Source organism: Ambystoma mexicanum, chromosome 5p (genome assembly GCF_040938575.1).
Source record: "Ambystoma mexicanum isolate Mex_15411 chromosome 5p, UKY_AmexF1_1, whole genome shotgun sequence".
Lineage (NCBI taxonomy): Eukaryota > Metazoa > Chordata > Amphibia > Caudata > Ambystomatidae > Ambystoma > Ambystoma mexicanum.
The window spans coordinates 1,122,630,363-1,122,702,451 of record NC_090930.1 but is presented as its reverse complement, the minus strand read 5'-3'; positions in this window follow the sequence as shown (position 1 = coordinate 1,122,702,451).

Here is a 72,089-nt window from a genome sequence, read left to right as displayed (position 1 = left end):
AATAATGATCTTACTAGGCCCAGTGACATTGAGAACGTGCAATTGCATGGGAAAGGGGAACAGTGCATGGAAGGGGAGGCGTGAAAAGTACAGAGCAGAGGAGAACAGATAAAAAAGAATAAATACAAATAAATAGAGGCAATAAACAGTGATAGTGCAGCCAGCAAGTGCTTTGTTCATGGCAGAAAAAGAAGAAAATAGGGTGGCTGGGGAACTGTATATGTACAGATACAGGCCCCGGTGCAAGGGGTGGCCAGAAGGCAGTCCAGGAGGGTGGCCAGGTGCACAGTGCCGAGAGAGAGCAGATCATCAGGGGAGAGGGGGGAGCGAAGGCAGAAGCAAAGAGGAAGGTCTTGAGGTGCGTCCGGAACCAGAGATGGGAAGTCAAAGATAGGACTGACGCAGACAAAGAGGGGGATTGGAGGCAGGGCAATGGGCAACACAAATGCCACTATTACAGAAAGGGAGGGGAGACGCACACTATGTACCATGGCAGACAACGGACAGAGACCATATCATTTGTAACCTGCCCTCCCTCATGGCGGAAGCAAGCAAGTGGATATTCACCCTTGAGAAGGAAACAGCAGCGGTAACACTGGCAATAGGGGACATGAAGAGCTTATTTGCAGCTACAATGGAGCGAGGGGACCAAATATGGGAACAAGCGGGATATAATGGGGTGAAGTTAAGCACACATGTACATGATGGAGCCCTGTTTAACAACTCCCATGCCCACATGTGGAGAGTATTAAAAAGCATATACCCTGATAGTTCAGACCTGGGGGCTGTGCTAGCCCATAAGAGGAAGCCAGACGAGAATCCCGCAGAGTATATACAGCAGGTTCAGGAGCTCTGAATGCTAGGAACACGGAAACCGTGGAACAAATACTTACCATTATTTTACCATATGTTTGTCAACTGGTTGGCATACACAGATGATTTGTTACTACTTGATCCTACTCCCTCCTCCCCAAGGTCTACAGACTACTCTTAATGACTTAAGTGTCAATGCCAAAAGTAATAATCTTAAGGTAAATATAGAGAAAAGCAAAATCATGGTGTTTGCGAAAAATCGAATTCGTCAAAAAAAACACACACATGCATATTTGATGGTGTTCCCCTGGAACAAGTAGAGACATACAAATACCTTGGCCTATATGTTGATGATAAACTTACCTGAAAGTCCCACTGGATAGATCTTAAATGTAAATGCATAAAAGTAGCAAATACCATCAGCAGCTTTATTGGTAAAAATATGGGCTTCTCAGTGAAGACAGTCTTACTTCTTTACACAGCAAGAGTCAAACCCATGTTACTCTATAGGGTTGAGATTTGGGGATATAACTTCACATGTGAACTTCAAATGTTTGAGGCATTGATCCTGCACAAATTGCTGTGCTTACCACATCGTGTTTCAATAGAGTATATCTTGCTTGAATTCGAGCTAAATAGCATTGTTAAAGATGTTAACTATAGAATTACGAGGTGTTATGAAAAATTGTCATGTTTGGATAATAACATGATTGGGGTACAATTTATTTCTGCTTTTAAATTTTTTTTAAACTGTACAAAGATGGGTTTCCTTGGCAAAATGATGGCTTCACATAAAATTTGGAGTGACTAATATGTGTCCTCCAACGCTACCCGGAGGGGCCAAAGGTTTACATCATGATTGAAAAAGAAGTGTAATGAAGGCAGTATTGAGGCAAATATTGTTCAACTTGCTTCCCTTAATAATAGTGGAACGTACCTACAGTAACAAATGGATCATAATTCAGTTCCAACTTACATTCAGGCTTACACTTCTCCTAAGATATTATGTCAGTATATCATAATGACATTTAATTGTAGTGAGACCTTGAAGATCAAAGGTAAAAGTTGTATCTGTTTTCCCATTCAGATGGCTCAGTGGTGACAACAGTCCTCACACTGAAATAAGCACGGGGGCACCTGGTCTACTACAGAGGTCTCTTAGACTCAGTCATGCAGGCACACATTCCTTGCAAGTAAGCGGTTGTGGCTGCAGTGTTTGCCGTAGAAAAGTCAGCAGAGATCACAATGGGGTGTCCAGTAGATATGTATTTGGAGCACTCACTTTATGCCTTATTGGAAATATCAAAATCTACTCTCACCACACAGAGGGCTTTTGGTTATGAGATAATATTGACAAACCCGGCAATTGAGGTTGTCCGGTTTTCCGTGCTAAACCCAGCCACCTTTAGAGCAGAACCAGCTCTGCCAGAAGAAAAGACCCTCTCCTTCCCTACCTGGAGATCATCAACAGCTCCCTAACTCATGGCACCTTCCAATTGACCCTAAAAACAGGACATATCCTCCCTCTACTAAAGAAACCCACTCTGGATCCTGGCAACCTAGGTAAATATCGCCATATCACCCATCTTTCCTTCCTAGGCAAGATCATCAAGAAAGCGGTAACCACACAACTGCAGCAACACATTGACACCAACAATCTCCTCCAAACCTACCAATCCGGGTTCAGATCCAGATGCAGCATGGAGACAGCAACTAGACAAGTGGTCGATGACGCCCTCATCATCCTTACGGACACCCTACATCGGCAAATGGTCATCAGCAACCTTGTCCTATGCTAGTTCAAGTCCTACCTCACCAACCGCCAGATGGACTCTTCTAGATCGCAAATGCTACCTGTCACCTGCAGAGTCTCGCAGGGTTCCATCCCCTCCGGAGTGATCTTCAATCTATACATTGAGACGCTGGGAGCCATCTTACCCACACACAACATCCACATCCACCAATACACCGATGACACAAAGCTATACCTGAAGATTGACACCATCAAGGACATCCATAGGCTCAAAACCTACCTCCTACCTCTCACTGATCCAGTCTTGGATGTCCAGTGCATACTTGAAGTTCAACCCCTCCAAGACCGAATTCCTACTCCTCTCCAACAACACTGAACACCCAAACATACAGACATGGCTATCAACCATGAACTCTAAGGGCTTCACACTTGAGCTCACCTGCTGCGCCAAGTCCCTTGGGTTCTCCTTGGGTTCTCCTTCAAGACACACATAGCTAAGAAAACTCAGACAGTTTGGTGTCAGCTCTCACTTCCTCCCTCCAAACTCTTTATATGCACTGTTCAAGCACTGGTCCTATCCCATCTGGATGGGGGTAATGCACTCCTCGAAGGCCTCCTGTCATCCTTCCTTGTGCCCCAGAGAAGTGTCCTACACACGGTTGCATGCCTCATCAAGGGTCTACACACATGACCACATGACCCCAACCCCCATCGACCTTCACTGGCTGAAACTACACTCACAAATCACCTTCAAGTCTTGCTGCATCATCAATAAGGTAGTCGCCCTCAAGTCACCCAGCTACCTTGTGGAGAAATTCAGCATCTCCGGCACACAGCGCACCATCAGAAGCCAGGACATGTGCAGACTTGAAATCTGCCACTGCAAAAAGGAAAGGACCAGAAAACAAGCCTTCTGTGCCTATGCCCCAAGACTATGGAACCTTCTCCCTATCTGTATTAGACTCGTCCCCAAGCTCCTACAATTCAGAGAGCAATTCAAGCCACACCTCTTCAAGGAATCTCACTACATCAACACCTAAACCATCACATCGCCCTTGCGCCACCTGACTCACTAGACACCGCGTGCCCCTGTCCTCCCCTTCATTCGGTACAGCTGTACCCCTCCTCTGTGACTCTTTGTGTACCACCCCCGCTTTATATCTGTTCTGTTGTTACCTCTGAAAAGTGCTCCATTATGTATCTGTAGTGTTGGATACCTCTGTAAAGCGCTCTGTTGCTTCTCAAAGCTAGGTATGCATTCAATAAATACCATAATAATAATCAAATTAAAAAGAAATAGCAATGTCATGACTGTGTCTCATATATGGACAGGGCGTAGGGGACCATCCAGGTTAAGCAAGAAGAAATAGAGGAAGGAGATATGGTCTTCATTGATGGGTCTTCAAGTATAGATTCCAGCACGGAATGAAGACACACTGGTGCTGCAGTGGTGTGCCATATGCATGGGGAATTCCATTTTGCCTCCCAAATGCGGTTGGCATCACACTATTAAGCACAATTAATTAACGGATTTAGTAGCCATGATAAGTGCACTGCAACACACCGAAGGACACATGGCTAACATTTTCTCAGATTCTGCTTATGTAATCTCCACCGTACACTCAGGGTTAGCTCAGTGGGAAAGAAAGGGGTTCAAGAGGAGTGATGGGTCCACAGTTCGACATGTAGAACTCCTGATGGAGCTGATTGAGGCATTCAAACTCCCAGTGGAGGTAGCAATAATAAGGTGTGCTGCCCATAAAGGACTTCATCTCCCAAGTAAACAACATGGCTGACAAAGCAGCCAAAGAAGCAGCCTACCTGCCGGGTTGGTACAAAGAAAGGGGTACCCATGATGATTACAGTGTATAAAAGGAATAAAGGTTCAGAAGACACAGAGCATTTTAACGTATGACCCATTGTACAGATGATTTACCTACAGAGGTAAACGCAGCAGGAAGAAAAATATTTATGGATACAGAGGGGGTGCTCTCTCTGTCCTACCGACTTAGTATGGAGACAGAACAGCACAGTCAAACTAGTAATGCCCAGGAAAATGTTGGCTGTAGTGTTGGAGCAGCTTCACTTCTCCGCCCACGTGTCCAACAAACACGTGGCAGCAGAAATAAATGAATGATGATTTGTTCCAAGGTTCTAGGAGTTGGTGGCTGAATTAATGGGGGGCTGTTTAATCTGTCAGAGACTTTTGGAAGGACATACTTGGAAAACTATAAAAGGAACATTACCATGACCGGAGGGGCCCTTCTGGCACTTACATATTGACTACGTCAATATGCAAGAAAGATGTACCTCTTATAGGTACATGCTTGTTGTTGTCTACCCGTTTTCACGTTGGCTTGAAGCAGGATTCTGTGCTCATAATGACGCAAAGTCAGCAGCAACATTCTTGTTGCAGGAGGTGTTTACAAGATGGGGAATATGTGATGAACTGAGGTCCAATAATGGGCAACACTTTGCAAATTACCTGTTCAAGGAGGTTACAAACCTCCTGGGGATAAATCACCACCTCTGTGCAGTGTACCACCCACAAACTAACAGGATGGTGTAGCAACTAAATGGCCTGCTTAAGGAACGCTTAGCAAAGCTAACAACAACTTTGGTCAAAATTGAATTTATTGCCTCCCTTTAGTGCTTTTTGCATTAGGTAACTCACCTGATGCGGATCTTCTCTTGACTCCGCATAATAGTATCACTGGTAGGAGAATGGATGCACCTTCTTCTCCTGCACATACAATTTCAGATGCTAATACAGCTACACAGGTTTTGGGGGAGGAATTCAATCCATGTCTGCCTGTACTTACTAAAGCTGTAAACTACATATTTCATCAGGTACAGCCAAGAAAAAGCTGGCTGGCCAATGGCACTACGCCCACAAGTACACACAACAAAGACACATTTTCACAAGCAGCGCCTCTCTATCCAGGAGACAATGTGTATATCAACAATTTAGTGTGAAGATGGTTCACTGGGCGCCAAAAGGTTGTGTATCCGACACCTACAACTGTGAAATAAAAAAAGAGGCGCTCATGGATCCACCTTTTGGATGTTCACAGTGACAACAGCGTAGCCCCTCCGGAGAAGAGGAGAGGAGCTCAACTTGATGGGAGTATCAGCCAGCTATCGCTAACACTTTTATCTGCCATTAGACTATGCAGGAGGCCCATAGAGCAGGTGAGAAATGGGCCGGGCAATAGTGGGGATAATGGGAGAAAATATTAAAAAAGATGTGCTTTGGGTAGGTGAAGGATTGTTTTTCACTTTTCATCTTCTCTTTCTCCTCTGATTTCTACTTCACAGTCAAGCAGCATATCAAAAGAAAATGAAAAAAGTATGCAAGCTAAAAGAAGTGTATTTAACATAGAGAAGTTTCATGAAAAAATCGGGGGGACAGTACACAGCATCCAGAAACAAGTGGTATGAGGAAATGAAAAGTGTGGGGCGAGAGAGGGCTACTGGCATTTGCTATGTGTGCCTTCTAATCCCACACATTACAGGGACACCCAAACAATTCTTTCCTCAAGAGGTAAGAGCAGGGGAGGAGAGATGCATAAGGCTCCAGTCTTTCTGTCAAACCTGAGGCCTTTTTCAGGGGCATACAATATCTGTTGACTGGATAGATGTAGGGGAAGAAGTATACGCAGGTAATTATATACGGCTGGAGAGCATATCCAAAAAAGAAGCCACCAAGCATATAATATTAGAATATGTAACAGAGGGGCAATAAGGGGGTGAGAAGGGGAGAGCAGTTGTTTACGACCCACAGCAGAGTGTACTGCAAAAATTATACAGGGCATGATATTCCATGGTGCCACACCAGACCTCTGTCGAGAATACAATGGCCAGTGTATCACCATGGATGGTACAGTGTTGCGCAGAGAGAATGTGGGATTTGAGGAGGATGTTGTGACACAAATAAATGAGAGGTGTTGGGTGGTGTGGAAAGAACATGCACATGGTTTGACTTCCATAGATGAGAGACATCAACCAGAGCACATAAAACCTCTTACATGATTCTCTTTGTGTTTCAGGGCTACAGGGTCAACAGTAGTGGGGGTGAACACTGGCTGCGAGAAGACGATGAGCATCCTGGCACTGCAAAGTGGGACAGAGGCAGTAATGGACCACAGGTGGAGGAGTGCGTTACCTTGTCCCTCTCCACAGCACTGCATTGGTTGTGCCTTGAGCAGAATACATACCCATCAATGGTCACCCAGCGTTACTACAAAGGAAGATGGTGGAGGATCAAAGGGCACCAGAAGGGCAGAGGCACACCATAAACAGGAGGAAGAGGAGCAGTAACTATTTGTTGGAGGAATCCTCACTGTGCTTCACTGCAATCCCTCACCACTTCAGATTGTTTTTCAAAGCTTCTATCTTCTTTGCCTCATTAATGCTCCCAGGAGTGCAAGCAGTCACTAATGCCAAGTGGCTGCTGTGAGAAACCTGAGGGTATACTCACAGCTACTCCCCTTGGATCTAAAATCTCATGTGGCAAGGGGAAGGCCATAGCTTTTGGATTTGGACCCTGGGGGTGGAGAAGCAAGGGAGGATCACCTGGGTGGAGGGTTCTTGAGGATTGGGAGTGGGGGGACCTTGGGCTAGACATGATATACCCCTTACCCTAATGAGCCTGGAAATCAACAAACTGTGCAGAAAACGTACACAGCCCGTAGCCAAAGGGCTGTGTAAGTATTGTGAGACTGAGAGCCTCCAGGACCTTTGAGAAAGCACCAAGAGGAGAGGATGCTATTCGGGCCCAGAAAGCAGTATCCCGATCAACAGCATGTAAAGGAAGACAGGTGAGTGGAGTGTGAGAGGGTGAGCCTCCCGATCTCCGGAGTGAAGGAGAAGCAGAGGGAACCGCTGGCAGGAGACACCACAAACCGGTGAGTGCCAGGGAGGACGTGTCTGCAATGGGGCGCTCTTGCAAAATAAATATTGAATACCGAATTAATGGAACTTCACAATTAAGTGAAGACGAGGCTTATCGCATGTTGAATTAAAAGGAACTTTAAAAGTCAAACAAAACAATGCTTATTGAATATCGAATCAAGTGAAACTTTAAAATCAGGCAGAACTAATGTTTATCTCCGTGAATGGAACTTTAGAGATCATGCGAAAACAACACTTATTGAATGCTGATTCGAATGGAACTTTAAACTCAGTAAAATCAATGCATATTGAATACTGCCCTACATGGAACAATACAATTAAGAGGTATGAATGTTTATCAAACCCTAAACCCGAGTGAAAACCTGAAATTAAGCATTCTATGTGGAATAAAATAAACCAAGCTAATCAAGTGAATAACTCCAATGCCCAGGGGAAAACGAATGATAGAAAAGGGCACAGGTATGACATAAGAAGGTGGGTGTGAGGAAAACACCCCTAATTTAACTTTTGTGAATGTATGCAGAGCAACAAGACCAAAGACTGGAAAGAATGTGGGACAAATAATGGCAAAGCCAAGAGGCCGATAAGGAAAAGGCAGATGACTGCATGTCTATACATCAAAGCCCAGAGGCCAAGAGTCAGGGATCCTGGTTGCGCAACCTGTAATGGGTGGACAATTTGGTCTGGCAACTGCACCCAGACCAGTGATCCCTAAAAGGTTGAAACATAAGGACATTGTGATAATGAAGTAAAAGTCTTGGGGACAAGAACCCTGAGACTTGAGGAGCTGCATGTGTGATCTTGAGAACGAATCCTCAAGACCTTTTGTTTTCAGTGAACTGTGGTGCTTGGAATTAGGGCAATGGAACCCCCAGGATTGGTTTTGAACTATAGCTTGAGACTTTTTCATGGAACTTGGTTATACATGAGTAAGGGGAGGAGAGACAGCGGCCAGCTGCAAGAGGCTCGGAACTTTGAGATCAACACTATTTCTTTTGGTTTTGACATCCCTACATATTGGTTAGCCTTAGTTGTGAGGGCAAGGATAGGTTTTGGACACAGACAGACTTTTAAGTTGTACTCTGACTCAGACCTTCCTTAGTTTACTTCAGGTAGGGAAATCCCACCTTAGTATAGGGCAGGGTAGGCCTTCTAAAATCCTGACATTTGATTAAATACAGCATTTTATTCTGAACTTTAAGTCTGTTGTCTGTTGCTTGCTTCATGATGCCCTCACGAATGGTGTCGCGGTGGGATGTGGCTTAACTGATACAAGTTGGGGGACCCTAAAATCTGAAGAACTAAGTGCCAGAGTATCAGACCCCTCAGTAGCTACAAAGGGCTCTATTGGGTTTGATATCTGTAGTAGCAGGGATGAGACAATTACTCCAGCTGAAAGAAGATTGATACCCACTGATTTGATACTGATTGCACCCCCTGTTACATCCATTAGACTGATACCCAAGACAGGGTTAGCGTGGAGATTTGGAACTGATGTATTAGTGGAAGTGAAAGACCCAGACGTTATAGGTGATGTTAAGGTATTGCTACAAAACCACGAAAATCACCCATTCCAAATTAACCAATGGATAAGATTGCTCAAGGGGTGCTTGAATGAATGGTGTTCCCTAGGCTTGAGGAAAAAGCAGGGCAGGAAAGCATGGATAGGAGGACTCAAAGCTTTGTGGAGGGTAATAGGACATCTGATGGCCCTCCCAACCCTGAACCCAGAAAACATCATAAGGAAGAGCCACCTTCACTTCTAGGTTTAGCCGTAGCCCAAAGAAACTACCCCTTTTTGGCTGAGGCATTTTCTCAAGTGGTTTCAAAGCTAGAGGGTCGTGAGAAAGGGGAACCCTTTTTCTTCTTGAAACATGGGGTTCTCTGTACTCGTTAGAGGGAGTGACACCCAGATCTGGTGGAATAGCAGCCCACATATTACTTATTTGGATATGGTGTTTTCCAAAATAAATACATGCAATACTATTGAGCCCAGAGAATTCTAAGAGGCTTAAGAGTATACCTGCGACCAACACTGTCCGAAGTCAATCCTGATTTTGTAAAGAAATGGAAACACATTCTGAATAAATGCTCTGTAGATTTATTTTTGTTAACAATACAAGAGCTCTCTAGATCAGTAAAACATCTGGAGACGGAGATTAAAGAATTAATGGAACAACTGACAATATTTAAAAGCAGTGAAGAACTGCAAATTATCCTGGAAGAGGTTAATTCTTCATTAGGAAGGTACAAAACGGATATGGAGAAAAGGAAAATTTGAAAGTTCAGGAGGGACACATTGGATTATTCGCAAGACATAGTAAATACATGGCAGGATCATTACCAGCAGAATAGACCACCCCGCCACATAATAGACCACAAGCAAAAGCACAGAGAAATCAGGGACATGATCTGAGCAGTGATACACCCGCAAGTGGAGAAGAAATTAGAGTGTCGCCAACTATTGAGAATACATTCACGATAGGTAATACAGCTACAGGTACAGTATTAGTACCGATTTTGCATTCATCACAAGTAGCTTCAACTTCAAGTGTTCACCCACCACTTTTTTAGAAATAAAGTGACGAGAAGTGGTGGTAAGAACCCTAAGATCACGCAACAAACAGACCAGCTAGTAGTTAATATGTCCTCTTAAAATGTCTCTAAACACCAATTGGACTTGCTGAATTTGGGACTTTCGTTTACTCCAACACAGAGTTCAAATCTACTGGAAGAGAAAATCAATTTATTTGGACTGGAACATAAAATGATACTCAAAGTTTTCTTTGATCTACAACCACGACAGGAGCAAATATCAGAGACGTTTGACTACCGCGAAATGAGAGCAAAAACTATGTTTGTCCCCCAAATAAACAAAATGGCAATTAAATTGTTTGAAACACAGATGCTTAGAGATCTAAATAAAGTGAACCTCAGCAAATCGAGGATGTATAATATTAGGCAACATCAAAGTCAACTGATTAAAGACCGGGCAGACAACAACTCTCTCACACTAAAACCAGCAGATAAGGGTGGTGCAATAGTTATAATTGAAACTGACTTTTATGATTCAAAATGTATGCTACTGCTGAATCACATAGATACCTATATTAAAATTGACCAATATCCGACTAATGCAATTGCGGAACTAATAAAAGATACTTTAGGAAGAGCATTAGAAAATGAATGGATCAACTAAAAAAAAACTTTTGATAAAAGACCATCCAGTGACTCTGGTATTTTATGGCTTACCCAAAATACATAAGGATTCCAGGGATCCTCCACTTAGACATTCAAAGCCTGTATGCATCAATCCCACATCATGATGGATTGGGAGCCCTCAAGTGGTCTTTACTGAGGGAGGAGTATTGCAGAGTCAATAAGATCTTCACATTGGAACAAACTAAAATCATTCTCTGTAGTAACTTCTTTCGAAACTCAGTTTTACTTACAGGCATCAGGGACCTCAATGGCACCAGATTATGCAAATGTACTAATGTATAATTTAGAATATGAACATGTCTTAATGCATGAATATTGGCCAACAAAATTAGGAAAATGGAAAAGATATTTTGATAAATTTTTTGTCATTTGGAAATGTTATAGAATAGAACTGGGTGATTTCCTTCAATTACCTCAATTCAGTGCACAATTAAGCTCGCTGTGGAGGTTGGCACTCCAAAATTGCATTTTTTGGATGTAGAGATCTTTCCTATAACATGAGATGTGATATCCAACTCCTTCCCATTCCAATCCTGAGACCCTTCCTATAGCATGAGATGTGATATCTCAATGCTTATACCAAACCTGAGACCCTTCCTATAGCTTGAGATGAGATATGATGTGAACAGTAAAAATTGTAATAACATAATGAGAGGCAGTAATGTCAGACATTCCTGATTTGGCACAAAGATTAAATGAAAGTATTTTGCGACATGTGATTCAAACACAGTAATATATGGATTGAGTTGTTCCTGCAGGATTTTCTATGTGGAACAAACCATGCGCAAAGCAAAAGAACGGTGGAATGAGAATAAAAGCAACATAAGAACAAAAAACACACGCTCTCCAGTAGCGCAGCATTTCACAGAAAAAGGACACACAGTAGCACAACTAAAATTAATTGTACTTGAAGTAGTCAAAAGACCGCAGACGGGTGGCAATTTAGGTAAGAAGCTGTATCGAAGACAATTATTCTGGATAGAGAAACTAAGCAGCTTGACCCCTAATGGGATGAACGAGAACTTTTATTTGGGAGTGTTTCAGTGAAACAATTCTCTCATAGATGAAGAGTATTTGGACTGGTGAGATTCATGACTAATGTAACAACACACAATGACACACTTCATTCAGATTTAGAATGAAGAAAATGTGAATATGGGAAGGTAGTGAGGGCAATGAGTATGGTATCATGTTTTTTTAAATTGTATATTCTGAAATTAATCTGTATATCTGGAGCGGATATTTAAAATGGACGAAATAATATGATAGAATGGGAGCATAAATCTGGATTTAATATGTTACCGGGAGAAAATAATAACGTCAGGTTCTATGCAAAACCTCTAATTCATATCACTTTCAGTGGGTCCTTTTTGGACTAGACATATCAGTTACTAACCATCAGGGAACTTGTCTGGAGAAAGGCATTCCAATTATTGATCACTTTAGGGTAAGGGATTTATGTTAAGTATACTTCGTTTTCAGAGGTTCCTAACAGTGGTTAGTCAATATCACAATATAGCTGAGGCACATAAGAATTGCGTCACTCATATGGGAGAACCTAGAATGCTCTTTTCAATAATAATGTCATTGCATGGTGAAACAACGCAGACGTCATCATGTTACGACGTGATGACATCAGTAAACAAATATCTGCCATTTTGGAAACTTTTTTTCATACCAGTGGCTGAGGGAACACATGCCACGATGAGCAACGGTAAGAGGGGAGATCTCTCACTGTATATACTTTCTAATAACTGCGTAAATAGCTTGAGTAAGCTAAGAAGCATTATAGGTCTTGTTCTTTTTCAGACATATTTATGAATGAGAACTAATTGCTTGGGAAGAATTTTTCGACTACACCGGAGATGAACATAGATTTTACATGTTTGCTACCAGGGCATTGGACCGGAGGCCTTGAACTCTAAAAACGTTAGTGGAGAATTAACCAAAAAAGATGGGCATCAATACCTTCACAGGGGTCACCTCACAGATATTTTTGTACTTGTTATTTTAATCTACATTGTACCATCATAGTTCTGAGACAGATATCCGCACTATCGATAGGCCTTTTTCTAAGGAAGTTTACCTACTGGGAGATTGGATGGAAATACAGATGTGAATGCCATATATGTTCAAAATTGTTATTTGGTCTATATAGTGCTGATATACCGATTGGCTTCATATATCTTTTTACTAGATAATACTGGACTTATGTATTACAATATTAAGCATGCTACCTAGAGAATATTTTACACAGTTTCAACACCAAGTAAATATTAAAGAAAGATTATGACAGAGATTAGTAGACGCTCTATATAATGTGATTGACTGACATGCATAAAATACCTTATTATAACAGGTATATTCTTTGGTTAATTTTGTAGATGAGTGTATATGCGATGCACAAGCAAAACAAATAATAACTCCTGAAGAAGGAAAAGGAATTACCGAAAAGCGTAGAGTTTAGGATTGATGAGCTGTGGAAAGATTCTTTTGAAAATATTGATGAAACAAATTGAATTATTAATGTGTGAATAAAAATCAAATGTTAAAAGAATAAGATGGTTTACTGAAAAATTGTTGAACATCCCCTCTAGGGGGAATCATGTATATAACTTTATAAACTTTCAAATGTTGATTGGATTTCAAGGAAATTTGGTGTGCAGGGGATGGGAGTGTTCCGCAAGTCTTGTGGACACCTGTCTGTTATTTCTATTAGTAATACACTCTAGTGTCAGGGTTGTTAGTCTCCCATGCACCCTATAACTAGTACAAATAGTATGTTACCATCATCTGAACACATAATGTGCACCTAGATAACGAGGCAGGTTACTTTGTCTAAAGGGGAGACACCTCTGCAGAGGGCAGGGTAAAACCACTGTTGATGATACCAGGAAGTCATGAACAGGTGATCCTAGATCCTAGAGAGAGCTCGGTCACATTTGATGGGAGATCATCTGGGACACTTGAAACTTCAGACCCATATTACAGAAACGTTTTTCTGGCCCGGATTGGATGCTGACATTGAAGCCCTAATGCCGGCATGTATACTCTGCCAGAAAAGTAGCACTCATACAACACCTACCTGTTACCCCCTGAACTAAAATCCCAAGAGGTAAATGCTGCCCAAAATTCTTTCAGCGGGTCAAGTCTGCAAAGTAAGAGTCCATGTGGAAACACTAACTTCCCCGACAATGTAAACAATTGTGTAGGGATAGACTTTCAGGCTTTGAACTCACAAGCTATCCTCCCCATCAGAAAGTGCATAGTGGGAATGTTTTCCATCTTTTGTGTCCACAAGATTGTCGAGTGCTGGAGAGGGGCACAATAATATTCTCTCTAGGTTTACAACTAGATTTCCCCTATGAAATAGCTATCTATGTGCTAATCCCTCAAGAAACAGGATTAAAGATACTGCCTATACTCTCCTGGGGAAATGAACTGAAGTGTGTCCTATTGAATTTTTCTGATGACCCATTGACATCAGACAGAGCCAATTAGTGAGAAGTTAAAAGTATGAAATCTTATGGGAACATTTTCCCCCTAAGCCGTTGAGTGAAAGGTCCCATAAGAAGACATCTGGTGAGGAGGGAAGGCCAAATTCCCTTCCCAGTCTTTTATAAAAAGGAAAGACAATTCTTCCTTGGAAAAGATACTCTATCAGAATTATCCATCACCCCAGAAAGTTTGGGAAGCCATAAAATAAGGGAGACAGGGGGTCAGAGGAATTCTTGTGAGGCCCTAGAGAGCACCAATGAGTCCCCATCTAACATTCTATCTTCTTCGCCAGAACTGGTTGCAATTCACTTTGCCCAGATAACAACAGCATTTGAACGGGATTGCACAACATCCAAATTTCTATGGGAACAGACAAAGGAAATAGATTATCCTCCAGTGATAAAACCACTTTTCGACCCCCATCAAAAGTGTTACTCTTGTTGTGAGATATTTTCCATAGAATTTTGTTAATCTTCCCCATCCGCTATCATTCAGAGAACCCGGCCAGACACAAGAGCAGACAGAGGAAGAAATTGAGCCATCACATGATAACGTCAAATACACTCAATCTCAAGACATGACGTTAGAAGGGAAGAAAAGACTAAAGATGTCTGGGAAAAATGGAAGAAACTGCAGGAACTCGAGAAAACCTTATGCCTTTTTCTATACCGGAGGGCAAACCTTGTATAAAGACCTTGTTACCTTAGAGGGAAAAATTGTCTGCACAGAATTGGATACAGGAAGTAAGGAGAGTGCCTTCAGGGATGGAAAGAAGTCATAAAAGAGAGGGTAACCTGTGTCCATGGCCATACCGAAAGATACCCGTTAACACAAATACCCATTACCATTCTGGGAAGGAGGAAAGGAAAATGAACTTGACTGTAGCAGTGATTTCCAACTTACCAGCTTAATTAGTCCTGGGAAGTGATGTACCCCAATACGATCAATGTGTTTCACAGGTGGCCCAAGTAAAATCCAAGACTCCTATAATGGGGCTTTCTCGCCAAATGAGATTGGAACCTAACAGATTTGAAAGGAGAGCTAGTTGGAAAGAAAGTGTTTGTTTCTTGTAAATTAATCCAATCCCCCAGAGAAGAGAATCCAGCCTAAGGAATATGCAGGGTTTCTTGGACTGTCAACTGTGTTACTTCACAGTGGAACACCGGAAGGACAGAGAGCAAGATAAGGTATACGTCCTCTCGTGATTTCCATGTGAATCCCCTCTGTCCAACCCACATTGGGGAAGGGCATGTGAGAAACCTGAGAGTATTCTCACTCCTACTCTCCCTTGGATGCTTTTCTCAGGTGGCCAGGGAAAGGCCATCTATTTTGTATCCTGAACCTGGGGGTGGAGAAGCGAGAGGGTCCTTGAGGATTGGGAGTAGGGTGCCCTTGGGCAAGACATGGTATCCCCTTTAACCCATTGATAACCAATTTAACCCTCCCCCAACCTTTATGGGCTGTTATAAGCCAGCTCACCTCCGTTCCCCACATGTGAAACTTGACAGTACAGAAATGAGGAAGAGGAGACAGAGTAATGAACACCACACACCTTCACCACTTTAGTACTGGGATGAGGAAGATGCCTACAGAGAGTTGTAAGAGTCAGGTATGTCCTTTTAATTGTGGTCAGGCAAGTCTCGTTAGAGATCCACACCTGCAGCCTGTCATGGGGCTGAAGGTGTATAAAGAGACAAAGGGAGCAGAAAGGAGAGAAGCAACTGGGAGATCTGTGGACGAGAGACCAACAAGGGACCCTGTTTCAGAGGAGGCAGCCATGTTGTGACCGGGCAAAGAGCCAAGACACCGCCAAACTGCCCAGAAGACTTACACAGACCGTAGCCAGATGGCTATGTAAGTATTGGGAGTCTGGGAGTCTCTGTGACCTGTGCTCAGCAGCAGGAGCTGAGAGAGCACCAAGAGGAGAGGATGCTGTCCATGTCCGGAAAGCAGAAACTCGGTCGGTGGCATGTAAAAGAAAACACGCAGCAGGCAAGTGGAGCACAAGAGGGTGAGCGGCTGCTCTCTGGAGTGAAGGAGGACGCCTGTACACCGGGGCCATCCTGCAAATATATATATTGAAAACCGAATTAATGGAACTTTACAATTAAGCGAAGACGAGGCTTATTGCATGTCGAAATTAAAAGGAAATTTAAAAGTCAAGCGAAACAATGCTTATTGAATTACTGAATCAAGTGAAACTTTAAAATCTAGTGAAACTAATGTTTATTGAATATCTCAGTGAATGGAACTTTAGAAATCAAGCAAAACCAACACTTATTGAATGTTGAATTGAATGGAACTTTAAACTCAGTAAAACCAATGCATATTAAATACTGCCCTACATGGAACTTGGCAATAAAGCGGAATTAATGTTTATCAAACCCCGAACGGAGTGAAAACCCCAAATTAAGCATTTTAAGTGGAACGAAATAAACCAAGCAAATCATGTGAATAACGCCAAAACCCAGGGGAAAACGAATTATAGAAAGGGCACCAGTATGAAAGAGAGTAATAATAAGGTGAGTGTGAGGAAAACATCCTTAATTGAACATCTGTGAATGTGCAGAGCAACAAGTCGACAGCCACTTGTCCTTTTGATCAGAAAACAGTCATCAATTAATAAAACAAAATGTATTCACCATCAGTATTACAAAACAAATATTAAAACACACAATCACAAATGTTATAGCACAGCTCATATGCTCAATGTAATGCTCATAGTATTAATAAAAAATACAACACAGAAATAGTGTGCTTAGTAACTGGTGTGATTTGCTGCACTATGTTGCTCGTCAGTGCACTGCAATTGTCAACACTTTTGTGTTTCCAGCTCAGAGGTAAACTATCATCAATTCTACTTTGCATATATATTGTTCTCTCCCTGAGCTTTCTCCAGGACACTACGGCTTAAGCAATGTGGTATGTGTCTAGACTCCCATGACAATGGGAAGATGCCCCAAGTGAAAATTAAAAATTAAATATAATGATAATAAGTATTGATGCATGAGCATATAACTCTAAAACTGATCATCTAATTTATCTCTACAGGCTGTGATTTACTAACCTAGGATTTCTTCTTTGTGTCTTGGACTGACTGATATTACACTGTCATCAAATCAGCGGTTGTACTTTTTTTATTCTCTGATAAGTGCTGCAGAGAGGGGTGAAAAAAAGCAACAAGTTCCATATTATTCACTGGCCTATGTTGATGGCCTACTTAAGTTAAGCACAAACAGGGACGCCTCTAATAACGTTGGAAAAGTGTCGACAATTGCAGTGCACTGACAATCAACATAGTGCACCAAATCACACTAGTTACTAACCACACTATTTCTGTGTTGTATTTCTGATCGATACTGTGAGCATTACATTGAGTGTATGACTATGTGTTGGTTTAATATTTGTTTTGTAATATTGATGGTGAACACTGTAATAAAGCTGCCTTCTTGGACACTCAGGTAGGTTACTTCAGTTAGGCTTTATTGTAAATTGCTTCAAGATGTTACAGAGCGAACCGCTGAGTCCCATCACCCAGCCTGACTTGACCCAACTGACTCAGGCTGGAACCTTGACTCATCAAAATTACACAATTCCACACTTCCGCTACCCGCTCTTCATACATTCAGGTTGTGCTTGTTCCACTTGACCAAGTACATTAGGGCTGTCATATACAATTTAGACATGGGTACACAAGATAGTCAAAAAGATTTCATATTTTAATCAATATATATGGCACACAAAATAAAAACAAATAAAATAACATGCTTCAATTACGATGCAACTCTGTGTCCAAAATGAGTTGTCTCAACTTTTATACACATGCTCGTTATTTGTGCAGAGGTGAAAAGTGAGGTTAGTATTGGGAAGTGAGGGGCATTATTCAAATCACATATCACTATGTTTGCCCTCTCTATTTTAATTCAACACTGGATGTGTTAGACACATCCAGTGTTGAATAAAAATAGAGTATAAAAGTTGAGACAACTAATTTTGGACATAGAGTAGCCGTAGTGTGGAATTGTGTTTTTTTTTTTTAAATATATGTTCTGATCCTCATCCACATGGCTCCCAAAAACTGAGGACCCTTTTTGCTCATTTGCAGTATATCACCTTGACACATCATTCACATGCAAACATTCACTGCAGCACATCATCATTCTCTCAGCTCATACATAACAGGCACGATACAACACATCTCCCTTTCTACACACACTCACGAGAGCACACGGGGAAACACGAGGGAACATTTTAACTGCATTTTTTTAATGAGAGATGTAACTCATCAAAATCGGCAGACCCTCACTACACTTACTGCCAACATGCAGCGCTCTTCATATTACAGTTCTAAGGCGGAAGGTGTGAAAATCCATACTTCACTTCTATAGGTGGAAGGTGCAACCCTCCAGTCCCAATTCTAGTGGGACTTCACCACAAATCCACCTGGGACACATACACAGAATATCACAGACCGCAAGGCGCTACCCTGCTGAAATGTGGAAGGCGCTTTCCCCCACTCTGTGGGCACTAACCCCTCACTTCCCAGTACACGGAAGGTGCTACCCTGCAACATTAAGGGACACAACACCCTCACTTCACTTGCGGAAGGCGCTAACTTCCAACTCTGAGGGACACTATTCCATCACTTCACTCTTGGAAGATGCTGCCGTCCAATGCCGCTGGACCACATTCCTTGTGGGTACAGATTCCTTCTTCTCACACTCATTTCTTCCACTGGATTCGCGACCATCCAACTGTTTATGTGGGAGACCTTACCCACATACTTCACACACTTCTTTACCAGTAATGAATAGCCTGACTTCAACGTGGAAGGTTCTACCTCCATACTTGTGAGACACCTTGTCATCACAAACACTCTTGCACAATCAGAAGGCGTGACCATCCAATTGTTAATGTGGGACACCTTACCCACATACTTCACACACTTCTTTACCGGAAGTGCATAACCTAACTTCAACTTCACTTCAACGTTGAATGCACAATCCGAACGGCGCGACATCTCAACCTATCTAGTAAACATTTCTTCCCCACCCTTATGCCTACATACCTGCCCACAGGCATTATTTAGCTGCTTTAAACACTTCACTTAAAACTTTAACTTTTAACTCTAAAAATCCTCAAAAAAGGTTAATACTAAATCAATTCTTAGCATGTCAAACACTCTGGCACTCCCCATGCCCTTACCACCCTAACCAACTCTAATACCTAAAAGTCCTTAGGTGCGTAGCACCTGTACACTGAACATTCTCCAAATGGTTAGCTTTACAACATGTGAATCCCCCATTAACCATTTAAAACACCAACTATTCCTCAAAAGAAAGTTAGCTAACTTAGACTCACTAACTCCATAACCCTTATTCACAACCATACGGTGTTGCTCAATAACATCTTGCAAAGGATACAACAACTTCCTCTGTACTTCACTTCATACAGGTCTGGCAACTCGTAGCTTCAGTTTCTTCTGTACTTCTGATGTGAGTCCAGCAACTAGTAGCCTTAGCTCCCTCTGTGCTTCATTTGCGCACCCATAATTCGCCGGTCATATGCCACTTTACCTCTTCTTGGGGCAAACTCTGGGTCCCATCAGCCCTCCACTTACTTCTCCTATCATTACGGCAAAATCCATGGCACACCTGCCACTCGTCTGGGAATCCTTTGCGAACACATTTACTGCGGGCAACCTCATGGAACCTAAACATCTGTGCTCCCCTTCCTCCAGAAGCAACGTCATCTTACGTGCGGCAACTGAACTGAAGGGTTCCTTCCTCTATACCACTGGAGCACAACAGATACAACGAACACAGAGGCCAGTGTTCCGACCTCTGCCATACCCCTTTACCAGTGTGCTACGTCACCATTTGACTTGGCGATGCTGAGCTCGGCTGAGCTCCCACATGGAAAAGACCTCCAACGGTCGTCCAGAGCTTGAATGCCCCCACAGCGCCACGGTCAGCGAGACGTCACCTTTAAACAGTACGGTAATCCAGGCGCCCTCCATTGCCTGGAATCCCTCCTAGCATACGGGGCTCTGATGAAGCCACACCTGGTCCTCTCTCTCAGTAAATCACTGCCACATCAAAATCCTTTATTTGTGCGGTGGCTGTCACTCGTAAGACTCTCTCTTTCTTCTTATCCTAGAGCTATCACAAGGCCTCTTCTTGCTTTCTGTCTGCGTACCAATCTGACTGGTACTTCTCACCGCTTTGTCTCCATAGACAGGGACATTCTTCAGTACCCTGGGACAGGCGCAGTAACTTCATCTCTGCAGTCCTTCCCAACCTCACTTCTGCTTCGCCTCAGCCTGGGTACCTTGCAGGACTTGAACTTCACCTCTTTAGCCCCTTAATACCGTGCAGGGTTTCTGCTTCTTATCTCTTCCCCCTGGGTACTGCGCAGGGGCTACACAAACTTTTCCTTTGGGGACTGCGCTGGGGCCTGTGCTTCATTTCACTTCCGCCTGGGTACTGTGCCAAGCTTCTCCTTGCCAAACTATTCTTCCATGGGTACAGCAATGGGGGTTTCCTTCATTTCTCTTCCCCCTGAATGCTGCACATCTTCCCCTTCCATTTTCCCTGGCTGAGGGGACTTACTTCACTTTGGGGGGCAGCAGTTCCTCTTCATCTTCTCAGCTGACTGTTAATCTGTCCACTTTCTTTGCACGCAGGTTCTTTTTCTTTTGTTTCCTCATCGCCAGTGTAGCAATGCTGCCTTCTTGGACACTCAGGTAGGTTACTTTAGTTAGGCTTTATTGTAAGTTATTTCAAGATGTTACAGTGTGAACTACTGGGTCCCATCACCCAGCCTGACTTGACCCAACTGACTCGGGCTGGTACCTTGACACATCAATCACATCTAAACATCCCACTGCAGCACATCAACATTCTCTCAGCTCATACATACATAACAAGCACGATACAGCAAATACATTTTGTTTTATTAATTGATGACTGTTTTCTGATCAAAACGGCAGGGGGATTTACACCCCAGTCTGGCCGTTGGCTATTATCCATACTATAGCATCTGAAAGGGTGGGGAAACCCGTACTCAATTGTGTGTACATGATATTTGACAAGTCCCTCATGAGTTGGGCCCCCCTACAACAAAAAAGAGGGCTATACCAATATGTGTGTTTGACCTGCAGAGCAACAAGGCCAGAGACTTGAAAGAATGTGTGACAAGTAATGGCAAAGCCAAGGACATTGTGATAATGAAGTAAACGACTTGGAGAAGGGAGCCCCAAGACTTGAGCAGCTGCATGTGTGGTCTTGCGAGCAAAGCCTCAAGACCTTTTGTTTTCTGTGAACTGTGGTGCTTGGAACTTGGGGAAGGGAACCCTGAGATTGGTTTTGAACTATATTACTGTGAACTGGAGAAAGGTAATCTTGAGACTTTTTTTGGGAAATGTGTTATACTTTGCGAAGAGAAGCTGAGAGAAAGCTGCGAGCTGGAATATAAATTCACACTACACATAAGAGAGTATATTATTGTAAAATTTCACATCACAATACACACACAAAATTAATATTTCCTAAAATTAAGTGAAAATCAAGAACAATACTGCATAAAAAGATCGATAAACCCCAATTAAGTAAAATACAAACCTACAAACATTTTCCTCATTACAACGGCAGCGTTTCAATGAATTTCCTTTATAATTCCAATAGCCTACTTCATCTACTGAAAGTGTTGCTTAATACTCAACCAAATTTGGTATAAAGCAATATCTATTGATGTTGATTTTTTGTTAAGGCAGTAGATCCAGAAATCTTCGCTCAGGATTGATTCGTAGCTATGGACCAGGTGGTCTAACCTTACCATGTATAGCAGGCCTGATCTAGGGCATTCTGTGAAAATATGCCTCGCTGTTTCTGCATTACAAGGGTTTTTGCATATCCTGCAGAATCGATTCTCCTGAACTAAGTTTCAGTTGACACCCCATAGTTGAATGGATGGGAAGCCGATTGATCCTTGTCAGGAGTCGAAGTCGTCTAACTCCCGGATCTGGGCAAATAAGCAGGTATGACTGTGGTCACATAAAACAGTGGGACACTCTGGACACTTGAGCATAACCATGCAAAGTTTCCAGGTAGGAATAGTTACAGGTCAAGTCCCATTGCTTTATTTTCCTTGATAGTACTTTTTTCAGTTTTACATAACTGGTTCCACGTGCCAAACCTGGCCACCAGTTTATTTCAACAAATTGACCTTTTATTGATTCCAGGAATGTATCATTTTTCGTATTTGCCCCCCGTCATACCCTGCTGCACAAGTCATCAAGGACTCCATCTTCATACTCTGAGATCAGAGATGAAGTTCTCCTCTGCGTTTTGACACCAGTGCTTTGAGTGAAATTACCCCTAACTCCAGACGTAGATATTCAATTGGTGTAATTTGCGGTAAATCCAAACTCTTGCACCAGAAAAAGCCCTCAATCCGTTTTAACAATTCCCACTTATTTAATTCCAGGCTATCTAGGTCATACAGAATAGTGGGACAAAACCACTGCTTATAAACATAAGTGTCCCACTCAGTGAAAACCCTGCGTTATCCCTGGAGAATCATCTTCAAAAGTAGATAAGTAGTTGTGTCTTTGCGATCTTACCCTTTATAATGTTTCGTACCTACTGTTCTCCATTACATTTAAGCCTGGGTACTTGGAGTGAGGAACATAATTAATCAGCCCTATACTAAGCTGAATACAAACCCTGTTTTCTTTTTTTGGTGCGACCAGCAATATCTTAGTCTTGTTTAGCTTTATTACAAGCTCATTTTCCTTTGCATATTTGACTAGAGATTATTTTATAGCCTGGACTGTGTGACTCAGTAGCACCAGATCATCTGCATACAAGATTCAGTGATATGGTCTTTACCAATCTTCAGTGACCAGATGCCCAATGATTCCAAACATCGGATCAAATCGGCCAGGTGTAAATTGAAAAGTGTGGGGGGGGCAACAGACACCCCTGTTTCATGCCCCTATGAATTTCGATTTCCACCAACAAGGAATTTGCGTTGCCCAATCAAATTCTAGCTGTTGTCTTCTTATTTAAGGCTTTAATGATTTCAAGTAGCCCACCAGGGCACCCACACTCATGCATTTTGTCCCAAAGGCGTTCCCTGATCACCAAGTCAAACGCGGATTTAAAATCCAAGAATGCTAGGTATAAAGCAGAATTTCCTTTCTTATTAGCCTGGTTTATTAAGCGGTCCACCACACAAAGGTTTTGGTTAGTACTTCCCCCACACCGGAAGCCAGTCTGAAGTGGATGGAGGAGATTTGTATCATCAACCCATGCTTGCAAGTGCTTTAAAACACATGCAGAGAAGACTTTTCCGATAGTGTCCAATAACGATAGGAGCCGGTAATTTTCCTGTCCCCGGTTTTGTAGACAGGAATCAATATTGAGCTAGACCAAGATCGAGGGATCTTTTTGGGGAGACATATTTTGTCATACATATTACAAAGAAAAGTTGCCCATTTTACTGGATCTGATTTCATTAGGACCACAGCCAGCCCATTTGGTCCAGGAGCCCTTGAGGGTTTTGCCTTTTTGATTATGTCCATGATACATTCACGGTTAAAGTGCAAGGGCCAACCACCCGCCTCACCTATTTTCCCCCCCTTTACAGTCCTTTCACATTTTATCTTCAATAAATGTGCGCCATGTACCTTCTGAGATAGAATTTATCACACGTTTACCATTCTGCAACTCTTTGGCAAGCGCCAGGGCCCTCCACATATTTTTTGGGTTGCGTGTCAACATGGCTTGCAGTAATAACTGCCAGTTTCCATTCAGACCCTGCTTTTTCTGGTGCTTTTTCATTTGCCCGCTTACCCTCCCTTAGTGCCCTCTTGGGCTTACCCTCAATTGCCCTCACTTTGTTAGTCATTTCCTTGATCCAGGTTTCTATGCCATCAGGGTCCATGTTACCCAAAAGATCTAACTCCTCTGCCATAGTTTTAGACAAGCATTTGCCTATCCTTCTAAAGTTGCCTTTCGACCATCGAATTCTGTTGCCCCCTTCATTAAGTGCAATATCCCCCGGTCTAAGGGCAGACTGATTCCTGCCTTTCCCCTTTATGCATGTTTCCAATTTTCGGTAGTCGCTATAGCTTGTGGGTTTCGTGCAAAATGAGCTTACGTGTTGAAGTAAGGTGCCATTCATACATATATAGTCAATAGTGCCTTCCTTATTTTTCATTGACCAGGTGGGTTGTCCTGGTAGATCACTCCCAACTCGCCCATTTAGGGATGTCAATTCCCATCCCGCCCAGAATACCTCCCATTCTTCCCCTTTCACGTTCCGAGTTTTCAAAAGCATTTTATTTCTTTTGGGGATATGACTGGAAAGCACTTTCGTATTGAATTCCCCACACTTCGCATTCAGGTCTCCACACAATAAAATCATGTCTCGCTCATGATCATCCACCCACCTCACAAGCAGTTTGTCCAGATCTTCAAAAATGCTTTCAGTTTTCTCATTGCCGGGGGGGATCATACACGCAGACCACCAATAGGCGTGTACTTTTACTTCCTAGAAACAGGTGGGTTTCAATAGCCAAGACATTACCACCCACCTCTAAAGGGGTTACCATCTCAGACGGCAAGGCAAGTGAAATCCCCACCAATAAGCCCCCCGAGGGTCTTCCCATCAGGCCCTTTATTGCCTTACTCTGGTAAAACCTATAACTATCTAAAACAAAGCCCTTCAACATCCAAGTCTCTTGCAACATAAATATGACAAAGGATACTATTGATTGAAACAACCCCCCTCTGAGGTGAAATGTGAGTGGCCTCTAGTATTCCAAGACAGAATTTTAATTTTTCTCATGCGATATCCCCAACCCTGGGATAATGCTTTGGAGCCATTTCCAACCCTGTCTATTGTCAAAATCTTGCCCCACGATTTTACTCGGGGCAATGGTCGTAGTCGGGTTATCTTTTTTGTTACAGTTTTTACATTTAACACATACATCATCCCCCGGTTTTAACTCAGGTTCAGTGTCCAATTTGTAGCCTAAAAATTCCAGGGATTCAAACTGTGCTCTAATTAGAGCTGCCGTAGCAGGGAGGGCACAGAGAATGTTTGACATGTCATTGTAGCGTGGACCATAAGGTTGCACAAACCAAATCACTAGAGTTCAGAATGCAGAGGACTGGGATCTAGGATCTTCTCCACTAGTAAAAATCACCCCTTCTATAGCATACTTGGATAGCTTTTTCTGTACCAACTTAGCCTGCTCAATCTTCCTACCTTCTTCTTTCTTTTGGGTTTTTGTCTTATAATAGATGACAATGATGTGCTACTGTCAACTGTATTTCTGGCCAAGGTTTTGTCTCCATACCCACCAGCTTCTTGAACTGTCTCTGTACCTTTTCTGGTAATCCCGGATATAATATATGATAGAATACAGGTATAGATTCCCGGCACGGCTCACGCGTTTCCAAGCTCCATTACTCTTGGAAATTCTGAATATAAATCAACGGATCCTCTCCTTCCTGCATCTTTCGTGCCATTATAGCTCCCATGTCTGATGTGCCCGGATATTGTACTCAAAGCACTTTCCAGATCGCCGCTCTAAAGTTATTGAATGGTGCTCCATCATGAGCAGTATTCTGAGCAGTGACAACTGTATATCCTGCTCTTGCCCAAATGTCATCAGCTCTTTCCCCAAGAATAGCTGCTAGAAGACCCTTAATGTCCCCTATAGCTAATGTGGTTCCTCCTGTCATTTTCTCTAATTCATAGATCCATTTTCTGACACCTGACGTTAAACTTGGGAGTTTACATCTTATATTATCCTTATCCGTCTGGGGCCATGGTATATACTGTGGTTTGACCCCTCCTTTTTGTAACAACGGGAATTGAGAAATCCTGAAATCGCATTTATCCCCCAAGGGCTGCCTGTCCAGAGCAGGGATAATGGTTCCACACCATCTTCTTCACGGTAATGACCTTAGTCTACTCACATAAGGTGGCGAGTCCCCCCTCTCACTATGGGATTGCCCTTTAGGTAGATCTAGATGCACCAGTGATTCTGATGCCTTAGATTTAGGTAGGTCCAGATCTGACCATCTTACTTGTCTGTCTGTATGAGAACACCCTTCAGGACCAAATGCCCTAGCACCTTCCTCCCCGTGGAAAGTTCTCCTTTCCTCGTCTGACATATCCTGTCCCCAACTTGTGTGACTTTCCTCTTTCTCGTCATGATTCAGAGTCAGCCTGTCCAAAGACAAAGCTCTATGCTTGAGGCAAAACAGGCTTCCCTCTTTGCCTTGCGACTGCATACTTTCAAATCGATCATTTTTGTCCCTTACCTTGCAATTCTTTCTTAATCCTCATGTAATGAAAAACCTTATCAATTTTATCCCCAATGCTTCTGATATCAAAATCTTCTTATAGATTTGCTCTAGACGGACCTGTTATTGTCTCATGTGCCGGGAAGAATTCTTTGATGTCTTCCCATGCTACTACTGGATTAAGTTCCATTCATTCCTTCTCTGTGTCACGACCCTCGCCCAAAACCCCCTCTGGCAAACCCATTGGCCAGGTGGAGGCAGGACTCTGGTCTCTAGAGCCTGGCATCCTCTTCAAAAGGCTTCATGGGGCCAGTCTCATACACCATGAATACACAATGTGCTTGGGAACTACTTTATTATTGTCAGCCAACATGGAGGCATCCATATCGCTTGGTTCCTAAGAGCCAAGCTATGCGGTCTAGTGTTTTGGGTGTGGTAGCCTAGGGACTACTTTTACTGGACTATTTTATTGGAGCTATTTAAACCACACCCGAGCAAGACAGCACGCTTCGCGTTACTTTGTAGCTTGCAACGTGACGCTCACCGTGTCCAGCTATTCCCTCGAACCTCGGAGAAGCAGAACCTGCAAGAAGACAAAAGGAACATCATTAGAGCAGCATCTTACCTGCAGGCTTCATCTTTAAACACTCGCAGCTACTGAGAACAACTTCCTCGAATCTGCACGCATCCCGGACAGAACGACCTGAAAGAGGAAGATAGAGGCAACATTAAAGAAAGCAGTAGAGACATTTACAAATTACGAACTGCTCAAAAGGCTTACCTGGCTGGTCAACTCTCGGCTGGCACCACTCCGGACAATCCACTCGCGCTGAAGAACACTGCGACCTACAAGGAGGGAAAACACAGGTTAGCAAAGGCAAGACTTCGCAGCGTTGCGCATAGCGCTTACTTACCGCATCATAGCGCTCTTAATGCGGCAACATTTACCAGCGGGGCTCAACCAAGCCAGTTCGTCTCGCTGAAGCTCTGCATAGCTAAGGGAGAAAAAAGAGACATTTTAAACAAAGAAAGGCATGCAGGATAGCAACAAAACTAAAGAACAGCAATAAGACCTACCTGAACAATATCAAACGGACCGGCGTCAGTGAAGTAACTGGACCACACTCGCCCATGAAAGAAAACGCGCCCCTGCAAAGAAGGCAGGATGGAGAGCACGCCTAATTCTACCACAAGGTGAGGAGAGGGCGCCCGAGGGACTGAAATCATACGGGGGTGGAGGGAGGATACTTACCCCAGTCGGTCAGTCTTGAACACAGCCCTCCTGTATTTTCAGGCAGAACCTTCCCCACAGACCACATCAGGGCAAAGCTGAGAAGAATACCAGCGAGTAACCCGGCTGGGTTGCGTCCCTGTGGATACCAGGTGAGCGTAACACTATGCAATCAATGTGTCATGGGCGCTACTCCCGAGGGGCCAGGACTGGCCCAGCGCCCTCGGAAGCAGACCCGTCTTCCACTACTCCGGACCCAGCAGACCCCTACAGGGGCCCTTTGGACCGTGTCCTGGCGCCTTTGGCGCCAGGCTCATGAAGGGTTTCAGTCCCGGCGCCATAGGCGCCGGGCTCATATTGATAAACAGTGTAATAATGCTTGGGTGGACTTACCTGAGGCAGACCATGCTGCATATTTACCCAGAACAAACCAGTCTGGTTGAAGTCCCCAGCCATCAGGGCTGGGAGGAACTATTCCCTCCATTCAGGAACTCTTTTCTTACCTGGGTGGAACCGGTGGAAGAACACACACTGGAAGCACTTCTCTGCTATTTAAACCACGCCCGATGGAAAACACGTGCTTCGCGTTATTCTGCAGCAGCAGCAGGACGCTCACCGAGTCGGCTCCTGCATTCCAGGTCCAGAGTCATCTTCAGCTTCCGCGCAGCAACCTGTGGATGAAGAAAGACACAGAACAATACTTACCAGATCCCGGAATTAGTCACCGGCAAAACCTGCAAAGAATAAACATAAGGTTAGAAAAGTGCAACTCGCTCGCAGCCGCGCCCGCTTACCTGATCCATCCGTGATTGCAACGGAGCTAACCGTGGCCTTCTCTTCGGCAGCTTCTCTGCACCTGAAAGGCAAAGGACATAATTAAAAAGGGGTTCGGGTGAAGGCAGTCGCATTCATCTTAACTTACCAGTTTTTGCACGCGCAGTAGCGGCCGCATCAACCTCAGCATCCCGGCACCTGAAAAACAGGAAAAAGACATTATTTGAGGTGCCATTAAAAGCGGCCAACGATCATTATACTTACGTGCATCGGCACGTGCAGTGGCAACGGATATAAAGCCTGCAGCATCCCGGCACCTGAAAACTAGAAAAAGGACATTATTAGAGGTGCCATTGAAAGCGGCCAACGAACATTATACTTACGTGCATCGGCACGTGCAGCGGCAAAGGAAAACTACGCCCACAGCATCCCGAGGCCTGAAACAAAGGAAAAGGGACATTATTGAGGTGCCCATCTTTTAAAGCCTAAAGACTACAGTATACTTACAGGCATCCGCTCGTGCAGTAACGGCGGCATCGCTCTTCGGCATCCCAGCACCAGTGCCACAACTAAGGCTGCAAAAGACTTGAGCCTCAACACTGAACTCATCCAGTGACGTAACTGGAATCCACGCACCCCTGCACCAGACGCAGGATGGAGAGCTCAGCATTTATACGCCTAAGGTGAGAGCTCGCTGAGACAAGTAGAAAGCTAGGCTGTGGGAGAAACTGGCGATTGGTGGGAGAAGGAATCCCATCAAACGGTGATTAACCCTTTTTCTTCCACCTGCAGAAAACTTACCCTGCAAGTCAGACATTCGATAAGAGGAAGCCCAGTCCTGAGAGTCGTCCGAGCTCTACGCTTCTCAATTGAAGAAACGATAGCAGCCCAGCAGGGATCAGCACCTCCGTGGGAATCAGGTGAGCGTTACAGAACGCAAAGCCCACCAATAACCTCCTACCCAGGCACTATGGAAACTTCCGACACAGACCAACTGGCCCAGTTATTAGGGGAATTAAGAGCTGAAGTTCATGCTGCCCGCCAGGAAACGAATGCCCTTAGGAGGGAATTGATAATATCAAAAGAACGAACTGATGATCTCGCCAGACAGTTATTACAGACACAAGCGGGGCAAACCCCGCTACCTAATTCAGGAGGGAGCTATATCCCAGCGGCTTCAGCCAATCCTGTTCAAATCAACCTACCCGGAAATGTGCCATTGGCACCGCCTGAACGCTTCTCTGGTGACCCTAAAAGGTTTGCGGTGTTTATAAATCAATGCCGATTGCACTTTCTTTGTAGACCTGCAGCGTTTCTGACTGACCAGACTAAGGTAGCCTTTGTGCTTTCGTATCTTAGCGGCAGTGCCGCTGATTGGTCGATCCCTCTGGTTACACAGGATGACCCGATCCTTCGTGATTTCCCGACCTTCCAGGCAAATATGGGAAGACTTTTTGCAAGGCATTCCCAGGGGCAGGCCCTGGACAACGAACTCCTTTCCCTACGACAGGGCAATCAAGATCTTTTGGCCTACATTGCATCATTCAATAGGCTAATCGTGGAAACCAGATGGCCTGAGGACAAAAGAATCACGCTTTTTCACCGGGGTTTGCGTGGCGAACTCAAAGACGTCCTTGCCCAGGTAGTGAATCCTCCTCAGGATTGTTCAGAGTACATTGATTTGGTGGTCCAATTGGATCACAGACTACAAAACAGAAAGGCAGATCGATCCAGGTTTGAAACACGAGTGTTCCCTAAGCCTCAAAGTCACACCAAAGGAGTTGAAGCCATCAAACCTATGCAAATTGGGGTTGTAAAGGGTCCTCTAACCCAGAAAGAACGCGACAGGAGACGACAAATGCAACTATGTCTCTATTGTGGAAATTCAGGACATTTTCTTCGAGATTGCCCGGTGAAACCACCTAAGAAGACAGTGGGAGCTTCTGATAAGAGTTCTGAAAAGCCTGAGCCGGGAAACGACCTCGCCCGACAAGTGTAGAGGTCCGCTTGCCGAGCGTAAAAAACAGTTCTTTGACCTCACACTTCATAATGCCAATGGTCCTCGTAAACCCAGAGCAACCGGATCGTTTGCATGCAATTAAGGCATACATTGATAGCGGAGCAGTTGGAAATTATGTGGACCGCGAATTGGCTTCCAGGATGAACTTACCTCTTTGTCAAAGGTGGTTAAAGACGTCATTACCACGGTGGATGGGACGGAAATCGCCTCCGGACCAGTGACCCATACCACTACTGAAGTGACGATACTAGGCCAAGACGGGCATCAGGAGGTAATTGTGTTCGACGTGATCAAGGCTCCTCAATTCCAAGTAATTCTAGGGATTCCTTGGTTGGAGAAACACAATCCTCAGATTGATTGGCGAGCAAAGACGATAAAGTTCCCAGAGTGCACACCAACTTGTTATCCACGACCCAACATTGGCCTAGCGTCAGTAACGGCTGACGGTCCACAATTACCTCTAGAGTATTGAGAGTTCCAAGATGTTTTTCAAAAGGAACAGGCTAACACCTTGCCACCCTACAGATCATACGATTGTCAGATAAATTTGCTACCCGGTGCAACTCCCCCTTGCAGTAGGATTTATGCCCTTTACCGAGCCTGAGAGCGACAGTATTTAGACCAGTACCTGGCCAATGGCTTTATCCGTCCGTCGAAGTCCCCTGCATCCTCGGCTCTGTTCTTCGTACCAAAAAAAGAAGGTGACCTCAGAACCTGTATAGATTATCGTGCTCTGAACCAGATAACAGTAAAAAACCGGTACCCCTTACCTCTGATCCCGGAACTCGTTGACCAGGTAAAAAACGCCTGTATTTATACTAAGCTTGATCTCCGGGGAGCTTATCACTTGGTACGGGTCAAGGAAGGAGATGAATGGAAGACGGCCTTTCGCACTAAGTATGGGCTATTTGAATACCAAGTGATGCCCTTTGGACTATGCAATGCACCGGCCGCCTTCCAATATTTTATGAATGATGTCCTCAGAGAGCTCATTGATGTCTGCGTTGTCGTCTACATAGATGACATTCTTGTGTACTCATCTTCAGAAGCTGACCATCGAAATCATGTTAGGGCGGTCCTTGAAAAACTTCGCCAACATAAACTTTTTGCCAAGCTCGAAAAATGTGTTTTTCATGTCACTGAGGTCAAATTTTTGGGATTTATTCTGACACCCAAAGGAGTCCACATGGACTCGAGAAAAGTAGACGCTATCCTCAAATGGCTGTCTCCTACTTCCGTGAAAGCCGTTCAAAGCATGCTAGGCTTTGCCAATTTTTACCGTAGATTTATTCCAGAGTTTTCACGAGTGGTACAACCCATCACCGCCCTCTTAAGAAAAAATAAACGCTTTGAATGGTCCGCAGAAGCAGAACAAGCCTTCCAAGAGCTAAAGGCTAAATTCACCTCTGCGCCAATACTGAAACACCCACGCCCGGACCTCCCTTACATCGTTGAAACCGAAGCCTCCAGCTTAGCAATGGGAGCAGTCCTATCACAAAGAGATCCAGAGACTAACCAACTGCATCCTGTGGCATTCTGGTCTCGGAAGTTCTCGGCGCCTGAGATCAACTACACCATCACAGACAAAGAGCTTCTAGCGATTAAATCAGCCTTTAAGGCATGGCGGCATTATCTCTTCGGGGCCAGACACACCGTCACAGTGATCACCGATCATCGAAATCTGCAGTATCTGAAAACCGCCAAAGCTCAATCCTCCAGACAGCTTTGCTGGGCTCTATTCTTTGCTGAATTTGACTTTGTGATCACTTATCGCCCCGGCAACAAGAACGGCAAAGCGGATGCTCTTTCCCGAATTGGAATGGGAGATAACGTTGCCAATCCAGAACCTGTACCAATAATTCCTGAACAAAGGATCGTGGGTCTGATTTCTTCACAATCCATTGAGGATATTGAAGAAAAAACTAAACAACTTGTAACCTCACCAGACTTACTGAACTGGTTACAAAAAGGAAAAGATTTCACCGTAAGCAATTACTTGCCTTATTTCCAAGGACGATTGTTCCTACCACACGCCGATTTACAAAGACAGGTAATCTCCTGCTATCATGATTCATTAATTGAGGGTCACCCTGGCATTGCCAAAACCACAGAAAAGGTGAAGAGACACTTCTGGTGGCCTTCGTGGAGAAAAGACATAAAGGAATTCGTGATGTCCTGCGGTGTGTGCGCTCAAAACAAGGGTCAGAAGAAGAGGCCGGCTGGTCTTCTGCAACCATTAGACATCCCACCGTGTTCCTGGCATACCCTTTCCATGGACTTCATCACAGACTTACCCTCCTGTTCCGGGTACAACACCATTCTTGTTATTGTGGACCTGTTTTCTAAAATGGCCCACTTCATTCCGCTAAAAGGCTTACCTTCAGCATCAGTCCTAGCCAAAGTATTTCTTGAAAACATCGTCCGGCTACACGGCTTCCCGTCAGTACTAATCTCAGATAGGGGGAACCAGTTTATTTCCCACTTTTGGCATAGCTGTTGTCGATTAGCTCAAATCGATGTAAGCCTTTCGACCAGCCATCTTCCCCAGACCGACGGGCAAACCGAGAGAACAAACCAGACTCTCGAGCAATATTTACGATGCATGCTACAACAGTCGGAGAGTAACTGGAAGGACATCCTTTAGATAGCTGAATATGCTTACAACAATTCAGTTCATTCGGGTACCAGGAAGAGTCCCTTCTACATCTTGTATGGGATTCATCCTCGAACCTCCAACCTTGATCCACCTCAAGATCTTGGAACACCCGCCGTGGATCAATTGCACACCGTTATTACCCAAGCTTTTAAGGAAGCGACTGCACATCTACAACAAGCTAAAGAGAGGTACAAAAAAGGAGCAGATCAACACCGAAGCAATGCCCCTCAATACCAGGTTGGGGATCAAGTCTGGCTGTCCACCAAACATTTATCGCTTAAAGGGCCTCGCACCTTCAACCCCAAATACCTGGGACCATATCCAATTACGGCCATAATTAATCCAGTGGCCGTTAAATTAGAATTGCCAACCCATATGAGAATACATCCTGTATTTCACGTATCTCTTTTGAAACCCATGCAACCTGGAACCAGATTGACCAATCCTCCAGAGCCCATTCAAGTGAATGGGGAGCCCGAATTTGAAGTAAAAGACATTTTGGACTCTAAAATCATCAGATCGAAGCTATTCTACCTAATCGACTGGAAAGGCTACGGACCTCAGGAAAGGTCATGGGAACCCTATGTCCACGTCCATGCTCCTCGTCTAGTCCAGAAATTTCACGAACCTTTCCCGATAAACCAAAACCCCCGGGGAGGAGAAGTTTGGGAGGGGCCTTGAGGGGGGGTGCTGTCATGGGCGCTACTCCCGAGGGGCCAGGACTGGCCCAGCGCCCTCGGAAGCAGACCCGTCTTCCACTACTCCGGACCCAGCAGACCCCTACAGGGGCCCTTTGGACCGTGTCCTGGCGCCTTTGGCACCAGACTCATGAAGGGTTTCAGTCCCGGCGCCATAGGCGCCGGGCTCATATTGATAAACAGTGTAATAATGCTTGGGTGGACTTACCTGAGGCAGACCATGCTGCATATTTACCCAGAACAAACCAGTCTGGTTGAAGTCCCCAGCCATCAGGGCTGGGAGGAACTATTCCCTCCATTCAGGAACTCTTTTCTTACCTGGGTGGAACCGGTGGAAGAACACACACTGGAAGCACTTCTCTGCTATTTAAACCACGCCCGATGGAAAACACGTGCTTCGCGTTATTCTGCAGCAGCAGCAGGACGCTCACCGAGTCGGCTCCTGCATTCCAGGTCCAGAGTCATCTTCAGCTTCCGCGCAGCAACCTGTGGATGAAGAAAGACACAGAACAATACTTACCAGATCCCGGAATCAGTCACCGGCAAAACCTGCAAAGAATAAATATAAGGTTAGAAAAGTGCAACTCGCTCGCAGCCGCGCCCGCTTACCTGATCCATCCGTGATTGCAACGGAGCTAACCGCGGCCTTCTCTTCGGCAGCTTCTCTGCACCTGAAAGGCAAAGGACATAATTAAAAAAGGGTTCGGGTGAAGGCAGTCGCATTCATCTTAACTTACCAGTTTTTGCACGCGCAGTAGCGGCCGCATCAACCTCAGCATCCCGGCACCTGAAAAACAGGAAAAAGACATTATTTGAGGTGCCATTAAAAGCGGCCAACGGTCATTATACTTACGTGCATCTGCACGTGCAGTGGCAACGGATATAAAGCCCGCAGCATCCCGGCACCTGAAAACTAGAAAAAGGACATTATTAGAGGTGCCATTAAAAGCGGCCAATGAACATTATACTTACGTGCATCGGCACGTGCAGCGGCAACGGAAAACTACGCCCACAGCATCCCGAGGCCTGAAACAAAGGAAAAGGGACATTATTGAGGTGCCCATCTTTTAAAGCCTAAAGACTACAGTATACTTACAGGCATCCGCTCGTGCAGTAACGGCGGCATCGCTCTTCGGCATCCCAGCACCAGTGCCACAACTAAGGCCGCAAAAGACTTGAGCCTCAACACTGAACTCATCCAGTGACGTAACTGGAATCCACGCACCCCTGCACCAGACGCAGGATGGAGAGCTCAGCATTTATACGCCTAAGGTGAGAGCTCACCGAGACAAGTAGAAAGCTAGGCTGTGGGAGAAACTGGCGATTGGTGGGAGAAGGAATCCCATCAAACGGTGATTAACCCTTTTTCTTCCACCTGCAGAAAACTTACCCTGCAAGTCAGACATTCGATAAGAGGAAGCCCAGTCCTGAGATTCGTCCGAGCTCTACGCTTCTCAATTGAAGAAACGATAGCAGCCCAGCCGGGATCATCGCCTCTGTGGGAATCAGGTGAGCGTTACACAATGTTGCGTGCCCTTTGCCTTCTCTTCTATTCCATTTCTTCATCGATTTCCCTTCATTTTTTAGATTCTTCTCTAACCCTTTCTTCTTCCTGTCTTTTCATCTCTCTTCTCTCGTTTGCTCGATGCATTTCTTCATCTCTTTGTCTTTGTATTCTTGTATCTCTAAATTTCTGTTCTTCCTTTATTTTTTTTTCTAGCTTCTCATTCTTCGAATGCTCTTTGGGCCTCATTACGACTCAGGCGGTAAGGGGTTTACGGCGGCGTAAACAGCGCCGACCCTTACCGCCTGATTCCGAGGTCCCTTAGCGCCATGGAGGTTTTAACACCTGCTTTTAGCAGGTGTTCAAATCCATGGCGCTAAGGGACCTTGATGTTAATTACGCCACCGTAATTTACGGTGGCGTAATTAACGCCTTCCCCACTCCCATTATGCCCTATCGGGCAAAAATGGGAATGGGGAAGGGTAAATGGGGATTGGGGACTTACCGCCCCGCCAACCTCGGAATGGGGCGGTAAGTCCGCCAACCACCATGGCGTAAACGTAGTTTACGCCATGGTGGTAAAGGTACGACCCAGGCGGTAACTTACCGCCTGGGTCGTAATGAGGCCCTTTGTCTTTTATCGTACTTTGTTCTTCTGCTCTCCCTTTTTTTCTCAACTGTTCATCTTGATACAGCTGTTCCTTCTTTGTCTGTCCTTTCTTTCAGCCTTGTCCTCTTTCAATCGTTTCTCTTGTTATCTGTCTTTTTTTGCCCTGTTCCTCTTGATCTTCTTCTTGCCTTACTTCCTCAATGCTCTTTCCATCAAGTTTGAGCAATATCTGACCACCCATCCATTTGTTCTGTATGAGCGCTATCTCGTCACCATTGCCTTTTCTCTCCTTTCCATCTTTTTATTTCTCTCTCTATTTCTAGAGACTGGTTGTTCACTTCTTTCCTTGTCCCGTGGGACTTTAGGAATCACATCTCTTTCTTGAGTATTTTTGGGACTTTCATTGCTGCTACATGCAGGTGACTTATACGTAGGATTACTATATCCTGTTGCTGCCTTAAACTCTCTTAAAGGTTATAATCCTTCATCTTTCATACTATCGCCATTTACTTCAGGTGCAGAAGGGGGAGCAGAATGCTCTTCACCCCCTCTTTACACTGATTAAGCACCCATTCCTCAGGAGGCAGGTCTTAATGTTCCTCCTGGTACATCTCCCAGAGCTCTAAGCTCGCTAATCTTTTTTCGAACTTCTTTCCTGTATATGCTGCATGCAAGTATGTCGTCATATGTTGCAGGAACCCTTTAGACAACGATCCCCCTTGTGGCCATGGCATGAACATTTTATCTGACTACCCTTCACCCATTCTGCACTGTACTGTTTAATCGTGGACCCGTGTTTTGGCAGCTGCCTGCACAAACGTATGAGCAAGGTAGTATCCACCATTATGACTTAGTTACAATTTGACTATCACATTTTTCATTATTTCACAAATGAATACTTTCCAGAAAAAATAATACAATATGAGCTTGCACCAATCGTTGCAGCTGCAAGCCTCTGTATCATGTTTTACTTCAGTCTATCTTAATCACTGAACATTATCCATAACTAATAAATATAAAATCTGATTTCTTCAAATCTCATTGTTTCATCACAGTCTATTTTTTCTTATTTCTCAATATTTAATGTTCTTACCACCTATATATCATACAACATATAGACAAACAGACAATACCGAAAGACTGGCCGTCCCACATATACTTTAGTCCATGATCCTCGTGACTACCTCTGCCCCTGAAATGACTCCTACGGAGTATGAGCTGTCCTCTTTAACAACGCCTTGGTCGTTTGTAGCCTAGATATCTGTTTGGATTTTAGGACAAGCTCCTTCTAGACGTCCTTGATGTGGGTTAACAGGCTTCACCTCATAGAACGCTCTTCGTCTATAGGTCCTTAAACTGTGACGCTCATTGTCTCACACTGTGACGCTCATCGTCTTCAATAAATAAATAATAAAATACCCCTATCAACCCTTCGTTTCTCTATCCCCTTTATCACTATTTCCCTCTCCATACTCATTCAGTTTGCCACCACACTCAGTCTACTCACCTTTTGCATTTTCAACTTCGGACCCTTGGGATCATCTCCTCCTCAAACCAGCCGCTTCAGCCTTCAGTCCGCTCAGCTTCCTGTAGATGACGGGAGGGGAATCCACCTAAAAACAAGGGACCCGTCCCACCTGAAATTGCAAGATTTTTTAAACTAATCGCCGCTATCTACAGGGAGCCTCACGTTCTTCCAGTTAAATGGCAGAGGACATCCGATATTACCGGAGACCCCAAAGCTTACTAGATCAATGGGTTTTTAACCATTGGCTCTGCTACCAAGTGAACTGGGACAGCCAACCAAGCCGTTTAAAACGAGACAGTAATACTTAGAGACAGATGGCGATGCAGAATATTACTCAAACATCAATAAACAAACTAACTCAGGAAGTTGGCAAAATGCGACTGTTTTAATATCAGTTATCTAAAACAGGGAGTTACAATGAATATCCGCACGTTCGCTCGATCCTCACACTCAATTCATCAATAAAAAAAGCAGGTTATGTACTACAACCTCGTCACTATGGACGTCAATCTACATTGAAAACTACAAAAACCTATTTGGAATGGTGATAGTCTTAAAAGGAACATCTAAGTATATGTTCCATATTGTTCAGGGAAAGTGATTCGGTCTCTAACATCAGGTGGGGCAACTAAACCCTCCTCTAGTGCAGGTCACTATGAATGTCATCAAATACACAACATCCCATTGGTTACACAAACTATAGGGCTCTCTATTACGTGTTCCTCTATAATTGGTTGGCACCCTTGTATCCCTCTGTAATATTTCATATGCGTAAGCAGTACGCAGGCTGGCATCTAGGTGCCAGTGGGATGGCCACAACCATAGCTTCCCACTAATTAGCCTTGGCCTCCATCATCACAGTTTCAGCATATTAGTCAATTAATGCTTTGAACTCAGCCTTGGAAATGTTCTCTGTGCTGGAGAATATGAGGGAGTATAGCATACTCTGTCTTCTTGATTTCGATACAGTTCATCATAGTGTCAATTTTCATCTGACCACGTGACTGTAGACCACGATTTCGAATCTAACTGCATTTAAAATACTACAACTTGATGAACCTCTGACGTCTTTAATGTTCTCGCCTCTCACTAGATACAGGAGTTTTGTTCTTTCACACATTCTGTAATTGTTTGTATGCACATCCAGGCCCAAGTCGACCTTGACTTTTTGGTGTTAATCCAACCAAGCCTTTTTTTGATCCACCTCCATGGTTACGTTTTCAATTTTTAACTGCACCACACTGAAAACATCTTCCCGCTTTCGGAATCCAGCTCTGCTAAAACGCATTGTGGAATCATCCATATTCCTTTCATTTCCTATGTATATATGTTGGCGCATCACCGCAATCTATTCACTACATAGCCAGCCTTAACGAATACTTTGTCTACTTGTGTTACTGCGACTGTACACTTGTAAAATGTCTCAATAATTTCTCCATTATTCTTATAGCATGAACATCTTTATCTTGAGCCCGAAATGTTGCTCATCTTTAATACCTTGAACTTAGTGTTTATAGAATCTTTGTGTTCTCTCGTCTTCTGCATCTCTTCTTAGTGTATCAACTCTGCTTTTCATGACGTCACCAATCTGCTTTTTTGCTTACTTTTCCCTCTTCCTCCGGGATTTCATTCAAAAGACCATCATATTGTCGTTTTTGCATGTACGGCTTCCTCAATGGAAATCTTACTTCCAGGATTTTCTTTGGTATAGTATCCTTACTGGCAATGCACATGTTTCACATATGGCTCCCAACATATAGGGAGCATTGGAGAGGAGGTTTGGGTAGGGGTACTCGACTCCACCTCTACAGGGCTGTATCAGGGTGGGAGTCAGCCACAGGAGTAGAAGGAGGAGAGTAGGTGGAGGCAAAGGCAGCCACTGACACTCTTTTCATGGGTCGGATGACCTTAAAGGCAGGAGGTGGAGTAGGGGTGTGCCATTGCTAAAGGAGAAGAGAGCTTCAATTGAGAAGAGAGAAGACGGAAGAAGAGGAATAAAGAGTGGGATGCCTGTAGAGACGAGACCATCCACGGTGTAACCCGCAGTGTGTGTTGGATCAGAGGGTAGAATGGAAAGAGAAAGGGAGTCACACAGGTTGCGGAAAGGTCCTGGAGAGTCTAGATGGATGTTAAGATCCACCAGCAGGAGGAGTTGGGAAGAGGAGTAGAGGAGAGAAGAGGCCAGGTCAGCCCATCCCGAGAGGAAGAGGGTGGACTGGCCCGGCGGCCGATTGAAGGTGGCAAGAGTAAGAGAGGTGACAGGGGAGAGAGAGAGCCTGTAGACCAGGCTTTCAAAGGAGGAGTGGACCTCAGTGGGAACAATGGAAATAGGGATCCACTCAGGAAATATCAAGGCTACTCCTCCACCCCCTGTCCTGTTGGGCCTGGGAATGGACAGGATCTTGTAGCTTTCAGGGAGAAGTGTGTCAAAACTTGTTACAGAGTTGTCCTTAAACTATGTCTCAGTAAGAGCAAGAACATCAAGGTCCAGGAGTTCAAGGAGGTGGCAGATGTCAGAGGAGTGCTTGACAGCAGAGCGAGAGTTTAGTGTGGCAACATGGAGCAGGGTTGCCACTTTGGAAAGACTTACGGGGAGGTGCAGAGGACAGAGGTCCCTGCTATAAGCGGTAAGAGTGCCTGAGAGATAGAGGTAGGAGGAGGCAGGATATTGGAATATGGCAAGGCAGGAGGCAAGAGGGCTCCAGATGCAGCATCAGAGGGTGGCCAAGGCAGCAGGGCAGAAGAGGCTGACAAGGTTGTCAGTGTGGTGAGAGTAGCAAAGGAGCCTGTACAGTTGAAAGTGACAAGGGGGGGAGTTGTGAGGGAAGTAGGGGGCAAGGAAGTTAAGGTTGGCATAGTTGGCAAGGGAGCATGGGCGGCCACAGAAGTAAGCAGCAGGGAGCCAGTGAGGAGGAAAGAGGAAAGTTGATAAGGTGAAGAAGGAGCCTATCAAAAAGTAAGAGGTTGGGTTGAGGCCCTTGTACCAGGGTGGTGCCATTTCGATAGACATTAATGATGGCCCTGGAAGTGAAAAGGGAGGCAGAGGGGCCCCCCAGCGGATGCCACCATTTATGTGTGAGGAAGAGTAAGGAGCGAGCAAAGCGGCCATATTGAGAGTAGATAGGTCGGGAGAAGGAACGACAAAGAGGATGTCAGCGATCGGAAGGCCTGGGTTGGAGGCAGGCCAGTATGTCCTTCTTGGGTTTCTTTCTGCCAGAGGTGAAGGACAGGAGATGGAGAAGCACATTCCCATGAAAAGCAGGATGTGAACAAACCTAAAAACGATTTTTAGAAAAAGCAGCAAAACCAATGCAGGATGTGAGCACAACTAAAACTGCAGATAAACAATGCATGATGTGAACACACATAAAAACGATTTATAAACACAGCAGCTGAACAATGCAGGAAGTGAGCACAGCCAAATTCGATTTTTAAACAGCAGCTAAATAATGCAGGATGTGAGCACAGTGAAATTCTAATTTTTAAACACACCAGATGAACAATGCAGGATGTGAGCACAGGTAGAGCAGCCGATCAGTACATGGGTGTGGGAAGTGGAATTGAAAGTCCAGGAAGGGGTGTTATGGCCTGGTGCCTGGAAACAAAAGAGAAGAGAAGAGGTGCATTCTGAGATAGTTTGTAGAGATTGTCATGAGAGGCACAGGCACAAAGTCTGAGGATGATGCAGGCAATTATAGCATTAATTCACACTTACCTGATCACTTATGGGGGGATCACATAGCCCAAGGGCACCTGGATGAGGTACAAGGCCTCCAGGGGCAAATTGCTAGCTTGAGGAAAAACAGTTGTTTGACACAACACGCGCAGCCATACATGGACACGGACAGACAGGGCTAGATGCAGGCCTTCGATGTAGGGCTGACTTTCGCCTCCCGGTGGCCCTGATTGGGTGACAATAGTAGGGGGGCAGCCAATTGGATGGGTTCAGGCTTCAGCAAAGGATGGCTCCTTTGGGTAGACTAGTGCGGCCACCTTGGAAAAAAGCCCACGAACATCACCATCTATGCAGCCAGGAGGATTGCTGCCTTTTAAAAGCATACTGCATTGCATAGATGCAAATAGGAGGGTGACGATTTGCTGGTTGTTAGGATTTGCAACACTTTTATATTTTTGTCTTTGCTTTAGGTGGGTCTCACCACTATAAGTGAGCATTGACTGCATGATAACCACCAAACAGTTGCTTGTTCTGGTTCCTGATGCTCCATATGTCGATATAGAGCCTTGCTTCACAGCTTCACCGCTGCACAGTCTTACGGTTTGTGTCATATCTGTGCCAACCATCATAGGCTTTAGTGGTTCTACTACTTTGTATAACACAGTGATACTCATACCTACAGTGCTTTCCTGTTTAGAATGCACAGTGCCAATTATATATGAAAATATTCAGTTCCCTCATTGGACTCAGGTGGTGAGATTGCATATAGGGAGGTGCTCCTGGAGGGTTGAGAGCTCATATTTGTGCCCTCATTAAGCACAGCTGAGTATTAGGCTGATTACTTACCTTTCAATGCTACAGGTATTTACTACGTAAAATATATGATTGTATTTCAATGTTGTTCAAACTCCTGAAATGGACAGAACGCATGAGGGATGAACAAAGTGAATGGCGTGGATGAAATAGTTAGAATGAATGAAGCAGGTGGAACAGATGAATGCGCTGAGTGGAAGAATGAATGAGTGGAAGAACAGATAACTATATAGTTCGAATGAGTGTGGAAATCGAATGAATATCTAGATCGGATGAGTGTATAGAATGGATGAACATGTCGAGCGGATGAGTGTGTAGAGCGGCAGGGTGTATAGGGCGGACGAGCGTGTAGCGCGAATGAGTGCATAAATACGGAGAAGCGAGTAGAACGCAGGCGTTCGTAAACCAGATGAATGTGCAGAACGGATGAGCGTAAACCGGATGAGTGTGTAGAACAGACTAGTATGTGGAGCGGATGAGTATGTAGAGCGCATGAGTGTGGCTAGCGGATGAATACGGAAGTGCAGTGAATGTGTAGATCGCAGGAGCAGATGAATGTACAGACCTGGTGAATGTATAGAACGGAAGAGTGTATAGAGCGGATGAGTGTATAGAGCGGATGAGTGCATGGAGCGGATGAGTGTATGGAGCGGATGAGTGTATGGAGCGGATGAGTGTATGGAGCAGATGAGTGTATGGAGCGTTTGAGTATATGGAGAAGATGAATGTACAGAACAGATGAAGGTATAGAACAGATGAGCGTAGAGATGAATATATAGAACAGGATATTGCTGTTGATTGCATGAATGCACGAGTGCTTAAAGAGGATGAGTGCGAAGAGGGGATGAGTGCGTGGAGCAGATGAGTGCGTGGTGCGGATGAGTGCGTGGAGCGGATGAGTGCATAGAAGGATGAGTGCGCAGAGGGGATGAGTGCGTAGAAGGATGAGTGCGCAGAGGGGATGAGTGCGTAGAGGGGGATGAGTGCGTAGAGGGGGACGAGTGCACAGAGGGGTGCCAGTGCATAGAGGGGGACGAGTGCGTAGAGGAGGACGAGTGCGTAGAGGGGTATGAGTGCATAGAGAGGGCGAGTGCGTAGAGGGGGGTGAGTGCATAGAGGGGGTGAGTGCGCAGACGGGGTGAGTGCACAGATGGGGTGAGTGCATAGAGGGGGTGAGTGCGTAAAACAGGTGAATGCATAGTACGCGTGTGGGCATAAAGCAGATGAGTACCTGGAGCGAACGAGTGCCTGAGCGAACGAGTGCCCAGAGTGAACAGACGTATTGCGTAGAGCGGACGAGTACGTAGAACGAACGAGCGTGGATTGCATACAGTACTGATGAGTACGTAGACAGGATGAGTACGTAGAGCTGCTGAATGCTTAGAGCATGGAGCAGACAAGAGTGCATGCATGGGGCAGACAAGAGTGCATGCATGGGGCAGACAAGAGTGCATGCGTGGGGCAGACAAGAGTGAATGCGTTGGTCAGACAAGAGTGCATGCGTGGGGCAGACAAGAGTGCATGCGTGGGGCAGACAAGAGTGCATGCGTGGAGCGGACAAGAGTGCATGCGTGGGACAGGCGGGAACGCGAGGGGCAGACTGGAACGCGAGGGGTGGACTGGAATGCGTGGGGCAGAATAGAGTGCGCGGGGCGGGCTGGAATGCATGAGTGCGTGGAGCAGACCAGAGTGTATAGACCAGACTGGGATGCATGGAGTGAATAGGAGCGGACGGAATCGACTGGAGCGCATAGAATTGCATGACGTATATAGTACGGTTTGGAATGCAGAGAACGTTTGAAAGAGCATATAATCCATCATATCACACCACCACGCTTACTCTCTCCTTTACATCACCACTCAACTAGAACACACAGAGATACTATGACACCATTCGGTATAACTGTTCTCATACCAACATCCACTGCTTACTCCACATCATTCTAAGTAAACACTGCTGGTTTCACAACCCCAGCCAGGCGTTCTCCTCAGGCCTAACACAGCCACATTCGTTCTGGATAAATCCTGCCAGAAAGAACACATTCTCCTGATCTCTCAACCACCACACCTACCGCTAAGAAGCAGCTATTACACGAATACCGCACGAGCTGCACACATACCCGGTGCTCACATGCACCTTTTGACTCTCTCTACTCCCTCTACTGATATGAACTTCGGTTCCCAAGGGCGTTCAACCTACCAGCGCCTTCAGACCCTACCAATGGTATATAAGGCGCTATATAAGTGCAAAATAACATAACATAACATAATATAGTATATATTTGTATTCTTATGTATGTTTTATGGAATCTTTAATATTCCGAAATAAACCTGAGTAATTGATTGACTGCATATACTTATAGTTTAAGTGTTCAGGACATTTAATATTTATTCATTAATGGGTCTAGTTTAGTAGGTCAAGATGTTGAATTAGTTATCCTTAATTAAAAGCTAACAGTAGTTGGTCACAATTCAAGATGGCATATTCTTCAGCTTGGAGGTGGAAGTGCTAATACTTTAATGGCAGTCACAAGGCATTGCAGTGATGTTGGACTTCCCCACGAGCAGCAGGAACCTTTCAGCATATTCACTGGGAACATCAGGATGCATATCTTACCACTCTGCCGCAGAGAAGACAGAATCAAACAGAAGCATACACAACAAGTTTTCCAACATGTAGTGGAGACCTCCTCTAGATAAAGGAAACTACTGATGTCACTCCAGAGACCAGTTTTTTATGAATATTAGCCAGAGGAAGAGCAACCACAGTGCTGGTCGCTGCTTCCAGATATAGATTAGTATTCTTTTGGACTGAGAAACATTTGTAATCAGTTTATTAACTACTATAGAAGAATAGGGAGCACCTCAAAAGACACAGAAATCAGTCAAGAGAATTATAAGCAGCTCAGTAAATGTTTCTCAAGCTGTATAAGTACAGATTATGGAAGCATTTGGTGATTAATTTGTTAGATAGGTTAGTTAGAGTAATAATCATCTTTTAGGCACATGCTGTCATCCAGAAGTAGAATGCTACTAAGTTGTAGTTCATTACAAGGAAACAATTTAAGGATGTTTTCAGTTACAATGGATTTCTTTTAAAAGTTTTTAGATGAGACTGAACACTTAAAAACAACAATCCAAATACACCAATACCCCTTACTTCAATCCTCCATCCGCTTTGCATTCTTCATCATACTACTTCTGCCTCTAAAACGTATTATAAATCTGCTCATCTGAATTTTCCAATTCCCTTCTTCCATCCAAATCTTACTCCATTCCATCCACCATGAACATCATTTCTAGCTCTTCATCCCTTCTCCAAACAACCTCACCACTCACTGTTGCCCAATTCTACACAAACCTCTGCTCTACCTCTTTTTGAACTCATTTTCCTTGTTACAAACCCCTCATTCATCTACCTGTATCCCCTTCAGTTGAAATTCCCCTCTCCCTACTCCATTATCCCTTCATCTCATAATCAGCCTGCCCCCACTCCATTCCCTAATTACCCTCCACACTTATCCCTACTTTCAAGCTCCCTTACTCCTATTCTACATTCACCCCGTTGCCTTGTTTGACTTGCTGCTTGATGGAGCGAGGTTTCAGCAATGTCGTGGACCTGAGCAAATCTCGATGGTACTGGTTATGTTTGTTAGTGCAAACTGCACGTCCTACAGGATTGGGGAGGGTTCCAACCCTATTTTCCACTTTGCACAATGTATCTTGGGGTGTAGAATTAATGTGCACCACCTACCAAGTGGTTCACATGTATAGGGCTTGGTTTCTCCTGCTTTGGTATTACAAACACACACATAGGCAATACAAATGATTACCTCATTTGCATGGGACTGCCCCTTCTTATGCACTATCACAGCTTTTGAAGGTGTACATTCATCATTGTAGACTGGATCTTGACTCTGAAGGATTAATACCAATTTTCCCTGCTCTGCAGGGCAAACTATATACTGTTCCAACTACAAAAGGACATCAGTTTGTGTTATGAGGCCCCAGGTATTTTGATTACATACCACAAATATGTTAGGTTAACAGTGTTATGGCCCACATCACTACACCACTGTTCCTTGGATAGCACGGTACACTGCCAATTAAATCATCTTCAAATTTACATTCATACTTTTTCCGACTCCAAATCACCAAAACATCACTATCAAATAGACACAATTGTAGCTTAAAAACAAATCTATTCATGTTTCATATTTATTGATTGGTACCTTGGATATGGTCATTGATCTGTATGCTTTCACAAAAGGTTCACAAAAGGTTCATGGTGTCGAAAGCCATCGTATCTCATCACTCACTCATTTACTGAGGTGCAGAAGCCCCTCTCCAGAGGACGAACATGGTTCAAATAATCTGTTCTATCAGGTGTACCTCAAGTCAAGTGTATTACTTTCTTTTGTACATGTATGAGATTGAAGTGTGACAAATAGCATAATCAACAGGAGTAGGTACAATTAACAGACTCAAAGTTACTTTGAAGGCTGACTTGAATTGTACAAATTAGAGGGGATTACCCACGCCATGAACGCAATATATACTCATGAACATGAACGCAATATATACTCAGATATATGAGTCATTTTACTAATTCTGATTTTTTTGGGTTATTCAGTTTTACCTTACAATTACTGTATATATTCCTTGATTCTCATTTGATTGAACACTATTTTGACTAACAACAATTTAAACCAAAACAAGTTCAAGGTAACTTTGAAAACTAAATTGATTTATGAAACTTATAAGATATTTTTCTTATAAGGTACAATATGTGCATCTAGACATAGGGGCCATTTTTGTAACTCTGATTCATCTAAAAATTCAGTTATATTATTTCGAATTTGTACAAATACTTTGAATTTTTTTAAATAATTCGCAAATTGTATAATTCTCAAATATATTATTTGTAGAAAGAATAGCCCCTGAAGAAGAGATAGACAGTCTTATAACGTGTTGGGCAATAAAAAGACTTGAATTGAAGACAAGCGACTTGGAAGTAAATTTTTTGTGGAGACTATTACAGATTGAACATTATACAATATACCGTTGATCAAAAACATTTGAATTACTTATTATCAACCTTACACTGAGATAAACATTTGCCAGAAAGTTTAGCTTATTAACTAAGCCAATGATAGTGTGCAGGGGATGCAAGTTCCTAAATTAGGGCACTTTATTTTCTAAGGTTCTCCTTGTTCACTGTGCTCAGAGAGGCATAGGTTCACCTCACTGTTGAGGCCCAACAAGACCGAAATACATGTCTGGGGTTGTTGTTGGTAGTCTTGTTCAGAGAAGATTTGCCTAGCATTTTGATGCTGGACTGCCCAGGTGGGTGGGACCAGGCTGATATTCAAATTAATACTTCTCCCCAGTGAGTGAAAACATAGTCGTGCACCCTCCTGAGGGTTACATGTGATAATGTCGCTGTGAAAAAGTTGCCAGGTAGGAGACTTTTATCCCTGATCCCAAAAATTCTTTCCTCAACTTTTCTAGGAGGGGATGATTATATATTATTACCTCCAATCCTAGAATATATGGGAAAAGTGTTTGATTGTCTGTAGGGTGCATTTTTGAGGAAATGTCCCCACCTGGAGGCCTTTTTCACAGCAACATTATCACTGGATACGCTCCTGAGTGGGAACCTAACCATAAAACAGTTTTATTGGTCATGGGATTTCTCTCAAGTTACTCTGGGTAATTCAGATGTAGAGCCCCTGCTCACTTTGCTTAGAGAGACACAGCTCCCCCACACTGATATGATCCCTACAAGGCTGAAAATGTGTCTGGAGTTCAGTTTGGTACTTATGTTCAAAGGAGGCTTGTCTAGCATTTCAGTGCTGGACAGCCCAGGTTGGTGGGACAAGACTGATATGCAAATGTATATTACTCCTCTGGAGTTGAGTAACACAAAATGTGCCCCCACTGCAAGCCATGCTGAGGGGCAAGCACCCCCCACCCCCACCTCCCTGCAGCTCGGCAAAAAATCACTGCTCGCGCCACACTCTGGGCCGGCCTAGATGACCACGCTTGTGCAATATACACAAATGTGTGACTGCAGGGAGAAAGATATATATATATATATATATATATATATATATATATATATATATATATATATATATATATGTGTCTTTATGCAACATACAGCACACTTTTGAAGTAAAATTGGCTAAAAAGCCAGAGCGTTTTGCTTTAATTAATGTAATGCTTTTCTATTAAAACACCATACCACAATGGAAACATGTCCAACTGGCTGCACAATGTAGACCCGTCTAGACATATAATAACATGTTACAGTAAAGCAGGCCAGGCCACAGTTAGGCATACCTAGACTGGTTGCACCAAAGTGCCAGTAGAAACAATAACACTTATGGTTCTTTTATCACAGATGCCCCGAACAATATACAATGCCACAGTAAGAAATGGATGGACCAGCAGCACCCAAATGCCAGTCTAACCAGGTAATTACACTTAGCAAGACTGCTTTATCACAGATGCCCCGTTAAAAAAAAGTTGAGTCAAACTAATAAATGACTACTAACTGCACCAAAATGCCTCTCTTGCCACTAATCCCACATATCATGCCTGCTTAGCCTGGACGTGGATGACCATTATGATTTATCGCATAATCCCCACACCACCCCCCCACACATCACTATTCCCTCCCAACCCCTAAAATGAGCTCCTCGGCCCAGAATTACCTCCACGTCCCTCTTCCTTGTCCCAGTGCTTACCTATGAGTTACCTAGCCTTATAGCCAAGTACTGGGACGAGGAAGAGTGTGACTAGGAGTAATGAAGATGACAGGTAACTAAGCCAGTCATTACCTCCATGGCCTGCTACCTCATTGCAGTAGTTGTGTATGAGGCAAAGGGCCTCATACAAAAGTACCTGGGTGAGGAAGAATAGGGCTAGGAGTAATGAAGATTACCAATACATAATCAAGGCATTTAACACAAGCAATAGTGCAACACCATTAAGCTAACTGGTCTTCAACCCTCTCCCCCGAAAAAAATGTTGGGCTATATTGATTCAACCTGGCTGACGTACAGAGACCTTGTCGGACAGAACAGGACACAGATGTTAAACGGTGCCTGGGTTTAGCCGTTAACAAGGAGCGGGCAATTACTAACAAATCATTTCACTGTTAGTACCTGCATTCAAATGCATACTTTTTTAAGCAATTGAGATTGTGATGTGGGTTTAGTACTTGCATGCCAGGGGAATGATTGAAAGGATAGAGAGGGGACAGGATATTGTTCACTCTCTCAGCACTCCACAAGTGAGTGTTTTAAGACTTAACGGAGAGAGTTAATTGCTTGCAACATTGAAGCTGCACTAGAAAAGTCTAATTAGAATGTGTAAAGAAATGATATGCCCCCACACAAATATGTTTGCCCCTCCCCCACTCCCTGTGAAGTTAGTGCCTCTTCCATCATTATTACGGTTAGCCCCCCCCCAGGAAATGTAGCCACCCATACATTTAAGTGTGCACCCATTCACCATACACACACACACCCAGCCACTCAGACATTTAAGTGTGCACTCTTTCACCATAAACTCAGCCAGGCACACCCAGGCAGCCACCCATTCATCATGCACTCACTCATTCATGCACATTACATTATATGCATATATATACACACCCTTATATTTTCTTACCTTTAAACAATTGGTCCAGGGAAGGAGGCCTTCAGCTCCCTGCAGCAGCCGGGAACGCTTGTTCCCGTCATCTGCAGAGGATCTGGAGGCCTACATGTCATAGGGTGGAGGGGAAGCCTATTACTTCAAAAAGAAATGGTTTCTTTTTTAAGTCACTCTGACTTCATAAAGACAATATTTCCATTAAAGCATGAAACTGTAACGAAAATAATGTCTTTATGAAGGCAGAGTGGCTTCAAATAGAAAAAAATTCCTTTTAAAAAAAAGTTTGTGTGTGCTTTTTCGACATTATTTCCCCTTTTGTCTGCCTGTTGTTTATTAGCCCCTCCCCTTTGCCCACTTTGCTTTTTACCCTTGCATTCTCTCTGTCCAAATCTTTTTCCCTGTTCATGTTTCCCTTTCTCATGAGGGTTAGATAAAATGCTGTTTCCACAAGACTACAATTGTGAATGAATCCTCTATTGTCAAAAGATTTTTAAAAAATGTTTATTTTTTTAGTCCCAGGGGCACCCTCCCACGACATGTGGTGATGGGGCCTCCTGCACCGTAGGGGCTGCAGGGGGCCCCACTACGCCAGTGCTCCTCTGTGAAAAGTACAGTGAGCTTAAATGTGTTTGTGGACTCTCCTGAGTGGGAACGTACCCATAAAACAGCTTATTTGGACCTAGTTTTTCTCGGTAGAGGGGCTCCCAAAACAGGGACTTGGGGTTTCACCCTAAATTACCCTGGGTAATTCAGACATGGACCCCTTGCTCACTGTGCTTAGAGGGGCTCAGCTTCACTTTACTGAGGAGGCCCAACAAGGCCAAAACACGTGTCTGCGGTTGCTGTTGGTATTCTTGCTCAGAAGAAACTTGCCTAGGATTTCGGTGCTGGCTTTACCAGGTGGGTGGGACCAGACTGATATGCAAATGGATAGTCCTCCATTGTGAAAGGCGCAGTGAGCAAAGACATGGTTGTACAACCTTCTACTTGAGAACCTACCCATAGAGCAGGTTATATGGCCTTATTTGTTCTCCGTAAAGAAGCATCAAAAAATGGAGCAGCCCAATTTTCAAAGAACCCATTCAGATGCCCTTTTTTCCCCGCCTTTGTGGGTTATAAGGGAGCGTTTCTGCGGTTTTAAAAGTTCATAAAACACCCCAAGCCCAGCCAACGGACCCACGGGCCTGAGGCTGCCAACAGCACATCACTGCTCTCTTGCACTTTTCCAGCATATTCCCACTAACTCACCCCCCCTTCCCTTTTTTTTTTTCAGGGCCGCCAGAGCGCCAGGGGACCACTCCGGTGGTGATAGTGCGCGGTACAAATATCCTTTAACATTAACATTAACATCCCGAATTCACAAACTGGATGCAAATATAAATGCGTGGAAATGATGTTCACCTGTTCCCCCCCAGCCCCCCGCCCACCCCGCCATCTGTTAGGAACAGGCGCAAATTATGTCAGGGTAATTTCTGACACTGTCATGATTTTTACTTCAACATTGACAGCCGCGGTTGAAACCGAGGCCGGGACGCTTGTATTTTTTTTTTCTCAATCATTTCACAGAGACAGGCCCTTTAAGGGCCCTTCTCTGTGAAATGTGCTCCCTGGGAGCGTGTCATTCATTCGTTTTGGGAGCTCACCCCTCTGTATGTATGGGGGCTGGAGATTGCATCTTTGTGGCTCTGTCCAGCCCCTCCTGAACTGCGCAAGTCACCTATGAAATAAGGTGACCTTCGCATTTCAGCAATGAGCGCAAATGAAAAAAGTCCTTCCTCTGCACTTGTTTCAGTTGCGCTTATGTTTAAGGCTCTGCCCTATTCTTTTCTTATTGGTAGCACTTGTGGCCATAATCCACTTGTGAATTGACCTTTTCACAATTGTTGACCTTTCCTTTGCTTCGATCATCCGCATAACCTTCAAAATGGCCGTTAATATCCATACATGACTGTAAATGAATTCGTTAGCACCCAGCAAAGTGGAATAAGCCAATCTGTGAGATAGAAACGGGGGCATTATTGGAGGGTAATAATGAACAGGTACATTGTCCCTCACCTTGGGATTCAGGCCAGTAAGCGTGGCCTGCCCCTGACGTCTTTATCACCCGAATAGTGATAAGTTACGCATTGCAATTTGCCAGTTTCATGGTAAACAATGCATCAGAAGACGGCTTTAACCACTGTCAAAAAGACTGCTACTACTTCCCGTTCAAGCTTCTGGAGCAGTCTTTTCTCAGTTAATGCCTATAAGCCCAGACCATCTGTGACATATCTACCTACTTCTGTGAAAATAGAGGTCTTCATGGCCATACTATACCATCATGTCATTCCAACTCAGCGGGGGGCTGTAAAAGGTATAATTGGCCCTTAAACTCTGTATGAACTTTCTGCTTAGCTTCAGGGCCATAACTTGGCCTGTCTTTCCTCCACATGTAACACATTAGTAATTGTCTATAAAGCAAAGCAAATATGAAACAAAACATTGCCAGCAGCTGTGCGCGTTTAGTAGGCCATTGAAATTATACAAACTGGCTGCCAGTTTAGTTTTTGGGAACTTGAACTGTTTTCAAGATCTGCCTGCACAATTGTGCACTGTAACACAACATGGCTAAGAGCCAGACGGTGTCAGCGCCTACACTATTTCTGCAATCAGAGCGTAATGTGCAAATAAAATGGAAAAACATTTGCACAATGTTTATAAATATGTGGTTGTAATTGCAGGCAGACGTTTTAATCCAGAAAATAAGCATTATTTGCTAGCCCATTGGAGCAGCAGGACAAGATGTCTGTGACCAAAACGGGGCTGGTGCAACCAGAAGGGGAGGCACTTGTATAAGTGTACTGAGTCTGACAGTAAAGTGGAACATATTTCACATGCCAACAAGTATTGTGATAAGCAGGCCCACTCTTCATTCCAAGCCTCAATGGCCTAGCATAAGAGGAGCACCAATAATCGTGTTGACGCTCTACCATACTTGCAACACCGTGCAAGCTCAGAGCATGTGGTAATCATAGAAAAGAGAGCAGGTTTATGTGCCTTTTTACAACAAGGAAGTAGTATGAAGCATAAAGGACCTCTTTTTATAGCGCTTCATCAGGAAATGTCAGACGTGGCATTGCTCAATGATGTGAAGGTACTGCTGGGCCTCAAGTGACCTCAAAAGTCTGTTTAAAATCTCAGGGCACTCTACCATCCGATAGTGATCCATTAAGCAGTGTACAAAGACGGGGAGCCACAGTTGCATCTAATGACTCGTCATCTCCAGGAGGACCTGGATTATATGGAGAAGAGCTCCAGAATGTACACCCCATAGAAAGGAAATGGCCTCATCTGGTGCAAAGGGAAAGAAGTGATAAAGACGAAGCTCATGGATTCCCTTACCCGTAAGGTTGCTTCTATTCACCATCGTGGCGTCATTGAGATTGGTAACTGAGCCGTTTTCTAAAGCAATAGTGTCAAGTATCAAGGAGAACGTCACAAAATTTGCTGAATATGCAAATGTACTTTTTATCACTAGAGGGAGAGATGTGATTTTTGATTGGTTGGTGAAGTCTGTATATGCTTAGAAGAATACGCATTCTTATCTTCATATTTCCTTAATGGCACAACATCTTTAAACCAGTGATATTATTTTCATTAGGTCAACTTTGTTAAGTTGTCTGCACAAAGAAATATTTAAGGCGTATTGTCCTAAAGAACTTTCTAATTTCAATCTCGGTTTCAAATGCATTGGCTCTGGTGGTAGGGGCAAAACTCAGACCTTTACTTAAGAGTTTGGTCTCTTGTGCAGATAGAGGGGGGGTCCGTGAGGTTGAAGATGGGGATTACCAATTCTGTTGTTGTGTTGGATTCCACTGGCGGGTTCGCATCAGCGGTGCCCCCAATTGTCGGAATCTGCCTCGTCTGCCCCATCCTTGAAAAAAACGTTGTGGTGTTTGTATCGATGAAGAGCCCGGTGTTGCTGTAGCTGAATTCGTATTGTCAGGTTCACTCCCACTTGTGCCAATAGAAGTGTTGGAGAAAGATACAAAACATTGTCTTCTCGTGTTGTGATTCTTGGGTCTGTTGGTGTGCTGTCCTATCTTGTTTTGTTCATCATAATAACCAGCCACGTAATATGGGTATGTTTTTTCCACTCTGTAGTTGTCTATGTCTTTCTTCAATTTCCAGATTTTTTTTATCCAATGTAAATTGTTTAAACTTTCCAATCTCTCCAATGTATTCTTGATGTCTTGTATTACGTTATCAGTTTTTATTTTACTTTCTACACCATCTAACTCTTCCCTCTGTTTCTTTGCCTCTTCCTTGGCCGTGTCAATAACCAAGATCACCCAATCTCTTGAGCATTTTTTTGCCAACTCTGCTGAAATTGTGTTTAAACTTTGGGTTATCTATAAAAACTCGGGGAACATTTTTGATCTTTAGTCCTTCTGTAATTACCCCGGCTTTCAGGTATTCTAGCATTAGTTGCCCATGGAATTCTGTCCTAATCAATTTCTTTCTTTTTTGTGTGAGAATTTTCAATTCATTTATCTGGGCATTGGGAGCGGGGGGGGGGTTGCCTGGTGTAGAGGGTAGGAGAGAGAGAAGACCTAGTAGTTTTTTATAGTGTTTGTCAAAGAATGAAACACTGCTAACATGTTCCACCCTGTACAGACACATATTTATGAATTCACTTTTACCCACCAACCAAAGGGTTGTCCATGTAGCAGTATATGAATTGGGTACTTCCACTCATTTATTTTTTGTCGGGGGACCAGACTCAAATGTAGAAAAATGTGTACAAATATAAGTCTATGGGAGACTGGTTACCACTCCCTTACTGTAGAAAGAGCACACCTGCTTACAGTTTCTGAATTACACAGCTGTCGGCTTTTACTTAGGCTTCCAGCTCAAGAGAAAGAGTGAAACCTACTGAGCTCATGTCACTCATTGGTTTTATTTAAAATAACATTGTTTTATTTGTTCTATACATTAAGAGCCTCGTGACCGGCTTAAGCAATCAACATAAAGAAAATAAAAAAACATTCATGTGAATATTCATACAGTATTCAGAGGAATTACACATTGATTACAAAACTCTGCTCATGCAGCAGTTCTACACAGAACAATACTTGTGACTTGGGGTTAGTATACTGGTGACCTTATGACATTTTTCTAGACACTATGGGAAAAATGAAATGTTTCATTACATTTTCAAGAGCACAGGATAAGTGAAACTCCACGGTTTCTTATCTAGATTGTCAACACATATTTTGGCTCTTAGCTCGTGTTGCACTGTACCCACGTGTACACGATAAACTACTTATAGAGCCATCTTCAGGACGTATAACTACTTTAGAATCAGGATAAATCAGATGGTGACCCCTCTGTTCACATGACCTACAATGCATTATGAACAATTCTAAAGATTGGTTTCAGAATTCTGGTTGGACAATTCTCTTGTTAAATAGATCACATCTGCTTGTGTTTTAGTAATTCAAAGGAATAAGTTCTACCTTAAGTTAAGGCAGGAAAGGTAGGGAACATTTGAGGGAAATTATTTCCGGTCAAGAAATACTCAGTCGCCCAATTTATTCTCATACAAGCACTCAAATTGCTTCTGTTCAGGGGCAAAACAAAGACACAAAATTGGTCGAATTCCTCCTGTCCGTGTGCTTAGCTTTCTACTATATTAAATTACTTTCACAACATAAGAAGTATGCCAATGAAATAACAAGCCCACGACTGCCACTCCATATTTATATAACCCCTAAAGCAATCCTCTTGTTTAACAAACACCTCAGCTTCCCTGAGTGGCTTATGTAAGCACAGCATTTAGGGTCATCTTCCTAGCAAATAGCTTTTAACAAGGACTCACCTCTTTCAGTAGTGCACATGAGGCATTCGAGAGGAGGTCGTTCAAAAATATGGTGATGCACCCGTGTTTTGTGACAGTCCGAGTCACTGCGCCAGTTGTCGGAGTATTCATACATGCAATCACATTTTTGGGTGATGGTAAAATAAAAAGGCAATTTATTAGTTTGCTTGCAAGACAAAGACACAGCATCCTATTTGTTAACCGATTCCTCATAACTAACAAGAATCACCCTGCAGACGCATTCCATTTATAGGCCACCCACCACATAAGCGTATAACTATCGAAAAGGTTATTAGACTAGGCCTTCTGGCACAGATCCAGCCATAAACAAAGGGTGTATTCATATAAACATTAGTCTGTCTTCTCTTTCAAAGTCACAGATTGACCTGTATCAATAGCACTTCTGGTTTACATAAGTTGTGATCTACTTCCGGTCTTGCCCCCTCAGGCAAGGGGCATAGGGCATACACCCCCAGGAAAACTTCCTGACTCGGAGAAGGGTTTATTGTTCAACTCATCCTGTGCCAGTGTAAGCCATTGGCCTTAGTCCAACGGCCTTGTCCCAGTTGCCTCAGATGGCAAAAGGGCTTATATTCAACAGTTCAGTTCACGTCAAAAAAACAGTCCACAGCCAACAGGAAAAAGGGTTACCCTACAATAGTGCACTAAAAAAAGAAAAATATGAAAAACACTTGGGGCGGGTGTATGGACTGATATCATAGGGGAAAGAAGGAAGAACATTCCTTTGGGAACATTTTTTTCCTGGAAGGAAAATCCTCCCTTCACTCCTTTGGCCATTCAGTTTAGTTTATTTATTTATTTAATCCTGTGAATGCATGCTGCCACATAATGAACTGCCTAAATGTGCATACTCCAGCCTTGGAGGGCGTGGCTTTACAGCAACATTCGAGAGCTGTACAATTTCGAAAAGCTTACCCATCTGATACAGACCACCCCCTCTAGCAGATCTTTCCGTTACAAATCAGAGTCTAGTGCCCACGTGATCCTTGTTCCGGTTTTTAGGTGGCATAACATAACCTTCATTAGTGGCATGGAGTATCTCACTGCGAACCTGCAGAGATGTCTTTATGGGAGGGCACAAGCGGCACATGCACCGGGCCCTCTGCCTTGGGGGTGGTGCACAGGGCTGCCTGATCAAAAGAAATCAGTTCCAGTTATTCATAAAACATAAATAAAACATGTCAGAGTTATGGCATGCTGCTGAGGCCCTAAATATCTGGAATGTATTTTGTGAACACATGCACTCTACTCTGATCAATTACCTTTGTAATGCTTTCTGTTTTCATTGTGGTATGCAGAATAAGTGTGTTCACTGTGGCACAGCTCCTGTAGCATTCTCATCTAACAGTGGGGATTATATTGCTTATGTAAAATAGCCAAAGTTGAAATACATATTTGTGCATTTGAGTGCCGCAATGTTTCAGGAGATAGTTCAGTGTGTTAAACACTCATTGCAGAGATCTGTGGTCATATTCAAGATTACAATACCAAATTCCAGCAAGGACTACTCTGATTTTCCTATGTCTGAAGTTGATAAACCTGTGTTGATGTGTAGTTTGTGTTCTTAGCACAATAAGTGTTATTATCACCAATGAGCCTGCACCACATTGGTGTTGCTATAAAAACTGACATAGCATCAGAATGGCCAAGTTCTAGAAATCTGTTCCTTCAGATGGGGGGATGTAAAACCTAGGCAGCTATCCCAATGATGAGCATAAAGTGTTAGTTCAGAGAGATGATTAGGTACCCAAATTCAAGACTGTGGAACCAAAGCATTCATGCTCGTATCCTGGCTTATTAGCAGATGCTAGTGATCCTAGATAAAAAATCTTATATCACTGTCAGTACTGTGCTGTCTTCTGTGAAAATGTTTACCGTCTCACACGCTGGTGGCATTGGGGCATTGGACATTGTGTAGCCTATTACCCAATCTTTCTTTTTATGTAGGCAGACCATTAGAGTGGAAGGGGTTCTATACAGAAGAGAGCGACTGTGATATTATATGCCTCTGGCAAGCATATTAGAAGGTCTGCTTTTTTGACACAAAACATGTTTGCGTTTTTGTACTATTCAAATGTTCTTCTAAACAACCTAAATAACAACATAATGTTCAACAGAAAGTACATCGTGCATGATGGGAATGTTTTTATATGAAAAAAGCGTCTACTGTTTGGCTTTTCCAAAAAGATTTTTAGACCATTTTCTTATTTTTTGAACTTCAATAGTTTTCACATCTTTATATATAATTCGAGACACTGGCCGGTACAGATTGCATGCCACAACATGTACACGTTTCAATCCCTGGGGGTCATCATCAGGTGGTGTGCAGGCAGATAGGAAGACGGTTTTAGGTGTTGCTGCTCCACTGATGTGATGCAACTCTACTATCAGTCCACCGCACCAAGTTTCATTGTAACAACTATTAATCATAAATAACCCAAAAGCCTGTGTCTTTAGTGTATTTAAATCTTTAAAACACAAAAGAGAAACCTAGATGAAATCTTTTAAGATCACATCAATCAACTATGCTGGTACATGTATACTTCCCTTGATGATGAAGTCGATGAAGTTATTTTGCATCCTGCTGGCCGAGCACATAGTAAGAGGCTGAGTGTTCCACTCTAGGCATTGTCTTGTTGCATTCTAATCCATCTGTCACTTTTTTGTTAATTGGCGAGTATTCCTCTGCCACCTTGCAGCCTCACTGAGCTGGTTCCCCTTCACCTGCCCTGTTCCTCCTCCTTCTCCCTCCATCTGCCCGCCCCTAATGCTGATTGGGCACTAGGCCCTACTTTACTATAGCTCCTAGGGCATCCCACTGTCTGCTGCAGCCCCCTCTTGCGAAGGACCCCGAGGCAAAGGACAGCCCCACAGAAGCAGCCCCAGATGGTGTCTGCCGGTGTCTGCCGGTGTCAGCCGGGGAAGCCAGAAGCCTGCAGCTATCAACCTCCTGCAACTGACAAGGTAGATGCAGTGGGACAGCGGGGGGAGGGGACAGCCATAACTGCACACCATTATACTGAGGGGGCGTGGCTAACCACCATGTAGAGAGGACCCGACTTCGGCAAGCTCCGCTATATGTGCCATTTATAAGCTGTTTCCTACGGCTCTGAAACATTAAACAGACCCTGCAAAGCACCACGATTGCTGCGGACGCCAGCATGAAGCTCCAGGACTCTCCACAGACAAGGGTGTAAGCCCGAAAGACTTGTTTTGCTGCCCGCGGATAACCGTTCGGCAAGAAGCCAAGATGGTGGCTCTCACACACTGAGCCCGGGGAGCCCAGTGCCAGCCCAACGGACAGCGAAACCACAAACCTGCACAATCGCTCGTGAGTGGAAGAGGAAGAGTGATTTGGTGGTGCAGCTGCCGAGCGGGGCATCGGCGGCATTGCATGGGCCGCCGATACACTTGAGGGTCCGTGGGCAATAGGAGGAAACCACCGGCCCGGCTGCGGGGAGCCGCGAAGACCAGACCGGACCCACCAGAAGAGGTGAGAGCAGAGCAGAGGGGCTCAATCGGGGGGGGCTGTGCACAGAGCCTAGTGCAAACGGCCTGCCGCCCCACTCCCGGACAGGTCCCGCCGGTGAGCGGAGGACACCACCTGCCCAGCGGGGACCACACCGTGAGCACCGCCTGCACACCCCCAGTACCGCAACAACCCAGGGGGCACACGAGAGCTGGCCGGAGACCCTAAAACTCGAACCACAACAGACCAGACCGGATCTCTAGCTGTGAGACGGGTCGCCCTTCTGGAAGGGTCCCTGGCCCCCCTCCCTGCCGGAGGCCCCGGGCGAATCTACAGTCCACTCGTGGAGTGGGGGTGGTGAGCCACAGAGGTTGCGGCTCCTTCAATCTGAATGCGCGGAGCTGCCGAGCACTGGCCTGGGGCCCTCTGTGTGAGCCCCCACCAAGTCACGCGCTGGCAATCAAGCGGGACCTTGTAAACTAGCCCCCGCAGCATTAGCCGGACTCCGGTAGCAGACAACGCACATCACAGGCCTCCACACCTCGAAGCCGCGAACCACACCCGAGGCCACAAAGGAAAGCTCACATTGCCGAAACAGCCCTCAGCTCCCGAAGCCCACAGACATCGCCGGAACCAGGGGAATGTCTCGCCTGGACAAATCGAGGGGGAACGGGGCTAGGTCCAAGCAGCGCCAGACCACCATAGACGCTTTCACGGCCAACGGACTCCCCAACCCTGAGGCCTCAGACACGGCATCTGTCGAGATGGAAACTGGCCCCACTGTAGCGGTGGCCGAACCCAGCAATACCCAACTCCTGGAGGCCATTAAGACATTCCAAGCAACAATAGTGAACAAAATCAACGCTGTGGCCACAGATCTGGGCCTCCTACGCCAGGACGTCCGCTCCTTCGCTGGTAGAACCGAAGGGCTATAGACCCAGGTACACGAAAATACGGAAGCAAAAACCCAACTCCTACACGACGTCAAGAACTTGGAGGACAGAGCGGAGGAGGCAGAAGGGAGGGCTCGCCACAACAACATCCGGCTTCTCGGCCTGCCGGAGGGCATTGAAGGCCCGGACCCCACCAACTATGTGGAGAATCACCTGCTGCACGCGATCGGTGCGGAAAAGCTGTCACAGGGCTTCTCCATAGAGAGGGCTCATAGGTCACTTGCTAAGAAACCACCACCAGGCGGTCCACCAGGCGGTCCACCTAGGCCTATGAGAGTGAAAGTACTGAACTACATTGACCGAGAGGTCATTTTGGCGTATTCACAATCAGGTGGCCAGATCAAGAGGGACTCTGCCAACATTGAGATTTATCCCGATTACACCTTCCAAGTACAGATGAGCAGAGCTCAGTTCATACATACAAAGGCCAGATTGAAAGCAGCAGGATTGCGATACATGCTTCTATACCCCTCAAGGCTAAAGGTGATACACAACAACAGGGCCCTCCTGTTTGACACCCCGGAGCAGGCACGGGACTGGATGGATGGACAGCAACTACCCGACATCGAAGACAAAAGGCAGAAGCCGCATTGAACCGCCTTCCAAAAACTGCAGGAGAACTTTTCTTAATACAACTGCGTATCAGCAGAAGGTCCTAGCCAAAGAAGCGGCTGATACAATCCTACTATACAGAACGACGAAGCAAGAGCTCCCCCAACCCCCAGGGTACGTTTACCCGCCCGTAGGGCACCCGAAGACCATGTCTGGTCCTAAGGAGCGGAAACAGGACAGTCATAATGAGGGTCACCTCGCTGGACCAGTTCTACGTTTGGGAAGTTTATTAAAATGGAGGGAGAAACGGAGAGTTAGCACCCACGTTGGGAAATTTGAACAAAAAACACCGAGACCTCAGGATAACTTCACGACAGATACATCACTAACAGGACCTCGACCGAGACCGAGGAAGAGCAACGGACACCATGACGCCTATGGCTGAAAGAATAAAAGTAATGATGTGGAACGTCAGAGGCATGAACAGCTTTATGAAACAATGCCGGATACACGCATATTTGCGACGATGCAAGGTTGGAATTGCTATGCTCCAGGAGACACACCTAACGAAGGAAAAACTGAAGGCGCTAGCCAAGACATGGCGAGGGACCCTGATCGGATCCTCCTACTCCTCTTATGCAAGAGGGGTCCTGATATGGATCGACCCGACCATCCCATTCAGAGTAGTGAGCACCAAGACCGACGACGAGGGCAGGATGGCACTTGTGCAAGGTACCATGGAAGGGAGGGAACTATGCATGGTTAGCACTTATGCTCCTAATCATGATGCCACCGCTTTCTTCCACTCCCTGTTTTCTCGACTGAGCCCTTATGTAAACTGCACTATGATTTGGGGGGGAGACCATAATTGCACCCTAGATCCCCTCAAAGACAGGTCTGATACCAAGCACTCCCGCCCATCCCCCCCAGCCAAAATATTGTCTAAGTTAATAAGCCAGCTGTCTCTATGTGATCTGTGGAGGGAACAGGGCCCTGAGCGAAGAGAATATACCTTCTTCTCCCTGCCACACAACGTCCACACTAGGCTGGACTATATTCTAGTCCGTCTGGGGCAGCAAGCCACGTTTTGCGACGCACAGTATTTGCGAAGGGTGCTGTCAGACCACTCCCCCATGTTGGCCTCCTGGGAGGTATACCCGCCCAGACCCCCAATTCCCACGTGGAGACTTAGGGCCAAAGCCCTGCTCGATGCAGCCTTTCGTGAACACATAAAAGACAGTACCGATGAATACTGGCAAAACAACCTGGACAGTGTTGAATGTGTCGGTACTGTGTGGGAGGCATATAAGGTATTCATGAGGGGAGAGATGATAGCTGCGGTGGGGGGTGCCCAGAGGTCCATCAGGAATTCCCTGGTGGGTGCAGAAAAGGAGTTGGGGGAGCTGGAGAGCAGGGCAGATTCGACTCCAGAACGTCTACAGGAAATAACAAAACTGCGACAAACCTGCCTGTCGCACTGGGAAACCTTGGGGAAACTAAGTTATGCTAGGAACACTGAAGGAATACACACGCTGGGAGATAAACCCGGTAAACTCTTAGCTTGGCTTTACAAGAGGGAAACCCCTAGGACTCCCAATTACCACATACTCAGACCTGATGGCACCACAGCGCACACCCAGGCAGAGATTAACTCAGTCTTTTCCGAGTTCTATCGTAACCTATACTACAAGACCCTGCCCCCCACTGACACCGAGATAGAGGATGTCATGGATAGCATAGAGCTACCCAAAATAGAATCACAAATGGCTGAAGCCCTAGACGACCCAATCTCCCCCGACGAGGTGAAAGCAATAATTAGATCCTTACCATCTGGGAAAGCGCCGGGCATGGATGGCCTACCCGGGGAATTCTATAAATCATATGAGGAGACCCTTGCCCCACTGCTAGCGCAAATATACAAAGAGGCTTATGAACGCGGCATCCTCCCTGACTCCATGAGAGAAGCATTATAATCCCCTTGCTGAAGCCTAGAAAAGATGGGACGGACTGTGGATCATATAGACCACTATCTATGTTAAAAGTAGATAACAAAATACTGACTGCACTCCTTGCTAATAGATTACATATAGTGACCCCCCTACTCTATTCACCAGGACCAAACTGGCTACGTGCCAGGGCGCTCTATCACCGAAAACATGCGCAGGTTACACCACATCATATACAGCACCGAGCGAGGGTCTCAGAAATATGCTGTGGCGTCACTAGACGCCACCAAGGCCTTCGATTCGTTGAGATGGGAATGGCTATATGCCACCATGGTTAGGATGGGGATCGGACCCGCATTCCTTAAATGGACCCAATTGGTCTACACCAATCCCACTGCCAGAGTGCGCACCAATAAGACATATACAGAGAAATGGCCCCTCTACAGAGGCACATGGGAGGGTTGCCCACTGTCGCCTATGCTATATATTGTTGCCGCGGAGCCTGTAGCTGCATATCTCCGGCAGGAGTATGGAGACGGAGGCATTGAACTTGACGGGAGACACACCTCGTCTCTATGTACGCAGACGACATGCTGCTGTACCTGCACAATCCCGAGCACCTCCTGCCCTACATTTTAGAGACTTTAGATGGTTTCCACAAACACACGGGCATTCAGATCAACAAAGACAAGTCTTGTCTCTACCCCCTTGCTGCATTGTACAGTGAGGAGCACAGATCCCTGCCCCCTCTAGACCTTCAATGGCAGGTGACATCCTTTAGATACTTGGGTGTTACCATACACCGTAACCCTAGCACCGAACACATTCTTAACACGGTTAGGGCTGAAGATGCCCTTGCAAAGTCCATGGATTTTTGGGGTAAGCTCCCACTTTCGGTTGCGGGGTGGGCGGGTCTCCTCAAAATGGTGGCACTCCCCCGTTTACTGCATTGCTTTTCCAACGTCCCCTTTAATATCCCCTGCTCCTTTTTCAGAGACATAAACAAACTCTGTAGGGGATTCCTTTGGCAGGGAGGCAGGCGCAGGGTGTCGCTGGACATTCTCCATAGACCCTATGAGAGGGGGGGAGTGAAGGTCCCTAATTTTGAACTGTACTACTTGGCTAGCCAACTAAGGCATGTGACGCAATGGATGGCAGATGAAACCACCTCAGACATCCGACTTCTCCAACCAACTCTGCCTCGATTGTTACTCCGAGACTTACTATGGGTTGACAAGGGGGCTCTGAGACATTACCCATACCTGGTCAGACTTGGAACCCAGCTCTGGAAGCGGGCCTGTAAATAAGTGGGGGCGACAGACCCGTTTTCCCCGCAGATCCCCATTGCAGCAGTCATGGCTAAGCTCTCATGGGGACACACAGAAACACGCACCCAGTGGGAACCCTATGGGGTGGCAGTATTAGGAGACCTCACTTACGAACAGGAGCTCATGACATTCACTGACCTCAGCGAGTCCACAGGCCTGCCCACAGGCCAGTTTTTGCTCCACAGAGCAGTGACACAGGCCATGAAGAACAGATGGCTGGAGGCCACCGACCAAGTCATTGAGAACGATATCATTGAGTCTATGCTGGACACTGCTGAGGGGGGCCACGCAACGTCCAAACTATACGAAGCCCTACTGCAGGGCACGACCAAGAATTAACTTAAATGCAAAGAGAGGTGAGAGAGGGAATTGGGCCTTGAATTTGAGGACAAAGCATGGGAGAGAATAACCCATTACCATAAAAAAAATCTCTAGAAATGCCCGTCTCCAACTCATCCAGCTGTACATTACCAACAGGGCCTACCTTACACCTGACGCTAGGTTCAAAGGAGCCACAACCCAGACATGCCCCAAATGCAACGAACCGAGGGCGGGAAGGACCCACATGTTTTGGGCTGCCCGACGGTCCAGAGGTTCTGGGCCCAGGTGAAAGAGAGGGTAGCAAACGCGGAGATTGAAGTGGAAATTCACGAGCCAGCAGCCTGCATTTTGGGAAGTTACAAGCGAAACAGTAAGAATAAGCCCCTAAATAAACTCAAAGACTTGATATACATTACAGCAAAAAGACGCATAGCCATGGGATGAAAAAGCGTCAGAGGCCCTAGCGAGGCCCTTTGGTGAAAAGATGGATAGCCGCTGAGACCGCGGCCTGGGAGACAGCGATTCAGGTACAGAGGCTGGACTCCAGTGATGAACTACTCCGTTGGGTGGCGTTAACAGTGCCATTGCTCCACCCAGCGGCTCAAGACAGCACCTCGGTCAGTATGGACAGTCCCGGCCCGGCACGAGGTCCAGAAGAAGACTGTGGATGTACCTGAGGTCTCGGAGGGAGGGGGGTGGGGTGGGGCGGGAAGGTTGGAACGTTATATTATGTTGTTTTTGAATTATGCATACTGCGTTGACTAATCAATAATCCTTTGTTTGTTACTATTTGTTGAAAACTCAATAAAGAAATAAAAAATAAAAAAACATGATACTGACCTACCCCTCCAATTTACTCTCTTCTTTTTTCTCTTTTCGCACCACCCATAAACATCTCATTGAACTGTATTGTTTTAGCCATCTCTCACATCTCCCAGAAAAGTCCAATTTCTTGATTGCTGTTGTGTTAAAACTAGGCCTTTTCCCCTCCTTTTAGGAAAGTCGAATCTGGGTGTTTTTGCATTGCTTTTGTGTTAAAACTGGGCCTTTTCTCCTCCTTTTAGGAAAGTCGAATCTGGGATGGTTCTGAAGTGTGCGTTTCACCCCTCACCCCCTGCCTTCCATCCACACTGCTCATTTGTTCCCCTGTGGTGTGTTGTCTGCTTGTTGCCTCCTGTATGCCTCCTTCTGTATGAACCCTCCCCCTCCGGTGCTTCCTGTGGTGTGTGTCCCTGGCTGTGCCTCTTTTTCCTCCCTCACTCTCCCTTCTTGCCTCCTCCCACCCTCTATTGTGCTCTCAATCTCTCCCATCTTCTCAAACTGCTACTCCATCTCCTATTGTATCCCTCTCACTAAGTCTGCAAGGAAAAAATTCAAGAGGGATATCCTGGTCTCCAACCCAGGCCTCCATATCTCTGATACCCATATCAGCGCTTCCTCCAGACAGACCCTCACCGACAACCTCTTTGTCGTTCCCTCTCCAGTCCTATGGACCCCTCATATGGTCTCTGTTCTGTCTCCTTTCTCCCCGTCTCCCACTAATGGTGGCACCTGGAGGGAGGTACTCATGACCCCCTTCCACTCCTCCAAGACCATCATCAATGTCTGTCTAAATGGTACCGTCATGGTCCAGGGCTCTCAGACTAATCTCCTTCTTGATAGGCGTCTCCTGCATCTCATCAATTTCTTCCCTTCTCCTGCCCCTCTTTCCAACACCTCTCTGGCCCCTACGCCACCTCCGCCTACTCCCTCTGCCCACACTCAGGCCCTTACGCCACCTATGCCTGATGTTCCTCACTCCTGTACCCCACCCCGGAAGGCTTTCAAATGTGGCAACCTGCTCCACGTAGCTACTCTCTACTCTTGCTCTGCTTTCAAACATTCCTCTGACATCTGCCACCTCCTCGAAGACCTTGACCTTGATGTCCTCGCTCTCACTGAGACATGGTTCATGGCCAGCTCTGTCATGTGTCTTGACACTCTCCTCCCTGAGGGCTACAAGATCCTCTCCGAGCCCAGAACTAACCGGCTCAGAGGTGGAGCGGCCCTGATCTTTCCGGAGTGGTTGCTTGTTTCTGTCATTCCTACGCAGGCCTACTCCTACTTTCAATGTCTAGTCTGCAGGCTCTCTATTTCTCCTGGCCTCTCTCTGACTGTGGCCACCATCTACAGGCCACCTGGCCAGGTCACCCTTCTCCTCTCAGCTGGGCTGACCTCTCTTCTTCTCTCCTTAACTCGACCTCTCAACTTCTCCTCCTCTGAGACCTCCACATCCACCTGGATCCTTCTAATCCCTCCGCTGGGCTCTTCAAAAAAGTATATGACTCTCTTTTATTTTTTATTTATTTATGTATTGTTCACTTCTTAGGTGCTTTACAGAAAGCAAATACTGTTTCAAAGCGCCCACAGGGCAACAGGGAGGGGAAAGGGGATAACAAACCTACTATGCATTGTGAGTGTTCAGAACATGCAAGTGCAGGGGTGAGATGTACGAGATCGGTGCTGTGGCTATGGCATAAGGGCTCTGCACACCAATCAAACTACTGTGTGATTAGCATGAGAGTGAGGGAGGGAAGGAAGAGGTAAAGAGGAAGGTATTGAGGATTTTCTGGAATTTAAGGAGGTCCTGCTAAAGACGTTCTAAAGAAGGGAGCCCTCTGAGGAAAGCGAGCGACAACATGCCCTCTGTTTAGCAAACTGCTTTACACAAAAGGAGTTGGTGCCAGAGAAATGCAACTGTCTAGAGGGGGAATATTTAGTCAGAAAGAGTTACAGATAGAATGGTCCCCAGCACCAGACAGCCATGTGGATGATGGAGAGGGATTTTAATTTAATCCGTATTGTGATCAGGAGCCAGTGAAGACTTTGTAGGGCAGGAGAGATGTGGTCCCTGGACTTGAGACCAAGGATACGTTTTGCTGCCCTATTCTGGATTAGCTGGAGGGATCGCAGAGTGGACGAAGATAAATTGAGGAGGTGGCTATTACAACAGTCATGCCTAGAGAGAACCAGAGCCTGGGTAACATTGAGTTTCTGAGGGAAGGTGAGGAAAGGTAGAATTCCTTTCAGAAAGAAAAGATGAAAGTGGGACTTCTTGGCAATGTCATGACTATGAGGGAGGAAGGAGAGAGAGGAGTCAAAGATGACTCAGAGGTTTCTGGCTTCTGAAGAGGGAGCTGGGGAAGAGCACAAGGAAGAAGGCCAGGGTGAAGGGAAGAAGTTGGGTGCAGGTTCCCAATAGGGAGGATCTTTGTTTTGCTTGCATTGAGGCAGAGATAATTGGAGGTACACCAAGCCTGGATGGCTGTGCGGCAGTCAGGGATGATGGAGGGTGCATGCGTGTCTGTAGGAAATTTGAAGAAGAGTTGTGTGTCATCTGGATAGCGCTGGAAGTTGGGGGAGAAGGAGGAAATTAGGCATTCCAGCAGAGTAAGGTAGATGTTAAAGAGCCAAGAATGAAAGAATTGAGTCCTAGGGGACACCAAAGGTGGAGATGGAAGATGGGGAGGAAAAGATGCCCAGTATGACTTTGGAAGAACAGTCAGTTAGGAAGGAGGTCAGCCAGTCCAGTGCCCGCTCTGAGATACCAAGGGTGTCATGGAGCCTTTTTATGAGGATGGATTGGTTCACTATATAAAATGCAGAAGAGAGATCAAGGATAATGGGAACAGCAGGGGAGTTGGAATCAAGGGATGAGAGCAGTTCTTCATGGATGTTCAGAACAGCAGATTCCGTGCCTCTGGATGCTTGGAATCCGGATTGATGCTCTTGGAGACCACAAACAAGTTTGGTGTGGAGGTTTAGTTGGGACAGTGCTTGAGGTAGGATGGAGAAGAACCAGTAGCAAAGGAGTGGTTACAAAGATCAGTGAGAGCTGGGGCGAGACAGGAAATGTTGTCCTTGATGGTTCTGGATGAGCAAGGGGCAACCTGTTTGGAAGGGAACTTCCTGGTGACTTCTTCCAGAGAGACAGAGGCGAAGGAGGAACAGGAGGAAGGAGGAGGGTGAGTGGTCAGGGGAGGCAAGGGTGAGGGATGGGTTGGAAGAGTGTGTGACAAGGCTGTTCAGTATGTCTTGGGTTTTGGCGGTGAAGTGAGTGGCAAGTGCATTGCAAAGGGCCTGGGAAGGAGTATGGGCAGAGGATACTGTGGACGCATTGGCAATTTCCCTGCGGAAGTTAAAGAGTTCAGACGTGTTGTTGGATGTGCAAAATACTCATGCCTGAACGTAAGCCCTTTTTTCTGGCACGGATAGAGAGTCTGTAATGCCTTTGGATCAGGCAGCAGGCCAGTTTGTCAGAGGGTAAACCTGAGGTTTTCCACTTTCGTTCTGCAGCCCTGCACTTACATTTCAGGTTTGCAAGTTCGGAGTCGTACCAGATGTTAAGCTTGGAGGCAGAATTCAGGCAGATCCTCATGACTGGGGCAAGGATGTCTAGAGTGTTGGTGAAGGAATGATAGAGGCTGCTGAGAGCAGTGTCAGAGGTAGATTCTTAGTTAGGTGGGCAAGGGGGAATGAAGGTGGAAGTGAAGGCAGCAGCTGACACTCATTTCATTGGATGAATGTCTGTGAACGAGGTTGGCAGGGCTTTTGGAGGAGATGTCACAAGGCCACAGGAACCGAGGTGGGAGGAAAGAAGAGAGTGGTCAGACCAAGATAGATGGGTGATCAGAGGAGATGAGAGAGGGAGGTCAGAATGGATGATGGCATCCAGCGTGTGTCCAGCAGAGTGGGTTGGACCAAAAGGGAGAATGAAGAGGGATAGGGAAGTGCAGAGGCCAATGAAGAGGGTGGATGCCGTGCAAGGGGCATCTAATTGGATGTTAAAATCACCCAGGAGTAGCAGGTTGGAGGCGATTGAGGGTAAGGCGGAACAGGAATCAGCCCACTCTGAGAGAAACAGAGAGGAAGCACCTGGAATCCGCTAAATGGTAGCAATGGTCAGGGTGGTGGAGGGAGAAATGACCAATTTGCATTCTAGGCTCTCAAATGATGAATAGAGCTGAGTGGGAAGGATTGAAGAAGGAATCTACTCACTGAAGATTAGGGCAACCCCGCCACCAGCCCGGTGAGGTTGAGGCTTTGAGGTGATTTTTAAAGCCGTCGGGTAAGAGAGACTCAAAGGACATGACTGAGCTGGCATTGAACCAAGTCTCATTGAGTGCGAGTATGTCATGGTCAGTGTTTTCAAGGTAAAGGCAGATGTCAGCAGAGTGTGTGTTGGCTGATTGTGCGTTGAGGGTCGCCAGGTGGAGACGATCGCTGCCTTCGAACGTTTTTTGAGGTGGAGTACAGGGGCTTGGTACTACAGTCAGAGGTGGTGCAGCTGGGGGAAAGTAGAGAGGGAGGCAGGAGAAGGAAGGAAGTTGATGAGGGACTGCAGGATCCGGTCAAAGAGAAGGAGGTTGGCCTGACTGCCTTTGAATCAGCATGGTGCCGGTGAAGTAGACAATAATTCAGCAGTAAGAGGAGAGGAAGCTCGGTCAGAGGACATCCTACTTTGTCCTGCCATTAAGGGGAGAGGAAGAGTAAGTGTAGAGAGTAGAGATGAGATGAGAAGTCCATAGGTCTGGAGATGGGACAGAGAAAATGATGTCAGTGAAGATTTCTCTGGAGGATGCATTGACATAGGTGTCTGCAATTGGGAGGCGAGGGTAAAGAGCAAGGACATATTTTTTATGCTTTTTCTGTTGAGATTTTGTGAGAGAGAGTGGATAGGTGATAGTGTAGCAGTTGTAGTAGATTGAAGAGATGGAGAGTGCCATCTCAGAGCAAGAATAAAGATGTGAGGGGCATCAAGATAAAGATGCAAGGGTAGGGGACTGCAGTGCACAGTTCTGACCTTAACTCACAGGCAGGATGTGAGCAAAACTAAATTCGATATTAAAACAACAGTCACAAAGCAATGCAGGATGTGAGCACACCTAAATTCAATTTTTAAAACAAAAGGCACAAGTCAATGCCGGATGTGAGCACACCAGGGTGTGACTATTTTAAGAAACAGGTATTGCAGCACTGCAGTACAGAGTGGAGGGAATGGATGTGAGAGCCGAGGAAGCAAAGACAATCCAAACACTTTGACCATGAAGTACAGTGGGGGAGAAGTGCCAGCTGAGATAGATCAGTGACAAAGTCAGGAGTGGCACAGGTAAAGAGTCAAGGATTGCAGGGGCAGGCAAACAGAGCAATCAGCAGCACTCATGTTATAGCAGGAGGAAGCAGGCCATAGTCCAAGGATGAGTGGTGGAGGTGCCCAGTGGCAAAACACATACGTTGCCCGTAATATAGTTGGGGGCAAGCTAAGCCCAGTCAGACCAGGACAGGCAAAAACAGGCACAGACAGGGCCTTAGTTGTGGGTCTTGAGAAGGGGGTCAGCGTTCGCCTGCCGGCTAACGTGATTGGCTGATAAGTAGGAGCAGCTTGCCATTCACTGCAAGGCAGGGGGAGCAGATGAGGCACTACGGTGCAAGGAAAAAGCAACGGCCATGATGGAAGTAAAGGCCATGCTCAGCCAGGCAAGGCACAACAAGATTTATATTACAGCACTAACACAAATGTGCTCAATATCGAATGAGGCTGCAAGGCCTCCACACATGTAGAATCTGACTTTCTTTTTTCTTATTTCCCCCAAGTTGCAGCATCTGGATATTGATCGCCGGCAAGGAAGATCAATGAAGTTGTTAAATGGGGGCTTACCTTGCTCTGTGCACGTTGGTAAAGCAGCATCAGCTACTGCCAACAGGCTGGCGACAGCGGAAAGAACAAACAATGGAAAGTGTGCCGGGCCTAGTTGTGGGCCTTGAATGGGGGCTGGCGTTCACCTGACAGGTAACCTGATTGGCTGAGAAGTAGGAGCATCTGGACATTCACTGGAGGGCAGGGAAAGCAGTTCCCCTTTGCCAGGTAAATGGATAGGCAGTGTCTTGTCTATTAATCCCAACTTGAATAAAGTCCCAATTATCCATAAAGGAGTCCCACGTAACTCCCCTAAACAAACTGATCTGAGAAGCATGGGGAAAACTCTGGCTAAATTAAGTCTGGCCCCCTCCTCACAGTTTGAATTAAAATCACCTCCTACCACCATGTCATGTTCATGTCCCCCTGCTAACCAACAGTCAAAAATATGAGACAAAATCAGTTGCAGACCTAGCATGCTGGCTTGTGGGGTTCCAATAAACATTGACCAATAATACTTGGGCACTTGCAGAATTATCCTCAATAGAGACTGCCAATGCCCCCTCAGAGGAGTAGAACAACTTGACAGCAGGTTCAAAGCACAGTCTATTGCAACAGCAGACCACCACTCGGTCTACCCTTGTCGGTTCAAGTGGTGGGGGAAGTAAAAGTGTTATATCCTCTGAGATCAAAGTGCAAGGTTTTCATAGTTTCCTGCAAGAAGATAACGCTCACCCCTCCCATACAATCTGTTGTAATGTGCTCCCTCCATTAGAATGTTGAACCAGGATATGGAATGCGGCCAGCACGATTACAGATGTAATGTTATTATTCAGAGTGGGAGTCGGTTGGAGATCAAGGCACTGCTAGTTGTGCAGGGGGTTTTATGCTGTACAACTTACTAATAAAGTCAGATCATTACCTACCTGGAGTGTGGGACATCATCGTTTCACTGGTGACGATGGTGGGATCTCTGTGGACCTCACACACAGGGCAGCATGTGGGCGTGCCACCCTTTCCTTCACGGATGCCTTCTTGGTGTGCACGCTCCCTTTCCTTCACAGATACATTTTTGGTGTGTGCGTGGAGCTCGCGCTGCTTTTGAACTGGGGTTAATCTCCTCCCCTTATCCATGTGTCCCCCCCTTGCAGTGCTTCACCTTCCCTTTGCTTGTGGGAGACAAATCTGAAACTCCAATGGGGGGGGCAGGGCCACACTCACTGCAGATTTTCCATTGGCCTCTGCCAGGCAGAGTTGCAGCAGGC